The 72,089-nt window shown below is 34.6% G+C and overlaps 1 long non-coding RNA gene and 1 pseudogene across 6 annotated transcripts; one reads left to right on the forward strand and one right to left on the reverse strand.

Moving 5' to 3' along the window:
* Window positions 1-23,771: 23,771 nt before the first annotated feature.
* Window positions 23,772-27,041, reverse strand: LOC139877761 (uncharacterized). Of its 6 annotated transcripts, none has more exons than XR_011768767.1 (5): window positions 26,256-27,041; window positions 24,720-25,706; window positions 24,381-24,519; window positions 24,207-24,255; window positions 23,772-24,125 (listed from the first exon to the last, which is right to left on the reverse strand). It is a non-coding gene; the product is annotated as an uncharacterized lncRNA (long non-coding RNA). The 6 variants fall into 6 exon arrangements; XR_011768769.1 differs by lacking the exon at window positions 26,256-27,041 and having other exon boundaries at window positions 24,720-25,469; window positions 25,545-26,249; XR_011768770.1 differs by lacking the exon at window positions 26,256-27,041 and having other exon boundaries at window positions 24,720-24,819; window positions 24,931-26,249.
* Window positions 27,042-30,099: 3,058 nt separating this feature from the next.
* LOC139877783 (receptor-like protein 6) lies at window positions 30,100-32,892 on the forward strand (annotated as a pseudogene).
* The last annotated feature ends 39,197 nt before the right edge of the window (window positions 32,893-72,089 follow it).

Consider the following 72,089-nt stretch of genomic DNA (forward strand, 5'->3'; position numbering starts at 1 on the left):
GAAAAGTCTTGGATGAACCTTCTGTAGTAACCAGCTAGTCCTAAAAACTGGCGTATGTGTTTCGGAGTTTTCGGGGTTTCCCACTTTTCAACAGTTTCTATCTTTGCCGGATCCACCTTAATACCTTCTTTGTTCACTATGTGACCGAGGAATTGAACTTCTTCCAACCAAAATGCACACTTTGAAAACTTAGCGTACAATTCTTCCTTCCTCAATACTTCTAACACCTTTCTCAAATGTTCACCGTGTTCTTGGTCATTCTTTGAGTAAATAAGTATGTCATCAATGAAAACAATGACAAACTTGTCAAGGTATGGTCCACACACTCGGTTCATAAGGTCCATGAACACAGCTGGTGCATTAGTTAAACCAAACGGCATGACCATAAACTCGTAATGACCGTAACGTGTTCTGAAAGCAGTCTTTGGAATATCATCTTCTTTCACCCGCATTTGATGATACCCGGAACGTAAGTCAATCTTTGAATAAACCGACGAGCCTTGTAGTTGATCAAATAAGTCGTCGATTCTCGGTAGTGGGTAGCGTTTCTTGATGGTAAGTTTGTTCAACTCTCGGTAGTCGATACACAACCTGAATGTACCATTTTTCTTCTTGACAAACAAAACAGGAGCTCCCCACGGTGATGTGCTTGGTCGAATGAAACCACGCTCTAAAAGTTCTTGTAATTGGCTTTGCAGTTCTTTCATCTCGCTGGGTGCGAGTCTGTAAGGAGCACGAGCTATTGGTGCAGCTCCTGGTACAAGATCTATTTGAAATTCAACGGATCGATGTGGGGGTAATCCCGGTAATTCTTTCGGAAATACATCGGGAAATTCTTTTGCAATGGGAACATCATTGATGCTCTTTTCTTCAGTTTGTACTTTCTCGAAGTGTGCTAGAACAGCATAGCAACCTTTTCTTATTAGTTTTTTGTGCCTTCAAATTACTAATAAGATGTAGCTTCGTGTTGCCCTTTTCTCCGTACACCATTAAGGGTTTTCCTTTTTCTCGTATAATGCGAATTGCATTTTTGTAACAAACGATCTCTGCTTTCACTTCTTTCAACCAGTCCATACCGATTATCACATCAAAACTCCCTAACTCTACTGGTATCAAATCAATCTTAAATGTTTCGCTAACCAGTTTAATTTCTCGATTCCGACATATATTATCTGCTGAAATTAATTTACCATTTGCTAATTCGAGTAAAAATTTACTATCCAAAGGCGTCAATGGACAATTAATTTAGCACAAAAATCTCTACTCATATAGCTTCTATCCGCACCCGAATCAAATAAAACGTAATAAGATTTATTCTCAATAAGAAACGTACCCGTAACAAGCTCCGGGTCTTCCTGTGCCTCTGCCGCATTAATATTGAAAACTCTTCCGCGGCCTTGTCCATTCGTGTTCTCCTGGTTCGGGCAATTTCTAATAATTTGGCCCGGTTTTCCACATTTATAACAAACTACATTGGCATAACTTGCTCCGACACTACTTGCTCCACCATTACTCGTTCCGACACCATTTGTTCCTTTCGTTCTATTAACCCCTGGTCCGTAGACCTCACACTTCACCGCGCTATGACGATTTCTTTTACACTTGTTGCAAAATTTGGTGCAGAACCCCGAGTGATACTTTTCACACCTTTGGCATAGCTGCTTCTGATTGTTGTTGTTGTTACGGTTATTATTGTTGTTGGGATGATTGTTGTAGTTGCTGTTGTTGTTGTTGTTGTTGTTGTTGTTGTTGTTGGGCCGTTTGTTGTAGTTGCGATTGATGTTGCGATTGTTGGGATAATTGTTGCGATTATTGTTGTAATTGCTGTTGTTGTTGTATTGGTGATTCTTATCACCGTTTTCCTCCCACTTTCTTTTGACTTGCTTCACATTGGCCTCTTCACCAGTCTGTTCTTTAATTCTTTCTTCAATCTGGTTCACTAGTTTGTGAGCCATTCTACATGCATGTTGTATGGAGGCGGGCTCGTGTGAACTTATATCTTCTTGGATTCTTTCTGGTAATCCTTTCACAAACGCGTCGATCTTCTCTTCCTCATCTTCGAATGCTCCCGGACACAATAGGCACAATTCTGTGAATCGTCTTTCGTACGTGGTAATATCAAATCCTTGGGTTCGTAACCCTCTAAGTTCTGTCTTGAGCTTATTGACCTCGGTTCTGGGATGGTACTTCTCGTTCATCAAGTGCTTGAATGTTGACCACGGTAGTGCGTACGCATCGTCTTTTCCCACTTGCTCTAGATAGGTATTCCACCATGTTAACGCAGAACCTGTGAAGGTATGCGTAGCATACTTCACTTTATCCTCTTCAGTACACTTACTTATGGCAAACACCGATTTGACCTTCTCGGTCCACCGTTTCAATCCGATCGGTCCTTCGGTTCCATCAAATTCCAAAGGTTTGCAGGCAGTGAATTCTTTGTAGGTGCATCCTACACGATTTCCTGTACTGCTAGATCCAAGGTTATTGTTGGTATGTAGCGCAGCCTGCACTGCAGCTATGTTTGAAGCTAGAAAAGTACGGAATTCCTCTTCATTCATATTCACGGTGTGTCGAGTAGTCGGTGTCATTTCCTTCAAAATAGTCAAATCGTAACAAGTTAATCATACAGAATATTAAGAGTAGTTAATAGTATTTCGTAGCATAATATGAACTCATTTATAAAAGCTTTTTCTTCATATTAGCGTTTTATAAGTTTAAATTCGGGTAGTACCTACCCGTTAAGTTCATACTTAGTAGCTAATATACAATTCAACTACTACAATTCTATATGAAAAACTGATTATAATAATATTTCGCGTTCAAACTTTTACACAATATTTTACAAACTTACAATACCGCTTATTTTACATATAGCATGAAATATAGCACACAATAAATTTGATACAAGATGGTTGTGAAGATAATTCTAGCTAGTACACAAGTCGTTCAGCAAAGGCAATAAAGACACGTAATTAATACGTCCAGAAACAAGTCATGCATTCTGGTTTTACTAGGATTACTTCCCATCCTTGGTCTTGTGGAACATAATCGTTATGGCCGTTGATAAGACAGCGTGTTGTAACGTCGTCAAAGGGACGAGGGTTACGTAATGTCCAACAGTCCCGTAACAATCTAAAAACCTCATTTCTTACCCCAATTACCGACTCCGTCACTTGTGGGAATGTTTTGTTTAATAGTTGTAGCCCGATGTTCTTGTTCTCACTTTGGTGAGAAGCGAACATTACTAATCCGTAAGCATAACATGCTTCTTTATGTTGCATGTTAGCCGCTTTTTCTAAATCACGAAGTCCAATATTCGGATATATTGAGTCAAAATAATTTCTTAACCCATTGCGTAAAATAGCATTTGGGTTCCCCGCAATATATGCGTCAAAGTAAACACATCGTAACTTATGGATTTCCCAATGTGATATCCCCCATCTTTCAAACGAAAGCCTTTTATAAACCAAGGCATTCTTGGAACGTTCTTCGAATGTCTTACAAACTGATATCGCCTTAAATAGTTGTGCCGAAGAATTCTGACCGACTCTAGACAAGATTTCATCAATCATGTCTCCGGGTAGGTCTCTTAAAATATTGGGTTGTCTATCCATTTTGTGTTTTTATACTGTAAAATAGACAAGAGTTAGATTCATAAAAAAAATACTTATTAATACAAGCAATTTTTACATATATCATAAAGCATAAGCACACTATATTACATATATTACACCACACGAATACAACTATCTTATTCCGACTCGCTTGTTTCTTCTTCTTCGGTTTTGGTACGTTTTGCCAAGTTTCTAGGGATATATGATGTTCCCCTAATACGAGCCGTCGTTTTCCACATTGGTTTAGAAAAACCTGGTGGTTTAGAGGTTCCCGGGTCATTGTTACAACTTAAGGACTTCGGGGGTTGACGATACATATAAAGTTCATCGGGGTTGGAATTAGATTTCTCTATTTTTATGCCCTTTCCCTTATTATTTTCTTTCGCCTTTTTAAATTCAGTTGGGGTAATTTCTATAACATCATCGGAATTCTCGTCGGAATCCGATTCATCGGAGAATTGGTAATCCTCCCAATATTTTGCTTCCTTGGCGGAAACACCATTGACCATAATTAACCTTGGAACGTTGGTTGAGGATTTTCTTTTACTTAACCGTTTTATTATTTCCCCCACCGGTTCTATTTCTTCATCCGGTTCCGATTCTTCTTCCGGTTCCGATTCTTCTTCCGGTTCCGATTCCTCTTCGGGAACTTGTGAATCAGTCCACGAATCATTCCAATTTACATTTGACTCTTCATTATTATTATTAGGTGAGTCAATGGGACTTGTTCTAGAGGTAGACATCTATCACATAATATCAAACGCGTTAAAAGATTAATATATCACATAATATTCACATGTTAAAAATATATAGTTTCCAACAAAATTTGTTAAGCAATCATTTTTCAAGTAAACACGGTCGAAGTCCAGACTCACTAATGCATCCTAACAAACTCGATAAGACACACTAATTCAAAATTCTGGTTCTCTAAGACCAACGCTCTGATACCAACTGAAATGTCCCGTTCTTATTGATTAAAAACGTTCCATATTAATTGATTTCGTTGCGAGGTTTTGACCTCTATATGAGACGTTTTTCAAAGACTGCATTCATTTTAAAACAAACCATAACCTTTATTTCATCAATAAAGGTTTAAAAAGCTTTACGTAGATTATCAAATAATGATAATCTAAAATATCCTGTTTACACACGACCATTACATAATGATTTACAATACAAATATGTTACAATAAAATAAGTTTCTTGAATGCAGTTTTTACACAATATCATACAAGCATGGACTCCAAATCTCGTCCTTATTTAAGTATGCGACAGCGGAAGCTCTTAATAATCACCTGAGAATAAACATGCTTAAAATGTCAACAAAAATGTTGGTGAGTTATAGGTTTAACCTATATATATCAAATCATAATAATAGACCACAAGATTTCATATTTCAATACACATCCCATACATAGAGATAAAAATCATTCATATGGTGAACACCTGGTAACCGACATTAACAAGATGCATATATAAGAATATCCCCATCATTCCGGGACACCCTTCGGATATGATATAAATTTCGAAGTACTAAAGCATCTGGTACTTTGGATGGGGTTTGTTAGGCCCAATAGATCTATCTTTAGGATTCGTGTCAATTAGGGTGTCTGTTCCCTAATTCTTAGATTACCAGACTTAATAAAAAGGGGCATATTCGATTTCGATAATTCAACCATAGAATGTAGTTTCACGTACTTGTGTCTATTTTGTAAATCATTTATAAAACCTGCATGTATTCTCATCCCAAAAATATTAGATTTTAAAAGTGGGACTATAACTCACATTCACAGATTTTTACTTCGTCGGGAAGTAAGACTTGGCCACTGGTTGATTCACGAACCTATAACAATATATACATATATATCAAAATATGTTCAAAATATATTTACAACACTTTTAATATATTTTGATGTTTTAAGTTTATTAAGTCAGCTGTCCTTGTTAGTAACCTACAACTAGTTGTCCACAGTTAGATGTACAGAAATAAATCGATAAATATTATCTTGAATCAATCCACGACCCAGTGTATACGTATCTCAGTATTGATCATAACTCAAACTATATATATTTTGGAATCAACCTCAACCCTGTATAGCTAACTCCAACATTCACATATAGAGTGTCTATGGTTGTTCCGAAATATATATAGATGTGTCGACATGATAGGTCGAAACATTGTATACGTGTCTATGGTATCTCAAGATTACATAATATACAATACAAGTTGATTAAGTTATGGTTGGAATAGATTTGTTACCAATTTTCACGTAGCTAAAATGAGAAAAATTATCCAATCTTGTTTTACCCATAACTTCTTCATTTTAAATCCGTTTTGAGTGAATCAAATTGCTATGGTTTCATATTGAACTCTATTTTATGAATCTAAACAGAAAAAGTATATTTTTATAGTCCAAAAAATAAGTTACAAGTCATTTTTGTAAAGGTAGTCATTTCAGTCGAAAGAACGACGTCTAGATGACCATTTTAGAAAACATACTTCCACTTTGAGTTTAACCATAATTTTTGGATATAGTTTCATGTTCATAATAAAAATCATTTTCTCAGAATAACAACTTTTAAATCAAAGTTTATCATAGTTTTTAATTAACTAACCCAAAACAGCCCGCGGTGTTACTACGACGGCGTAAATCCAGTTTTACGGTGTTTTTCGTGTCTCCAGGTTTTAAATCATTAAGTTAGCATATCATATAGATATAGAAAATGTGTTTAGTTGATTTTAAAAGTCAAGTTAGAAGGATTAACTTTTGTTTGCGAACAAGTTTAGAATTAACTAAACTATGTTCTAGTGATTACACTTTTAAACCTTCAAATAAGATAACTTTATATGTATGAATTGAATGATGTTTTGAACATCATTACTACCTTAAGTTCCTTGGATAAACCTACTGGAAAAGAGAAAAATGGATCTAGCTTCAATGGATCCTTGGATGGCTCGAAGTTCTTGAAGCAGAATCATGACACGAAAACAAGTTCAAGTAAGATCATCACTTGAAATAAGATTGTTATAGTTATAGAAATTGAACCAAAGTTTGAATATGATTATTACCTTGTATTATAATGATAACCTACTGTAAGAAACAAAGATTTCTTGAGGTTGGATGATCACCTTACAAGATTGGAAGTGAGCTAGCAAACTTGAAAGTATTCTTGATTTTATGAAACTAGAACTTTTGGAATTTATGAAGAACACTTAGAATTTGAAGATAGAACTTGAGAGAGATCAATTAGATGAAGAAAATTGAAGAATGAAAGTGTTTGTAGGTGTTTTTGGTCGTTGGTGTATGGATTAGATATAAAGGATATGTAATTTTGTTTTCATGTAAATAAGTCATGAATGATTACTCATATTTTTGTAATTTTATGAGATATTTCATACTAGTTGCCAAATGATGGTTCCCAAATGTGTTAGGTGACTCACATGGGCTGCTAAGAGCTGATCATTAGAGTGTATATACCAATAGTACATGCATCTAAAAGCTGTGTATTGTACGAGTACGAATACGGGTGCATACGAGTAGAATTGTTGATGAAACTGAACGAGGATGTAATTGTAAGCATTTTTGTTAAGTAGAAGTATTTTCATAAGTGTCTTGAAGTCTTTAAAAAGTGTATAAATACATATTAAAACACTACATGTATATACATTTTAACTGAGTCGTTAAGTCATCGTTAGTCGTTACATGTAAGTGTTGTTTTGAAACCTTTAGGTTAACGATCTTGTTAAATGTTGTTAACCCAATGTTTATAATATCAAATGAGATTTTAAATTATTATATTATCATGATATTATCATGTATGAATATCTCTTAATATGATATATATACATTAAATGTCTTTACAACGATAATCGTTACATATATGTCTCGTTTAAAAATTATTAAGTTAGTAGTCTTGTTTTTACATATGTAGTTCATTGTTAATATACTTAATGATATGTTTACTTATCATAGTATCATGTTAACTATATATATATATATATATATATATATATATATATATATATATATATATATATATATATATATATATATATATATATATATCCATATATATGTCATCATATAGTTTTTACAAGTTTTAACGTTCGTGAATCACCGGTCAACTTGGGTGGTCAATTGTCTATATGAAACATATTTCAATTAATCAAGTCTTAACAAGTTTGATTGCTTAACATGTTGGAAACATTTAATCATGTAAATATCAATCTCAATTAATATATATAAACATGGAAAAGTTCGGGTCACTACATGAAGTTCATTGTTAATATACTTAATGATATGTTTACTTATCATAATATCATGTTAACTATATATATATATATATATATGTATATATATATATATATATATATATATATATATATATATATATATATATATATATATATATATATATATATATATATATATATATATATATATATATATATATATATATAGTTTTTACAAGTTTTACCGTTCGTGAATCACTGGTCAACTTGGGTGGTCAATTGTCTATATGAAATCTATTTCACTTAATCAAGTCTTAACAAGTTTGATTGCTTAACATGTTGGAAACACTTAATCATTTAACATCAATTTCATTTAATATAAATAAACATGGGAAAGTTCGGGTCACTACAGTGAGCCTCCCTTGTTCAAAGGTGGTTGAACGTCGTCGTTCGTTCCTTTCTTGCTTTCCGTTTCGCTACTTGGTTTCACTGTGTTGTTCGTACCTTTAGGTTGTAACGACCCGGAAATTTCCGACCAAATTTAAACTCTAATCTTTATATGTTTTCGACACGATAAGCAAAATCTGTATTGTTGAGTCTAGAAAGTTTGAAATTTATATTCGGATAATTAGTTACCCTTTTGACCATATCCGACGATTCACGAACTATTGTTTGTAACTAAATATGTATATGTATATAAATGCAAGAAGATGTAACAAATATTTAAATATAAGCATTACTTTAAGAATAATTAAAGTTATTATTGTTATTAATATTATTACTTTTATAATTATAATTATCTTTATTATTACTATTAACTTAATTAATTATTTATATTATGTAAACACATATATAATGGAGTTTCTTGTTCGTTTTCCTATATAGGCGTTTAACTAATTAACAACGGATTACGATATGATATTCGTAATTAAAACGTCGGTATTTAACAAACAATTTAAGTGGTTGCTAAGGTTATTTTATTGATTTATGTTTTGTGCTCTAATATACATCATCTATCTATTTCTACCTTTAAAACAAATAAACATCACGGGTTAATTGTTCATGTTCCATGAGCTGGAAAAGTAGACAAAATGTTAAGTTGTTTTATTTCTTTTATTATTTTCACACGTTGCATTTATATGTATGTATATATATATATCTATCAACAAAACACAAGAACACTTCATTTTTTTTTCTTCTCCTTTAGTTTTCAATAACCATCCTATTAGTAATCGTTGCATACTACTCACTTATGTTTCTGTTACTTGAGCAACCCTAAGACTACTATCACCATCTATCCTTCACCACATCGAAACCCACTTGAGTTTTCGATTGTTCAAACATACAAAACCAATCAACACCTTCAATATCTTCATCATTCGCCACCATGCTAGTTGCTACCTATTGTTTCCTGTTTATGATCGTGCACCACCAACCGCCATTAGCCATGATCATAATCACCTTCGAACCAACTCTATCTTTCTTTTCTTCCTCTTCTATTTTCTGTGTGAACCCATTAAACACCCTCACCCATCGGCTATTACAAGCCAATCAACCGGAGCCACCCACAACCCATTAAACCGTCACCCTATCACCTTATGATTCTGATTCGTTTCCTACCGTTTTCCTGGTTTCTTGATTCAACGATCACGTTGAACCACCTAACCACCCTCGTAAACACCCCAACACCACCCTATAACCGTCGCCACCCTTCTTCTCCTCACAACCATCGGTTCACCACTTCCAACCGTTGCCTTGAACTACTATTATCATCATCAAGAAATCATTTTGTTTCCTGTTACTTCGAGAAACCAAAAACCCATCAATCTCCACGACCATCTCTGCAACTATGATCCGCCACCACTTCCATCACTAACCACCATGATAACCGCCATCCTCACCCATATTGTCACCACTTTTCCTTTCACCTTTCTTCTTCGAAAGTCCTCACGAATCATCACTTTACGTTTAGTGTTACTGCTACTGTATCCTTTGATTCTATTTCAGTTTAATCCAAAACCACCGATTCATTTCTGTTACAACCGTGAGGAACATGATGATATCGAATGAAAGTGACTAGGGGGACATTGGATAATGATATTTGACAAACACAGCAATATTTAAATGATGATGATACGTTAAAGATGAGCCCACACCTCCACTAAGTCCCTTATTCCATTCTTATCTGTTTCCTTCAACCACTTTTGCTTTATATCTGTTGTTTCGTTTTTTTTTAACTGGATCGAGAACATACTATAACTGATTGGGCCGTCATCCACCTTTTATATTCTATTGGGCTGCAGTTGGGCCTATGCTGCGTTTTTGTTTTGGGCCAACGATATTGAGATAGGATTGCTATCACCCGTTTTTATAGCAGGATATATATATTTTTTTTATTCGAAGGGACTAGGGAGTGTATGGAACGATGATGATGATGCTCGTTATAATGAAAGATGATGATGATGATGATATAAGCGTGATCGTGGTTATGATAGTAACGGTTTACGAATGATAATGATAATCCGAATTTGACGATGTTATTAATATGATGATAAGAAGGGTATAATCTTTGTTACTATTTTTATCATTATAATGATATTATGTTTATGATAAAATAAAAATGAATATAATTAATGTTAAGAAATATCAAGATAAAAATGGTTAGGGTTATGATCATAGATAGAGTAATTACAACCGAGAAGATTAATTATATGCACGATTATAATTAAGATAAAATAAGGATATAGTTAAGAACATAACTAAGTCATGATTAACTAAAAGTGTTAGTATTATTATAAATATTATAAATATTATTATTATTATTATTATTATTATTATTATCATTTTCACTAAAATAATCAAAATTGTCATTATTATTAGAAAATATAATTTTTTTTTTTTTTTGAATTTATCATTATAAAGATTATCAGTTATTATTAGTATGCGATATATTAATATTTACGAACTTACTTAGGTTAAAAGTAAATATTAACTAATTATTAATAAGATAGAAAATGAAAATATAAAGTATATTACTAAAATTAATATATAAATTACTTGATTATATTATAGGTTTTAATATATATATATTTATTATAGGTTCGTGAATCCGAGGCCAACCTTATACGTGTTCAATGATGTTATATGAATTTTTACTACAAAATACATTAGGTGAGTATATAGTTCCCTTTTAACTCTAAATATTTTGGGCTGAGAATACATGCGATGTTTTTTATAAATGATTTACGTTATAGACACAAGTGATCAAAAATATAAATTCTACGTTGAGTTGTACCATGGCATATCTCTTTATACTTGGTAGCTAATATTTACGTGAGGAGCGTAAACGCGAATCCTGTTGATAGATCTATCGGGCCTGACAACCCCAACCGGGCTGGACGACCAGTTTTAAACGGTTGCACAGTACTTCGTTTCATTACTACACTTGGTACGGTGTAGGGTTTATTTAAGAATATGCTGCTGTGACTTTTAGTTAAGTATGGTTACCAAGTGCTCAACGACTTTTCTATACACGAGGAGTGTATTATGTATAAACTTAAAATCTTGTGGTCCATAGTTAATACGCTGCTAGCATCAAACCTATATATCTCACCAACTTTATGTTGACATTTTAAAGCATGTTATTCTCAGGTACGAATTAAGTCTTCCGCTGTGCATTTGCTCATGTTAAGGACATATCTTGGAGTCGATCATCGCAAAGGAACCAAATGTTGATGACTTCGTCCAAGAGGATTAGGACGGGTTGTTACATAGGTGGCGCCATTTGATCAAACCAAAATCGTTAAGTGTGATTAGATTTCGGGTTCGATTGCTTAATTTGGGAAAAAAAGCAGGTTGATTGTTTTAACTCCAATAATTGTGCAAACCCCGATTTGGAATCTGGATTCCAAGGGCGTAAAACAACCAATTGAATTAACATTATTTGATCGGAATCGAATAAGTTAATATCTTAGTGTGGATTGACTCCAATGATGATCGGAGTATCGATCAGAATTCAGTTAACGACTGGAGTAATGCTACCATAATTGATTTGGGCAGAGTAACATTAATGCATCCAGTGTTGTTCCAAATGAAGGATCACATTCGTGTATTTATAGATGTTATGGAGGGAATGATGATGTGGCACATGTCCCTTTCATGATTGTAACAAACTTTGTCAATCCCGAGGGGTGACGTGGCACCTGTCCTTTTCATGGGAATAACAGATCCTAACGAACTTCCCTAGATTTACGGGCTGACGTGGCATGCAACTTACTTTCATGCTTGTTCCGTTACCAGGTGATCGTTCCGGGATGAAGTGTCTTTCTTCGGGACGACGTACTTTCTCCGGGACGTCGTACTTGTCCCGGGAGAATATCTTCGTGTCGGGTTGGAATGCCGTGATGGTACTGATGGCAGGTTAGTTCCGGTTAACGCATCACGGTGCTCTCAGTTTGGCCGGGAAGGTTTTGCTTTCCACTTGTTCCAAGTGTTTCCTTACGGTTATAGTTATCATGACTGGCTTTATGATGCCGGTTGTGTATGACACCCGGGCTCTTAGTCCAACCATTCGTCCGGCATGGTAAAGTCGAGATGACGTTGGACGCTTGTCGGGATAGGGTGAATATTCCGGTATGTATGGTGCCGGTTAAGTTTTTTTGCAGAGATGCTTGCTTGTTCTGAGACGGAGCATTATGCGTATCATTACTCTCGATGAACAATTTTGCTGAATCTCAAATCCCATCTGAAATTGCTCATCTAAAGTAATTAAAAAGCCTTGATCTTTCTGATTCAGGATTCAGTGGTGAAGTCCCAAATGAAATCTCACATTGGAACCAACTTTCTTTCCTGGATTTGTCATTTAATTCACTAAAGCTTCAAACTCCTAGCTTGTTGAAAACTTGACTAGACTCGACACACTCCGTCTCACACAGGTGAACATCAGTTCTTTCGAACTGTACCGCGTTTTTTAGCCAATTTTTCTTCCTTGACGTTAATCAATTTCCGAGATTGTCATCCTCAAGGTGAAATTCCCAGTAGAAATACTTCACTTACCGAAGTTGAAATATCTTAGCTAAGCACTCAATCCCGACCTCAGCGGTTCCTTGTCTGATTTTCGTAATGACACCTTACTCGAGTACTTAAATCTGTTTACAACAGGTTTTAATGGGAAAATACCAGAATCCAAAAGCAACCTAAATGACTTGGTATTCTTCGTGCTTCCTAATTCCTTCTTCTTTGGGAGTGTTCCAGGTTCACTTTCTAACTTGACACAACTCGAATTCTTAGGTCTTGGAAATAACAGTTTCACAAGCATTGTTCCTTCATTGGTACGTCTATCGAAACTCAAGATAGGTTACAACGATTTCGACAAGGGACGTGACTACCATTGGATTGAAAAATTGGCAAACCTTGAAGAGCTCTATCTAGATGCCATGAACATATACCAAGAAATCCTACCCTCACTTGCAAATTTAACCAAGCTTAGTGTTGCCCAAATGGCAATAAATAATATTTTTTCCGTATCCCATCTTCATTTATGAACCTCACTCAACTAACATATGTTAGTATTTATGCTAATCAATTGCACGGAACCATTTCAAGCACATTTTCCAACTTTAAACGGCTATACCTCATTGACCTAACAAGTAACAAATTTGAAGGCACGGTGGACCTAGACACATTTGTAGGACTCAACAAACTCGCAGCTTTGTATTTAAGTGGAGTAGAAGTTGTCACTACAAAGAACTACACCGATGGCACCCTACCTCAACTGATAGAGTTCCGACTGTTATCATGTGACTTGAAGGAATTCCCTGCCTTCCTCCGATTCCAAAAGGAAATGACAAGTTTACAACTCAACAACAACAAAATTGGTGGTTACATACCTTCGTGGATATTCAGCAAAAGTTAAAAAACAATATTTTATATTAATCTTTCATCCAATAAGATGATAGGAGAGATACCATCATCAATATGTCAAGGGGAATACCTTCGATATTTGTTGGTGCATGAATCCCCAGCCGTAGACTTCTTTATCGTTATAAAACATTCAGTCATGTAATAACGTATACGTATGACTATTGATTATATTCGTGTTTGTGTGTGCTTATTTATTTTAAACAATCAATATGTTAAACTGCATACACAGTTGACCGAGTGTGTCCACACACTCGACCGACTGTGTGACTCGGTCGGCCGACTGAGTGACTCAGTCGACCGACTGTGTTTGGGTTGCAGTATATATAAGGGCTGAAACCTACTTTGATAGGTTACATTCCCTATCAACCCTAATCGACTGGTTACGGTTTCTCTCGATCCCTAACACCTTTACCACTGAAATAACACGTTAAGGAATCATTCTAATCTAGTTTTCTCTCTAGGTTTCACTCAAACGAATCTAATACGACCCATATCTTGATTTTAGTTGTGTCTAGTGATTTCCGCCTCTAGATACGATCCCAGGTGACCTAAGATCTGTCAAACAACGTCTACAAAGTGGTATCGAAGCTGGAGTCTCTGGTTTGCTTGATTAAATCACGTTTTTGGGTCAAAAGTTTAGTTTTTGGTGTTAGTTTTTGTTTTCACGATTAATCTCTATTTCTACGTTATAGTATTTGTTTTCTGTGTTAAAACGTGTTTATGGTGAGTCTATAATAGTGTTCTGCGGTTTGGTTTAGGTTATTCCATCAAAAATTGATCGAAAAATCAATTTTCACCTAGAACCCTAAAAATCGACCAGTTCCGGTCAAGAACACACTCGACCGTTTGAGTCTTGACATTTGACCGTGTGAGTACCTCGATCTACCGAGTGATCCAGTTAGTCGACCATGTGAGTTTTGAGAAAGTGTTGTGAGTTTTACTAGTCAATTGGCCGTGTGATTCTAGTCATTCGACAGTGTGAGTAAGACAATCGGCCGTGTGAGTGAGACAGTCAGCCGTGGGAGTTGTAATACCAAAGTTCAAATTAGTAACGAAGTGCTGCCCAATTTTTGTCAGACAATCTACCGTGTGACCTACACACTCGACCGTGTGACCTGGACACTCAACCATGTGTCACAGACAATCGACCGTGTGTATTAATCATCAAAAACTTAATTTACTTTTAAATTCACACTTAATTAATCATAATGTCTGACACTAATGAACAAGTGGCTAACGAATGCAGTGCTTTAGTGATTGCTCCTGGACTACAAAAGTTAATACTTTCAGAAAGCGAATCTGGAACTACTAATAAGGTTCCAAAACTTGATAATTTGAAAGACTTTTTGGACTAAAAAACCCGGTTTAGAATATATCTGAATGGTATCGACTCTAGACTATGGGAGTTTATTGAGACTAAATATGTGTGGCCAAATGGAGCAGATGGTGAACCAAAGGAAACTTCACAGTTCAATCCTGCTGAGCGTGAAGAGTATAATTTGAAATGTAGGTGTTACGCACAGCTCACACAGGCACTGTCTAAGGAAATCTTTCAGCAGTTCAAAAACAGGAACAAGACTTCGTACACTCTTTGGCTTGCTCTTCAATCAGCCACAGAGGGTACAGATACTTATCGTGCCACTAAGGGTAAAGTTTTAAAGGATGAATGGAGAGTGTTTGTGACTATTCCATCAGAGACTCTTGGACAGACTTTGGAGAGATACCGTTTACTGATTGCTGAAATGGCAGATTATGGGATAGAAGTGCCTGATGATAAGGCAGTCAGGGTTTTGAAAGATGGTCTTCCTGAAAGATGGGACCATGAAATTGAAAAAATTCAGAACAGGTACATTGCATCAGGTCATACATTAACATTGACAGCCTTTACATCTAAGTTGATGGAAAATGATATCCAAGATGAAGCAAAGAGAAAGCAACTTGGTACTGTAGCTGCTACTTCCACTATCGGGTCATCCTCTGGAGTTCATGCTCCACTACAGACAATGTACATCTCAACAAATGCTGCACAGATATCAGCACCACCGTCAACGTCTGGTTATTTTCATGCTAAAACTCAAGCTCAGAACTCTACAGTTAAAATGATTAAGTCTTCTCCGATTCAACAGACTCAAACACCAGTGTTTCAAATAGAGAATATCAAGAAGAGGTCTCTATAATCGATTCAGGAGGATATGGCACTGGCAGCAATTGTTGTCAACTCGTACAACGACATGATTAGTGGTCAGATAATTAATGGTCATCTTGAAAATGAAGATTATGACCAAATTAATGAGGATGAGATTGAGAGAATGGATATACTTTATGGTATGGGTAGTATTATGAGACGTGCTAGAAAGTATTTGAAAAGAACAGGTCGAAGAACATTGAGGTTAAACCGTAATACCAAATTTGATTTTGACATGTCCAAGGTTAGGTGCCACAACTGTGATGAACTTGGTCATTTTAAGAGGACGTGTACTAGACCACCCAAGCCTGGTTTTTATAATCCATTTCAAACCACAACCATTAAAGTGAATCCAAAGCAAGTGAGTTCAAATGTGGATAAAGATGCTACAGCTACTGGTCAATCCAAAGCATTAACTACTACTTATGCAGATGAGGTGTGTGATTGGTCTATTTTGGTAGAGACTGAGAAAGCCAATGTTGTCTTTATGGGTAAAAGTGAAGCTGAGATTGAGAAAGAAAGGATTGTGAGAAGAAATGCTGGTTGTATGGGTAAAGATAATCTTAATTGCACATGCTATGTGTGCAAATGTGACGCTAGAATGAGAAGGGCAGAAGAGGTTATGAAAATGTGCCTTAAGAAGAGAATTAAGGATTGGCTGTATGATAAGTTCCACAAAGCTAAGGACTTGTCAGATTTTGAGTTTACTACTGATTCTTCCGATGATGATGAATCCTTGGGAATGAGTTGTCATACGGGTACCTGGTTTAGAAAAGAGCTTGAGCACTTGATCAACGGTGATGTTAAAAGTACTGATGAGAAGATAGTTACGGTTAAGAGTTCGTATAGTTCTGTTAAAGTTGAGGGCAAAGGAGGTTATAATGTTGATTATTCAGATAGTACGAGCTCAGAGTCTGAGTCAGAATCAGATGCAGATTAGCAAGTTGGTAGAAATGATTACGCGTTCATGGCTAAGACTTCTAGTAATGACAAGGTATGTAATGATTTAGTTTCAATTTGTTCTAAATGCATTGACCTTGAACAAGAGATAGGTAGACTTGAATGTGTTGTTTCTAAGCTTAATGAAATCCCTGCTACTTGTGAAACCTGTCCTAAACTTAGACTTGAACTTAAGAATTTGAGTCTAAAAAATCAAACAAATAAGAAAAACTATGATGATGCTCTTTTTTATCTTAATAAGCAGAAGGAGTATGTTGACGTCATTAAGTCCTTAGAGAATCAGGTATGTCACTTAAAATCAACCATTGTGGATGATGAGAAAGTGACTAATCTGTATTTGAGCCAGATAGAAGCACTTAAGGCAGAAAAAGATTCATATAAGTTAAAGTATGAATCAGAAAAGGCTAGGATTGATAATTGGCAAAGAATGTCATACGTGACACAAAATTTTAATCATCCCAAGAAGCAAGGTTTAGGTTATGATCAGGTTACCCCACCGCTTATGAATGAGTATGTTAATAAGCCTGTTGAGAAGAGTAAGGATCAGGTTGTAGAACCGAAGTATGGTAAGTCTGATGTAACACTAGCTAAGAGTACAAGTAAGGTTGTTGACAATAAGAAGCCCTTAGAGGTTGTCTATGAGACGAAGTCCGACACTGATGTCGACACCGAAAAGGACAGCAAACCTTTTGTACTAGTGACTAAACCCATCACGATTTTAAAGAATCCTAAGAACGATAATAATAGGAGCGAGAGTCAGAAGACTCAGATAAAGAGTGTAGAAAAGCTAAAACAAGTTAGGAAGAAAACCACTCCTGTTAAATTTGTTAAGGAAAGCAGTGATATGAAATCACAGGTTGTTGATCCTAAAGCTAAACCTCCACCAAAAGGTGAGAGTTCCAATACTGGAAGTGTGTCTAAATATGTTCCACCTAGTCGTCAACAGACTGTTAAACAACAAGTCTCGTCACCCCCTACTACTAGACAACAGACTACACCACCTAGGAGACAGTTTTCACCTACTAGACGTCAATTGTTTAATGTTAATAATTTTGATAATGTTAACTGTTTCAATTGTGGGATGTTGGGACACAGGGCTGTGAATTGTAAACCCATTAGACAGTCACCACATAAGAAGATTGATCTTAGTCCTAAACGTGCTTTCAACAGAAGATCATCTTCACCTATGTTTAAATCTACTTCTGTGCAAACAAATGAAACAAAAGTTTTTCAAACAAATGACTAATACGGGAAACCATTATCGAAAACTAATGTTTGGAAACATAAATCAGAAGTTAAGGGTGTTTGAAATTCTGAAGGTCCTTCTGGATCTAAGGGACAATGGGTGGAGTTTTCAGTGGTTGGCGTTGATGGGAAACCCACTGCCATTAAGGCATGGGTGGCCCTCTCTAACTAATCTCCTTATTTTCATGTACAGCTAGTCTACAATCCACGCTGCAATACTTGGATTGTTGATAGTGGGGCGTCCAGGTACATGACAGGGAACTTGTCCTTGCTTTCAAATGTTAAAACAGTGAATGGAGGACCAGTTTCTTTTGCAGGTAGTGAAGTAGGTTTTATTACTGCACAAGGGGTGATAGCAAATGAGAATGTCAGCTTTGATAAAGTAAATTTTGTGGAGCAGATGTCGAACAATCTGCTTTCAGTTTCACAGGTTGCTGACAAAAAGTATACATTTGCTTTTGATGAAGATTTTTGTTATATTTTGAAGAAAGAGTTTGTTATTCCGGAAGACATGATTTTGATGACTGATCCAAGGTGCAAGGATCTCTATATTCTTGATATGCGTAAGGCTCATGTTAAAGCAGCAACAGGACATCAGGCTTTTGTTTCCAAGGCTACTGAACAAGAGTCTATTATTTGGCACAAGCGTATGGGTCATCTAAGTCTAAGGAAGATGAATAACCTAGTCCACAATGGACTAGTTGATGGTGTGAATGTTAAAATTTTTCATATTCCTGAGGGCTGTCTTCCGTGTAAGAAAGGAAACAGACTAAGAAGTCACATGCTACCAAGAAACATCATTCGGTCAATATTCTTTTGGAGTTGTAGCATATGGATCTCTTTGGTCCTGTTAACTGCAAAACTATCACTGGAGAGTCATATTTCTTGGAGGTTACAGATGAATATTCACGTTTCTCTTAGGTTGTGATGCTGAAGCATAAATCATATACTTTCGAGCACATTAAAGTTTTAATTCTGAAGCTCGAAAGTTTGTATAAGTTGAAAGTTAGAAAGATTCGTACTAAAAATGGTACGGAATTCAAGAATAATCAGATGCTGCTATTTTGTAATGAAAAGGGAATACAACAATAGTTCAGTCCTGCTTATACGCCACAATCAAATGGTATCGCTGAAAGGAAGAATAGGACTTTAATTGAGACCACAAGAACTATGCTAGTTGATTCGTGTTTACCAATTGTGTTCTGGGGTGAAGCCGTAAGTACAGCGTGTTATGTGATGAACAGAGTTCTAGTGGTGAAAAGACATGATAAAACATGTTATGAACTTTACACAAGAGAAAGCCTAACATTAAACATCTTGAACCTTTTGGTGCTCCTTGTACTATTCTAGTACGAGACACGGGAGGGAAATTTAATTCAAAGGTTATCTCTGGTATCTTCTTGGGCTATGGGAATCCAAATAAAAGAGTGTACAACACAGAATCTAAGTGTGTTGAAGAACGTTTCGAGGTTGATATTCAGCGTAACGCTCCTCCTCGTGTTAGTAAAGGGTTCACATGTCAGTTTGAATATGATAAATTGTTTGATTCTTTCAATCTTCCACCAGAAGTTACTGATGAAGATGTGATAACTCAGATGTTGCTTGATTCACAAAACTCTACTAAAGATGTCATTACTATTCCAACGCAGGTTCAGAATCCGGTTTCTAGCTTGCAACCAAGTCCGCAGAGTGTTCGAGGTGATAATGATTCAAATGTGGATGGGGTAGTTGATACTGACGAAGATAGTGAGTTTGAAGAAGATGAGGGAGTTAATCGGACACGGTTGACAGAGGAACATCTCAATCCTCTTTATAATCAACCACGAACTATAACAGTGCCTGAACAGCCAACTGAAGCAGGAGGTGGACTTAGATCAAATCGTGTTATCATGCCTCCAAAACGTCTAGATGATTATTTTGTAGATACAAGGGGCATCCCTCATATTAGCATTCCTCAGACTAAGACTACTGAAGCTTCTACGTCTGAAGTTCCTTCTACATGTGATGTTCCTGTGGTAAGTGAAAGTCCAACGGAAGCAGAAGATATTGAAACAAAGAGTGAAAATATGGTGACAGCTTTTTATTCCTCGTTAAATAAAATAGGGAGAGTATTTGTTCATGCTCATTCATGCTATGTGTGTCAGATTGAACCAAAAGATGCCTTTGAGGCACTAAAATATGATGAGTGGGTTAGTGCAATGCAGGAAGAGTTGTTACAATTTAAGCATTTAAAGGTTTGGAGATTAGTCAATCCACCACATGGTTGTGAACCCTATGGTCTTCGATGGGTGTTGAAGAATAAGAAAGAAGAACATGGTATTGTTATTAGAAACAAAGCTAGGTTGGTGGTAAAGGGATATCAACAAATCCCTGAGATTGACTATGATGAGGTATTTGCTCCAGTAGCAAGGCTGGAAGCAATCAGAATTTTTTTGGCTTTTGCATCCTTCATGGGTTTTAAGGTATATCAGATGGATGTGAAAAGCGCGTTTTTGTATGGAGAGATTAATGAGAAGGTTTATGTTGAACAACCTCCTGGTTTCGAAGATCCTCACTTCCCAGAAAAGGTTTATCGACTTGAAAAGGAACTTTATGGTCTTCACCAAGCTCCTAGAGCGTGGTATGGCACGTTGTCCAACTATATGCTTGAAAATGGTTTTTCGGAGAGGTGTCATTGATCACACACTTTTCATCAAGAAAAGGGGAAAACATCTTATGTTAGTGCAGGTTTATGTTGATGATATCATCTTTGGGTCAACGGATCAGGGAATGGTTGATGAGTTTGAAAAGGTCATGCAACGGAAGTTCAAAATGAGTTACATGGGACTGTGTGACTCAGTCGACCGACTATGTCTGAGTTGCAGTATATATACGGGCTGAAACCTACTTTGATAGGTTACATTCCCTATCAACCCTAATCGACTAGTTACGGTTTCTCTCGATCTCTAACACCTTTACCACCGAAATAACACGTTAAGGAATCATTCTAATCTAGTTTTCTCTCTATGTTTGACTCAAACGAATCCAATACGACTCATATCTCGGTTTTAGTTGTGTCTAGTGATTTCCGCCTCTAGATACGATCCCAAGCGACCTAAGATCCGTCAAACAACGTCTACAATATTTGGATCTGAGTTCCAACAGCTTGACTGGAACCCTTCCAACATGTTTAGGCGACTTTAGTAAGTCACTTGTGACCTTGATTCTTAATCAAAATAAGTCTCATGGCACAATCCCAGATACCTTTACCCGTGAAAGCCTCTTGAAGATTATCGATTGAGTGAGAATCGATTTATGGGTCCGTTACCGAAATCACCAGCTAATTGTACTAACTTGGAGGTTCTCAACGTTGGAGATAATTGTTTTTATGGCGTCTTCCCATTTTGGTTAGGAACTCTTACAGAACTTCAAGTGCTTATCTTAAGGTCCAACAGATTTTCTGGTTCTATTCAAGATCGATATACTTTTAGGTCGGATTTCCCCAAGTTAGGCATATTGGATCTTTCAAATAATGGCTTCAGTGGTCAACTACCACCTGACAACTACTTCAGAACTTGGAAGGCAATGAAATCTTTTAATAATGTCGGTTCGTCTAGTACTATGGGAGACACGGGTCGCACTAAATTATCTGTGAATATCACTTCTGTGACTGACACTACATTCTTTATGACAATAATAACCAAAGGTGTGAAAACAGAGTACACAAAGATTTTAAATATATTTAATGCAATTGACCTCTCTTGTAACAGTTTTGAAGGAAAGATTCCACAATCACTCACAAATCTTCGTGGCCTTGAGTCACTTAATCTTTCCAACAACCACCTCACGGGTACTATCTTACCATCATTAGGGAACTTAAAAAAGCTTGAATCATTAGATCTCTCCCATAACGAGCTTTCGGGAGAAATTCCTCGAGAACTGTTACAACTTGGCTTCCTTGCCATGTTCAACGTATCATTAAACCATCTTGAAGGGCGCATACCTACCGGAGAACAATTCAATACATTTGAGAACTATTCCTACGTCGGTAATGTTGATCTGTCTGGACATCCATTGTCCAAGGATTGTAAAGGTTCAACAACCTCAACACTACCACAAACAATCGATGAGTACGAGTCTTTCTTCCCAGATAACATAATCGATTGAGTTGTTATATTCTCAGGCTTTGTAAGTGGGTCTGTAATTGGATTTCTTTTGTGGAAATTTTTTATGCAAGGTATCACGATTGGTTTATTGATCGATTTGGGATGAGGAAAGATACATGGGTAAGGCCACTACGTAACAAGAGGAGAAACTAAGTCTGTCTATGATAAATGTATCAAAGATGAATAAAATCATTGTATGTACTTCTTTTTAATTTTCATCCTGGAATCTTGTGGTATAGTTTTACACAAGTTCAAGATGATTGATGCCCAGCCTTTTAATAATTTTTTTAAAAAGCAAGTTCAGGACGCATGCAAACATATAATATGTCGTTAGTTGAAACACAACCTTTGCTTAAAATTTCGCTTAAAATAACTACTAATCTTAATCCTGATAAATTCACATACTTATTTGTTATCAAGTTCGTGGATGATCCTCATTGTTGGCAGCTAGTCGATTGATCCATTCGCTGAGTTTATAGACAGTTTTGTTATAAGAATGTATGCAGCCTGTGGTAATATTAGCCTTGTAGGTCAAGTGTTTGATGAAATGTTTGAGACAGATATTTTTTATTGGAGTTCGTCGATTGCTGCTTATCTTACTTGGTCAGCAATCCTCAAACATTTATTCAGCATAACTTAAATAGATTATAAATTGATAATAATGTAATTTCTTGCATAGTATAACTTGACTCCCAAATATTAAAAAAAATGGATGAACAAAAAACTATTGGTTATCTTACTTTATAGGTTGACGCCCAAAAAGAAAAAATGGATGAACAAATAACTGAAGCAATAATGTGCTTATCCCCTCATTGTTTGTGTATATTAACATGATTATGAATCGTATTAATACAAATCTGTAGTGTCCGAAGATATTTTATGTAACTAAGTTGAGTGTAAAGGCCTCGTATCTGAGATGCGTTTGGGTTTGTCAACAAGTAGGTCCTGTTTTTACCACTATCAGAGCATGTTAATGTGTACTGGTTACCCGTTTGCTCCGACTGCCATAACATTAACCCGTTAGTCTCAATTCGACCTTGTAGTTTAAGTTTAGTTGACTGACCATGCAAGTCACCGGATCTGCGTTACAGCTCCACCTTGAAGTGGGTACACAACTCATGTAATGTCACCAAGTACATTGATCGTTTAAGTTGACTCGGTGCAGAAGTGAAACCAGCCCAACAATCATCCTGTTGAAATGGGTCAAGTATGTTAAACACAAAAAGTCAGCAAAAGTATATTATCTTACCCTGCAACAACAAGGATGAGTGAGATGAGCCAAAGGACCCGCTGATATGTCTTGTATTTAGGTTTGGCTCCAGCCCTAGTATAAGCAGAGGTGTATCTTTGGTTAACACATCCAAATTAAGGACGCATAAAGAACACAAACCCAAGAAGAAAACCAGCAGAGAACCCGCCAACATGAGCACCATTATCAACATATGGCAAAATATCCCACAGCTAAATTAATAACAACAAGCAGGGGGTCACTCGCGCATTGCGGCGGCCAATCCCAGTATTTATACATTGCATATTTTGAAATTACATGTTCTTTTTTATGGAGTTTGTCGTACAACGTTATATGCTCTTAGCCAGCATTATAAATTCAAATTTACAACAATACACTATGAACAATATTACTCAAAAGAAGCAGCAGTTAATGTAGGATTTTCCATGGCAGCTGCTGCTACTCTTTCATTGTCATTTAAATTGCATGTTCACTGTGCAGTGCCAAACATCATAAATACTTGAGTACTTTACTTCATCATGAGGTCTGCAAACGACTTCTTATTTTTCATGATAAAGAGAGTTGTTTGCAGCTGAAATTTATTAACAACGTTCATAATAAACACATGACTAATTAATTAATTTAAAAAAGAATTGGTAGCATAAGCTTTTACCCTGTTTCATCATCAGCAAGAGATCCAGAAGCCACTTTGATGTCTATACCTGTAATATTCAATTCCATCATCAAAGGATATAAAATTAATTAGAGAGCAACGTAATAATGACCTTGAAATCCTAAAGATCGTTCAGAAAAGTAAGCAACATTTTAGTACTGACTAAAGGCTAACCTTGAAATGTGGGAAACGAATCCTTAAGTCTAACTTTACAGTTGCCATATCGCAGTGCTGAGTTGTTGGAGTGAAAGTTATCCCAACACAAAGTAAAATATCAACAATGGAACAAACAAAGTACCTTCATCGCCGTCACCTACAAAACACTTAACCAGATAAAACAACAAAACATAAAAAATCTATAAAAAAATCTAAAAATAAAAAAATGTAAACAGAAATTCTAAACATAACAAACCAATTAACCTTAACATTATTGCCATTTTCCATAAAAGTTTCAGACATAAGGTAGTAACTATTTCAAAACAGTGTGTATTGGTTTGCAAAAGGTTATATTACCTCAGTGAGCATGCAAATTAACACAACTCAAATACAGAGTTTACGTTTAAGCCATTAGAGGTAGGAACTTCATCCTTTTATTTAGCTATAGAGGTTTGACCTGCACATAAGAAAACATTTACTTTTATAAGACTTTAGGTTTCAACATGTTTATCTACTCCAATTCTTTTTTTAAGCCAAAATATATATCAAGAATAAAAAGAGAACATACAGATGCATGGCATTATTATGCTCATGCCATACCACTCAACCTACGTACAGTTGATGGCCTTATACTCAAGCTATATCACTCACCTATATACAACAGTAAGCCTAAAGGAAAATCAACAGCGAATATGTACACGTTAACACTGTTAGATATATGTTAACCAATACCCATTCTTCGCAGGCTTGTGTCGCTGTAGTAACTCAGGTTTATAAGCCATTGATGCCACGCGATTGATAATTTCTTTACTCTTCTAACTATCCATTCAAAGCTTTTGATTTGTATCTCGTTAACTAAATCCGAAACCGACTTTCACTTACTTTGGAAATCTTTTTGATTTCGGTTATTTTGAATTAAGTAACCACATACCCATTTTACACCTTGTCAAATCTTGTGAACCTCCTTCGATCTTTGATTGTCATTGTCCTGACTAAAAACGGTAAGGATGTTATCATTTATGATAGGAACAACAACCCACCATTTATGAGTTTCTTCCCACACTTCCTTTGCCATCTTGCATTCCAGGATTGTATGAGATGTTGATACTATTGCATCATCACATATCAGACAATGTACCGAGTACTAATCTAACAAAAATGCTCAAAGATTGGGGGATGAACCTGCTATTGTTGCGGTATTCTGGCCCGAAACGATAGCATAATTGAATCCAAAATTTCAGCCATGGTTTTTCTCTTGTATATACCATCATCATCAAGCATCCATTTCCAGCTATCTCGATTCCCCTTTGAGAAAGCATTCGTGTTTATGTACTCCAAATGAATCTACGACTTCAGTTAAGCTCAGATATAATAAGAAAAATCAAAATGTTCATGGTCAAGTAGGAACATTCTAACTGTATCAATTTAAAAAGTCATTGATAAGTGTCCATATATATTCACATATTTCTTCTCAAACAGTACAAATTATTGAAAGAATGGAGATCCCTAAAATGGTAGTTCAACAAAATGGTAGTTCAACAGTAAAGCATATTATTCCTGTATAAAATAGGTTGCAAACATGCACACGGAATGATTTGATTAATGTAACCCATAAAATTAGAAGAACAGTCTCATTTATGCACATAACATTTTTTTGTTATACAAATGTACCAACAACAACTAATATTCTGAGTATCACATTTTAGGGGGGAGGCATTTCATCGAATAGCTGGTGAACAGAAACCTGAGCAAAAGAAAATCAACATATGAACCATTTTTATCTCCATTCATATCTAATAGTTACTTATATTCACATTCACAAAACAACGACATATAAATCATAAATATACTCATAATTCAATCCGAATTAAAAAAAAAAAAAACTGATGATACCTTCAAAGGCAAGAATCAACAAAAAAAGTTAATAGACGAAGAAGGCAAAAAGCGGCAGAACCCTAGAGAGATTAGTTGCATCAAGTAGCTAACCCTTTGTATATGTGTGCAACAAACAAGGTCAACAACAATGGAGCGTTTCCTCATAAAGAGTTGTTTATAAAAGCGTTGTAAATAATAGTTAACGTTTAGACATAGGTTTTTTAGGAGCATTTTACATATCGCTCCTTTCTGCTACACTCTACAGGCAACATAAAAGTTACAAATTGGCAGTTTACAACTTCATTTGTGGTTTGCACATTGTCGTAATAACTTGCAGTATCCTACCGAGCTTTTATCAATGGTCATAAAATCTTCACGAAAAACACTTTAGCTGCTCCAATGATTATGGACATTCCGATTTTACTAGACACGTTTAAAACCCATGGAAATTTGATTTTACCATTTTCGTGGCGGCTTGCATTTTATTTTTTAACCTACTTATTGGCGGGAGATCAATTTGGAAGCAATCTCACTATCTCTATCCATAGAACATTGAGAGGGATGACTTTCTCTACTCTTGGAATGTTACACTCTAGGTGGAGAAATGACTTCTCTTTATTCCAAGATATGGGAACATACATCCAATTGTGTTCGGTTGTTGTTGTTTTAATCTATCAATAAATAAGATCTTTTATTTCGGTCATTTATTTTATGATACATGGTAATGTACCATATACTAAGATTTGGATAAGATCATATCCTACGCATTATTACTCAATAATAATTCGTGGTTAATATACTCAAATTCATATGAACCAAACAATTTAAATAATACATCATGAATTATTTGACAATATATTAGAATTCAATTTAGGGGGTGTTTGGCTTAGCGTTTGAAACTAGATTTTTTGATTATTAAGTTTTACAATCGCAAATAAGCTAGTTTTGGTGTTTGGCAAGTAGATAATCAAATTTGATTAATCACGTTTTCTAAGGTTGAAAACGTGGAAATGAGAAAGTGACTAACATGTTACTGCTGGGAAAACGCAATTTCTAAGAAAATATTATTTGTTTAATTTTCCATTTATAACCCTACAACATCTAGATATACTCCGTACTTGGTTTTGAAACATTTGTTGTTGTTGAAAAAACGCTCATTGTTGTTGTTGTTGTTCTAACGTTAGTGGTGGCAAGGGTGGTTGTTGTTGTTGATTTAACCCGAACAAATTTCGAGTTACATGAGCGTATTATTGTCGACTTGGCGTGAATATTGGTTGGTTTGCGATTCCGTGTTGGTTAGCACGCCCGAACGCCAAAAGATTAGAAAAAGGAGGGGTATTGGAGAGTGGTGTTGCGGGTTCTTCATGATCTTGGTTTCGTGGAGTGATTGGTGTGTTTGGAGTGTTAGACATTTTGATAAATTTGTAAGAAGATTAGAGTGTTTATAAGATGTTTTGTAGAATATTGTGTGTATGTATTTGAGGTATTGTAGTGTTTATATAATAAAAAAAAGGTAAATTTTTTTTTTATAGCCGTTGCCTTCTTCAACGGTTGGATTGACCAACAAATCACAAAACGCCATGTGGCTTCAACACACTTTGCCTCCACCGTTGGAACTCCCCCAACGCCGCGAAAACGGCTCCCGGAAACGCCTTGTTACGGCGTTTTCCGGTCTCCAACTCAGCCGGCAACGCCATTGCCGAGGCCTGTTACGAGTGGTCTTAGTATATGGTAGTCTCCATTCACCATCAGCAGTGGCGACTTTAGGTGAAGCTAAGCGGGGTCCCGTGACACCACTAGTTTTTCGAAATTTATCATAAATTTTTTATTTTTTACGTATAGGACACCACTAAATATAATAATAGGACCCCATAAATTTTTAGAGATTATAGTTTAATAGTTTGGACTACTAAAGTGTTTGAAATTAACCCACTTATGATATAATTTTTATAGTATGAACCATTGAACGTATTAGATATAAAAATAAACAAACTTTTGTCCAACTCCAATTCTAATTCTTTTTTACTTCTTTCTACATCACATTTTTTACGGTTCTATCTTTAATCCTTCATCCTAGGGATGTCAATGGATAGGATATGGATCGGGTGAGAGCGTGAAGCCATATTCATATCCATTTAGTTTTTGTTTATCCATATCTATATCCATTTATATTTAGTTCATCAATCTATATCCATATTTAGTGGATTAAGCGGATTAATGGATATTCATTAGATATTTAAGAAATCTTACAATATTTTCAAATATATAATGAATATAAAAGTGTAATATAACATGACATAATATACAATTCTTCCACTAGAATGTGTAATGTTTGTTTAAGAATGAACAATATCTGTTAAATTTACTATCAAACATATATTATGACATATTACGTGTAATATTTATGTTGAGATATACATGTTTTATTGTGAATACTCGTGGTGAATGCATTATATGGTTGAAGCTAAGATGTATGTGTAATGGTATATATATTTGTAATAGTTATTGTATATTAGTCCCTAATCTCATCACTCATAACTACCTAACTTATTCTTTTTTAAAAAGTAAGGAGAAACTGCAATTTTAGAGCTAATGTTAATGTTATGTGATTCATATTGATAATAGGTTATAAAATTGCAATTTAAAATTGCAACTGTATAGGTCATTGGCTAAAATAATATTTTAAAATTGCTACTGTATAGGTCATTGCTACTTTAAAATTGATACTGCATGTGCCATTAATTGCTAAACAACCTTATATTTTGCGAGTATTATTCAATTTTATGTTTGTGTTTTGGGCGCGACCCGACCCGACCCGATTTGACTCGACACATTCATTATTTTGTGCAAGAAAGTTATCAAATAAATTTTTGGGACCCCATTGAGTTTTGATCCTAGAATCACCACTGACCATCAGAGTACTTACAAATTTTACCTTGGTCAGATGTTTATTTTATTATTATTATTGTTGAATGAATCCATGATAGTAAAACTATTTATATTATATTAATTACTTCATTAAGGATTTTTTGTAGTTGTTCTAATACTATACGGAGTTCTATATATTTTTTAAATATTCGTAACATTATCATAAACTTTGTAGGTTTATTGGCTATATGTTTAATTATTCTATATGTTGCTATATTGGAAATAATAGTTTATGATAGTTTTTAAATAGTTAGATATTATGTTCATATACTTTATTTATTATTTTAAAAGAATGTCCTTTTTAGTAATTTACATGTTAAATTATCAAACAATTTAATTTTGCCAAACACTCAAAAAACTAATTATTAGATTATTACGATATCAAACAGCATAATCAAATCCAAACACTATTATTTTAAATCACGTTTTGATAAATCTGATTATTTGATTATAATTATTTAAAACGCATAATCAATTCTCATAACGCAAATCCAAACACCCCCTTAATATTAAATTATGTTTCAGTCACGGTAGTACAGATTATAAACTAGTATGTATAACATGAGGGAGTGTTTTGTACGAATAAGAAATGAGAAACCAAGCTAGAAGAATTAGAAGATCAAAATCTCACCAATTCATTGTCCAATTATTAAAGATTGGGAAAAGAAACAGTTGAGCATAGTAGGCTCAGTTAGTATAAGTATTTGTTTTCCTTCCAAAGGTATGTATAGGCTCAAGATTAGACTTATTTTATGGCTATAAAATGAGCCATCCATGTTCAAACCCAATTAAATTTTTGAAAAGTTTGACTTCGACTATAATTAATGTTTTTCGTTAGCCAACCACCAAAGTCACATATGTTGTGAAATAAATGTTAAACATACCATTCACACTCCATCTATAAAGAACGTTGCATAGCTGCAGAAAGAATTTAAGTAAATAAAATTACATAATAATCTCTTCTTCATGGCTATAAACTCAATGCCAATTATGATTTCCTTTGTATACTTATTATTAGTCTTCCTGATCACACCCATTGCATTGTCATCGTTAATAAGCCATGATGAAGAGTGTTTAGCTTTGTTTCAATTCAAGCAAACCATTTTTCATCAAAATTACACTACTTATTCTTTTAATGGTGGCCTACAAAAATTAGATTCTTGGAGAAGACCCACAATTAGCAATATGTCAGATCACGGTTCTTCTGATTGTTGTTTGTGGGATGGTGTGGTGTGTAGCAGAAATGAGGGTCATGTGATCGAGCTTGACTTGAGCCAAAGCTCAATCCGTGGACCCATCAACTCTAATAGTACTCTGTTTAACCTTGTTTATCTTCAAAAGCTCAACCCATCGATGAACAATTTCGCTGAATCTCAAATCCCATCTGAAATTGCTCGTCTAAAGCAGTTAACAAGCCTTGATATTTCTGATTCGGGATTCAGTGGCGACATCCCAAATGAAATCTCACATTTGAACCAACTATCTTTTTTGGATCTGTCGTTGAATTCACTGAAACTTCAAACTCCTAGTTTGGTGCAAAACTTGACTAGACTCGACACACTCCATCTCACACACGTGAACATTAATTCTTCCTTACCGCAATTTTTGGCCAATTTTTCTTCCTTGACGTCAATCAGTTTCCGAGATTGTCAACTTCAAGGTGAATTTCCAGTAGCAATACTTCACTTGCCGAAGCTGAAATATTTTAGCTTAGCACTCAATCCCAACCTCACCGGTTCCTTGCCCGTGTTCCATAACAACACCTTACTCGAGTATCTAAATCTGTTTACAACAGGTTTTTATGGGAAAATACCAGAATCCATAAGCAACCTAAATCACTTGGTATTCTTCGTACTTGCTGATTCCTTCTTCTCTGGGAGTGTTCCAGGTTCACTCTCAAACTTGACACAAATTGAATTCTTAGGTCTTGGAAATAACAGTTTCACAGGCACAGTTCCTTCATTGGTACGTCTATCGAAACTCAAGATTTTAGAATTTCGTTACAACGAGTTCGACAAGGGTAATGACTACCATTGGATTGGAAAACTGACAAACCTTGAAGAGCTCTATCTAGATGCTATGAACATATACCAAGAAATCCTACCCTTACTTGCAAACTTAACCAAGCTTAGTGTTGCCCAAATGCCAAAAAATAATATTTTTGGCTGTATCCCATCTTCATTTATGAACCTCACCCAACTAACAGTCGTTAGTATTTATGATAATCAATTGCACGGGACCATTTCAAGTGCATTTTCCAACTTCAAAAAGCTAGAGGCTCTTGACCTAATTGGTAACAGATTTGAAGGCACGGTGGACCTAGACGCATTTGTAGGACTCAACAAACTCGAAGCTTTGTTTTTAGATAGAGTATCAGTTGTCACCACTGACAACTACACCGATGGCACGCTTCCTGAACTCAAAGAATTGCGACTGTCATCATGCGACTTGAAGAAATTCCCTGCCTTCCTTCACTTCCAAAAGAAAATGACGCTCTTAGATCTCCCCAACAACAAAATTGCGGGTCTCATACCTGGGTGGATTTTCGACAACAATCAAGAAACAATGTCTTATATTGATCTTTCAAACAATGCGTTAATAGGAGAGATACCACCATCAATATGTCAAGCAAAATCCCTTAGATATATGTATCTATGTTCTAACAGCTTGACCGGAACCCTTCCTACATGTTTAGGCAACTTCAGCAAGTCACTGGGGTATCTAGGTCTTAAAAGAAATAAGTTTCATGGCACAATTCCGAATACCTTTACCCGTGAAAGCTGCTTGAAGATTATCAATTTGAGTGAAAATCGATTTACGGGTCTGTTACCGGAATCATTAGCTAATTGTACTAAATTAGAGGTTCTAGAAGTTGGAGATAACTCTTTTGATGGTGTCTTCCCGTTTTGGTTAGGAACTCTCACAGAACTTCAAGTGCTGATCTTAAGGTCCAATAGATTTTCCGGGTCTATTCAAGATCCATCTACTTTTAGCTCAGAGTTTCCCAAGTTACGAATCTTGGACCTTTCAAATAATGACTTCAGTGGTTAACTACCTGACAACTACTTCAAAATTTGGAAGGCAATGAAATCTGTAAATATTAATGATGTCAGTTCATCTAGTATGGGAGACACACTTCTAGATGGATCAACCGTGACTGTCACTACATTCTCTATGTCAATTATAAGCAAAGGTGTTAAAACAGAGTACACAAAGATTTTAAACATATTTACAGCAATTGATCTCTCTTGTAACAGTTTTGAAGGAAAGATTCCACAATCACTCACAGATCTTCGTGGCCTTGAGTCACTTAATCTTTCCAACAACCACCTCACGGGTTTTGTCTTACCGTCATTGGGGAACCTAAAAAGGCTTGAATCTTTAGATCTCTCCCATAATGAGCTTTCGGGAGAAATTCCTCGAGAACTGTTACAACTTGGCTTCCTTGCCATGTTCAATGTGTCGTTCAACCATCTTGAAGGGCGTGTACCAACTGGAGAACAATTCAATACATTTGAGAACTATTCGTACGTCAGTAATCTTGATTTGTGTGGACAACCATTATCTAAGAATTGTCAAGGTTCAACAATATCAACACTTCCACAATCAACCAGTGAATACGAGTCTCTCTTCCTGGATGACATAATTGATTAGGTTGTCATATTCTCGGGCTTTGTAAATGGGTCGGTAATTGGACTTCTTTTGTGGAAATTTCTATATGCAATGTATAACGATTGGTTCATTGATCTCTTTGGGATGAGGAAGGACACATGGGTAAGGCCACTACGTAACAAGAGGAGAACCTAAGTGTGTATATGATAAATGTAACAAATATGAATAAAAGCATTGTATGTACTTTTTTGTAACTTTCATATTGGCATCATTTTTACACAAGTTTACAGATACATGACGCTTAACGTTTAAATGATTAAAAAAAGTTCTTAGATTGGACACCTGCAAACATATAAGACAATGATCACAATCCATCTTGATCAATTGCTTTTTTTCATCATTTCAAATGTCATCCTCAATGTTAATTCAGTCAAACTACATTGCCTGCCTAAAAGAACTACTAACCTTAAACCTGATAAATTCACATACCCATTTGTTATCAAGTCATGGATGACGCTCATTGTTGACAACAGGTTTGTTGATTCATTCTGTAACGACCCGACTTTTTCGACTTGCTTTCGTGCCTTGTATTTTTTACGAAACTGCGATTTTGTGCGTACTATGCAACTTTATACTCTGGAAACTTGATATACGTGGTTTACTTCCAATTATATGTTAAAACGTGCCTTAGAGTACGTAGGATACTTAACTTGTTCACCGGAAGCCTTTATAACCGTTAGTGTTACTTGACGTTTCGAATAAACCGCGGACTGCGCACATGTTTGACTTTTGTCGTAATCGGAATATTATGACTGCAAAATATTAATTATTATTTTATAATAATAATTACCTGGGTTTTTGGATGCTTAATTACGCGTAGGAATTTAATTAAGCTTACTAGTTAGTCTTTGTCATAACCCGACCTTAACCATAAGGACGAATACAATAACATATGATTTCATCGCGAGGTATTGACCTCTATATGCGACATTTTTCAAAAACTGCATTCGTTTTTACAATACAAACCATAGCTTTTATTACAAATACAAGGTTTAAACAACTTAATAATGATTATCGTTTAGCGATAATCTTAGACTTACAAACTTTACATGTGATAATAACAATACGACTTCCAACATATTTTACATTACAAATCCTCCGATATGCAGTTTTATTTTTGACACAAATATGCATACTCAAGATCTTGCTTAAATTCAACATGTTGCAGCGGAAGCTTTTAGTTATCACCTGAGAATAAACATGCTTAAAACGTCAACATAAAGTTGGTGAGATATAGGTTTAATGCCGGCGGCGTTATAAATATAGACCACAAGATTTCATATATAAACGTTCTAATAAAAATATTCTAAGTTGTTGAGCACTTGATAACCATACTTAACATTTAATCAACGTCGCATATTCCCTTTATTATGAAATCTTACTACACCGTACCAAGTGTAGTCACCAAAACGAAGTACTGTGCAACCGTTGAATACTGGTCGTCCAGTCCGGTTGGGGTTGTCAGGCCCGATAGATCTATCAACAGGATTCGCGTTTACAATACCTCATGTAAATAGTAGTTACCAAGTTACAGGGAAGTATGCCAGTGGTACAACTCAACGTAGAATATATATTTTTAATCACTTGTGTCCATAACGTAAATCATAAAATGCATGTATTCTCATCCCGAAATATTTAGAGTTTAAAAGTGGGACTATATACTCACTTTTGCCTTGAAGGTATTTATCACGACTTGGTCTCCGATAGATATCACGAACCTAACCATATATATAATATATCAACATATTTTCTTTTTAAGTAATCGTTATATATATATATATATACTTTTAATACTTTTAATATTTTCTTAGTCCGTAGTTAGCAGTCCGATGTTAGTGGTCCACAATTAGTTGCTCAATAAAATAAATAAAGACCCCATAGTATTCGTATTGATCAGAATTAATCTTGACCCATGGTACCATGTTGTCAAATAACGTGTTGCGTACATAAAGTACCGTGTTGTCAAATGACGTGTTGCGTACAATCATGAGGTCTTATGATTAATCTTCTCGTGTTGTTTACGGGTGGTCCTGAAATATATAAAATCAAATCATAAGTAAATATATATGAAATACCATATTAATTAGAAATATATGATTAATTTAATTTTTCTCCAAATATTTCCGTAGCTAAACTAGCTTCGCATACCCGATCTTGTTTTAGTCGTAGTTTCTTCATTACAACTCCGTTTTTGTTGGTTCAACTTGCCACTTCCTTGGATCGAGTCAAATTTTAAGAATATGAACTGAAAATACCTTAGGTTGTATTCGAAATCACAGGTTATAGGTCAAACTTTGGTGAAACTTATGAAAGTGATCATTTTCCATCATAAAAACAACATTTAATGATCATTTTTTTAAAAATACTTACACTTTGAGTTAAACCATGAAATTTTTATGTGTTAACATAATCATAAGAAATATCATTTTTCCAGAATATGAACTTCCAATTCAAAGCTTAAGATGGTTTTTAATTATCCAACCCAAAACAGCCCCCGGTTGCACTCCGACGACGTAGATTCAGTTTTTAAGGTGTTCTTTGTAAAACCAAGTTATATCTTGTTAAGTTAGCATATCATTATGATATATTACAGGTCTTGAAGTGTTTTAAAAGTCAATTTAGAAGGATCTATTTAGTTTGCGAACAAGTTTGAAATCATTCAAACTATGTTCTTGTTGTTAAAATTTTATACCACAAAATAAGATAGCTATATGAATATGAATTGAATAAGATTATGAATAAGGTTACTACCTCAAGTTACTTGGACAAAGTTACTGTAAGAGATGAGAAAAATCCTAGAATCAAAAGAGTGGTGGAGTTGGATTGAAAGGTTGGAAGTAAACTTGTTTACTTGGAAGGATTTTTGAAGTGTTCTTGAATGGATTTTCTTATGATGATTAAGGGTTGTTTTTGAAGCTAGATCTTCATGGTTATTTGCTGAGATTGTGAAGAACACTTAAGGTTCCTAAGAGTGTGTTTTTGGTTAGAGAAAATGTGTAGTAAAAATGAAAATGGAATGGAGTATAAATGGTGGTGAAAAGATGTATAAATTTGTAATATTGTGCAAAAGTCTTGTAATATGCCAAATTGATTAATCATGCATGCTAAGATCCAAAATTGGCTGACTCATGGCTGCTAATAAAGTGATTGTGATGTGTATATACCAATAGTAAATACGTATAGAAGCTGGGTATGATACGGGTACATATACCCTAGATATACGTATAAAAATCTTGAGAAAACGGAACGAGGATTCAAATATAGCTATCTTTTGTAAATATACTTATATTGTTTTATGTATATAAATCCTTTAAAAGTGATAAAATACATATCTATACGATACATGTATAAGCATTATAAGTTTTAAGTATTTAAGTCGAAGAACGTCACATATAGTTATCGTTTTGAAAACTTAAGTTAGTAGTCTCAAAATATACTTATAACTCATTGTTATTAGTACACAATGAGATGTTAAAACATTCTTAGATCATGTTAAATATATAAAAATACATATATATACACAAACATATAATTATCGTATGTTATATAGTTCGTGATATCATCGGTCAAATTGGACGGTCAAACGTTGTGTAAAACTCTTTTCAAAAACATAAGTCTCAACAATTTAGATTGCTTATCATGTTGGTAAGGTTTAATTTATGTAAATATTAATCTTATAAGTGTAAAACGATCGGAAAAATCCGGGTCGTTACAGTACCTACCCGTTAAATAAATTTCGTCCCGAAATTTTAAAGTTGTACCTATTTTACGTTCTCGGGAAACAAATGTGGGTACTTTTGTTTCATCTGATCCTCTCGTTCCCAAGTAAACTCGGGACATCTTCGAGCATTCCAACGAACCTTGACGATTGGTATGTTGCTCTGCTTGAGTTGTTTAACTTCACGGTCCATGATTTCGACTGGTTCTTCTATGAATTGTAGTTTCTCGTCGACTTGGATTTCTTCAAGAGGAATGGTGAGATCTTCCTTTGCAAGACATTTCTTGAGGTTTGAGACGTGAAATGAATTATGTACCCCGGCGAGTTGTTGTGGTAACTCGAGTCGATAAGCTACCGGTCCGATGCGTTCGATGATCTTGAACGGGCCTACATACCTTGGGTTCAGTTTACCCCTTTTTCCAAAACGTATTACACCTTTCCAAGGTGACACCTTTAGCATAACCATGTCACTGATATGAAATTCTAATGGTTTCCTTCGGACATCCGCGTAGCTCTTTTGGCGACTACGGGCTGTTTTCAATCTCTCCTTGATTTGCACTATCTTCTCAGTAGTTTCATGGATGATCTCGGGACCAGTTAATTGTCGATCCCTGATGTGCAGCGGGGTAGTATATAAAATAGTTTATATTTTACTAGGAAAAACTATTAAATACGATACAATTTTACACAAGATATTTATTTATTTATAGAATGGATATACTTAAACCTTGCTACAACACTTATAGGCAGTGTACCTAATCGTACAGTAGTGTAGTTTTTAGTAAGTCCGGTTCGTTCCACAGGGAAATCTTTAAACAAAGCTCAACGCTATATTAGTTTACTTTTATAAAAATACAAACATATATATAAGTAATATTATTATTATAAAGGGGGGTTTTTACCGTTTAATGACCGGTTTGTCGATTTTAAGACTTTAGTCGCAGTTAAAACCTAATGTAAAATATAAAATAAATACAAGACTTAAATTAAAGCGTAAAGTAAATAACGATAATGAAATTGCGAATAATAAAAATGCGATAAAATAAAATTGCGATAATTAAAAAGTACAATAATTAAAAGTGCGATAACAATAAATAAAAGTGCGATAATTAGAAGTGCAATTAAATATAAAATAAAGGAAATTAAATATGAAATAAAAGAATTATGCTTATTTAAACTTCCGTAATCATGATGTTTGACGTGTTGATTTTAGTTTTATGCCCATGGGTTAATTGTCCTTTGTCCTGGATTATTTAATATGTCCGTCTGGTTTTTGTCCATAACAGTCCATCAGTCATAAATATAAAGTGAGAGTGTCCTCATCAAATTATTCTTATACCCGAAGTTAAATATTCCAACTAATTGGGGATTCGAATTGTAACAAGGTTTTAATACTTTGTTTAATGAATACACCAGGTTATCGACTGCGTGTAAACCAAGGTTTTACTACTTTGTTAACAATTACACCAATTACCCTTGAATGTAATTTCACCCCTGTTTTAATTATTCTAGTGGCTATTAATTCATTCCCGTGTCCGGTTAAATGAACGATTATTCGTACATATAAATACCCCGCCCATCGTGTCCGATCGAGTGTATATGGTAATTTATAGGGACGCCCAATTGTAAATCTTTATATTAACATTAACAAACTTTCATTTAGTTAAACAAATATAAAGCCCATTAATAGCCCATAGTCTAATTTCCACAAGTGTCGTTCTTTTGTCCAAACCCCAATTATGGTACAAAGCCCAATTACCCAATTTTAGTAATTAGCCCAACATCATGATTACTTCGTTTTAAATAAGCATAATAATAATTTAGCTACGAGACATTAATATAAAAAGGTTGAACATAACTTACAATGATTAAAAATAGCGTAGCGTTACACGGACAGAATTTCGACTTACACCCTTACAACATTCGCTAACATACCCTTATTATTAGAATTAAAATTAAAATTAAAATTAAAATATAAATTATATATATATATATATATATCGTATATATTGAGAGAGAGAGATAGATATTAGGTATTGAAAACGGATGCCAGAAGTCGCTTTAAATAGAATGTGGCCTGGAAAAGGGGGTCATGCGACTCGCATGAGTTTCCCCTTCCAGCCATGCGAGTCGCATGGAAAGAGATTCCAGCTCATGATCTTTTGTCTGATTGCTTGCCGACATAATAAATAAATAATATAAATATATAAATAATTTTAATAATTATTTATATATTATATTATATTTATATGCATAGTTGAGTAGATAGTTTTGGTCCGTTGCGTCGGGCGTTTCTTCTAGGCTCAGGTCCCGGTTCCGGATTTTCGGACGTCTTCGCGTATTATTTTATATCGTGTACTTTGCGTCTAGTAACTTGTACTCTTGTCATTTTGAGACGTTCCTCATCAATATTTTGAACCTTTTTAATTGTATCTTGTACTTTTTAGCTCTTTGGACCTTTTTGTCTTCAATTTGTCGAATCTGCCTTTTATCTTCTCTTTTTAAAATTTAAACGAATATCGCTTGTAAATCGAACAATACCAACTAAAATCTTGTCTTTCTTGAGGAATAATGCTATGAAATATATGTTCGTTTTTAGCATTATCAAATATTCCCACACTTGAGCGTTGCTTGTCCTCAAGCAATATTGTCTTGAAATACTAGAATCACTTCTTTATTCTTCACACTTTGTACATCAGTGATTTCTATACGGCGGTATAAACAATGGTAGTAACGATATGGTTTACAGTCCCACATGACTATAAAAATTTAGATCCATTAAGGAAATTGGATCTTTATGAAAACATTTGATCTTTCGAAATCTAGTTTTTACCCTAGATAAGTTTTCCGGAATAACCCTTTACCGGTGTTTGCAAAATATTTTTGTGGGTTTGGTGGGTTTCAGATTTGAAAATTTTAGCTCAAAACTTGCGGTTTTGTGTCCCCCACTTGCTAACCTTGTATTTGGAAAGCAACACGTCCAGTTTACTTGTCCCGTATATTACCTTTCGGTAAACTACCGTCCGGTTGTAAAGGAAAGCGTTGAACAAGCAACTGTTAAGGCAATGTCCCGTGACATGCTTTTGATTATGGTCTATAACGTGTCGGACGCAATTACTATCCTTGGTAGGAGCAATAGTAAAGCTCACCCTTATAATTTGTCGGTTTGGCACAAAGTCCTGTCTTTGACCATGTTATGCAACCACCGTTCTTACGGTTGACACCCGATTTAGTTCAGGTGACCTAATGAATTCCAGGTGAATTCCTAGGATTTTACGTTCAATGGTAATGAACGCATTGAAAATAGGATTTTCAGAAAACAAATCGGTTTATAATTTTTTTTTTTGATCAAAATATTTTCTCGTTTAAGCTCGAGTTTAGATATCATCGAATTCCATGAGTTTGAATTCTCAATCTTTAAGGTCAATCTCAAGGATTGAGTAATATCAGGCTTAAAAGCTGATTTTTAATTTTTAAGGAGATTATCCTTTCTGGGGATCTGATTCATTAGTCTTATCAAACTAATTTGCACGGTGCCTCCCCATTGTACGAGATAAATCCTTCTCATGGTTAGGATAAATCTGACCACTTGGCGACCCTGTTTAATGCTGAGGTCCGTGGATTTCCTGCTGATTTTAGTGATGACTTTTCTAGATTTTTCGTCAACCTACAGCTGGTCTGGACGACAACTTCATGACCTAAATCAAGAAGCGCGTTTCTTTTTAGGAAGACTTTACTTCCTTTTAATGATGGAATTGATTCATCGTGTAGATCGATCTTTTCTTTTCTTTCATTGGGTAAAACAGTTTAGTTTAGTCCAAAGCAAAAGTATTTTCAGTTATTTGTTACAGATATATGTGACATATGTTTAAGATAACTTGGTAAATTTTCCCACACTTGGCTTTTATTTTCCTTTTTATCGTCCTCTATTCCATTTTAAATGAATTTTAACATTTTAGTTTGTTTCTCAATTTATGTCCTTTCCGAGGTAACAATAATTTCGGTGTTAAAACCTAGTTTTATCGTTCATAAATATGTATAAACATGATTTTAATTCATTTAATTGAAAATTTTGAAAAATTTTACTAGAATTGGGTAGTCAGTATATAAGACTAGGGCTGTTCTTTTTTATCAGAGAGCACTAGATTCTAATACAACTACTGCTTTACTAGTATTTTTAATGGTAACCAAGTGTATAAAGTAAAAATTTTTAAAATCCGAAAGAATTTAATCCCTTCCCACACTTAAGATCTTGCAATGCCCTCATTTGCAAGAAATTAGTAACAATTTAAATTATTGAGGGTGATTTGCGTGAAAATGATTAAATTTTTACCAAAGTTTCCAAATATATTGGCGTTTGTTTGCTGAATGATAAATGGTGCACGTCATTTGTTCATTCCGTCTTGTTGTTATTTCACATATATTTTGCATCTTGTCGTCAAAATTACTTGCTTTTGCTGAACTTAATGCCAGTCTTTGAAAACGCGTTGTTTTATCCTGTTTTGTGCATAACATAAAATACATACAATACAAATATAATCATACATGTAATTTGAAATGGAACTTTGGCATCCCACTTTCAAACTATAAGAAAAATATTAGTTCACAATAATAATAAGAATTCAAACATTACATAAACGTAATAAAAATGTTAAGTGTTTTAAAATAATAAAAATATAAATTACCAACTTATCTCTACTGATCAGGAGGTGGGTTAGGAGGATAATTAGGATAAGGATCCCAATTCATGTTCGGATCAGGGTTCCATGGCTGTTGATAGGTGAACTGGTATGCTGCGTCATAATCATATAAATCATAGGGTGGTCTCATTTCTGGCTGATGTGCGGGATAGTATGCGGGTCGGGTCGGATAATACATCTCGCCAGGCTGCAACTGGCTTATAATTTGGCGCTGATGATAATCCCATCGGCCATGCTCTCGTTGCCGGGAATGCTCGTAGTCATTCCGACGTTGCCATGCCTCGTACTGCATATGCCTATCATAGTTCGTCATGTATTCATCCTCCATACGAACGCCTAAATCAAGAGCAGTCTCCCGAACAACTCCTATAATGTTGTTTGCCTCTTCCATTTCGTCATCCGAACCTCTCTCTACCTGTCACTGAGGTCCCTCGTATCGATATACCCGACCACGTCTCATCAATAATACCCTTGCACCGTGATAAAGGTTTGAACTTATAGTTTCACCTTCGTCCTCTATTTCGTTCATTGGACCCCCTTGGTGCTTATCCACACCTAAATACTCTCCAATGAGAGTAATGAAAATACCACCACCTATAATACTCCCCGATTTTATCCCCGAAACTACATTAGCGAGATAATAACCAACACAATAGGGAATGTTAACGAAACTCCTCGGGTCTCTAATACACTTGAGGTAGAACAAATCGTTTACGGTCAATTTCTCTTTATTCTTACCCCTTTGTGTAATTGTGTTTGCTAAGAATCTATGAATCACCCGGAGTTCAGCTCTATCTATATCTAAGTATGTATGATTTCCACTGGCGTGAAATTCATTAAAGTGGGACATACGCCTCCAGACGGCGTTAATATCAAATTCCCTATCTATCCTTTCTCCTTGGGCAATCAGGTTATTACAGTCGGGGCTCAAAAGTTCAGCAGGGGTGTAAATCTGTAAGGCCCTGGCTAAATCTATCATGGACATTCTGTACATGCGTCCACCTAACAGAAATCTAATAAAGCTTCTATCATCTATCCTCCTAACATCACTGTTTAACTTAATAGTACTAAGTAATTCTATACACCATTCCCTATATATGGTTCTACGAATTGAAAATAGGCGCATCCAATCGTTAAACTGAGAATTACCATACCTTTGCACCAATAATTCCCGAATCGGTTCGGCAAGGTCAACTGTTTCCAAAGGTACCCAGTCAATTGCCCTTGGCATTTCAACAACCTTAAAGTAGAGAATGTGCATGTTCTTTTGATAATCTGGATACTCTATCCAACATCGATCAAATCTCAGATTTGGGTGTAACTGATCTTCATTAATGTCTAAGCTCAGAATCATTTGATGTGGAGCGAATTGACGAAACTGATTCATGAATAATTGATCTTGATCGTGATAAGGAATATGTTGCTCCTCATGTTCTTCTTCTTCTTGTTGCATATGTTGTTCTTGTTCATAAAACATTTCTGGTTCGGGCTCTGGTTGTCTGGACGATGATGCACCGTCCGTATCTGTATTTCTCTGCAAAACACATTAAACACAAAATTTGTGCATCCAAATATGCATTAGTGTTAGCAAAATAATAACTTGAAACAATTATGATGACATGTTCAATTCATAACACATTTTATACACATTTTCTTAACAATAACAATTCTACACTTTTACATACGAAAATGTATACAATGTTTTATCACATTTAAACTCTTAAATATGTCAACAATAATCATTATAGCAATTAAACACTTGTTACATGGCATTCATATCAAACTAGTGTTCATTTTCATATTTTTGTCAATTCTACATTTTTTCAAATAAGTACATATGAAAATTGTACATCAAGTTCATAAGCATTTATCTTAAATAACATGCCAAAATAATCACTACTAGCAATGAAACAAGTTTCAAATGGCCTTTATATCAAATTATCCAAGTTCATGAATTTTTAGACTTAAAAAGTCCACTTTAATTCTCAAAAACATGTTTAGGTTCAAAGTTTGGATCAATTAACTACCTAAACATGTTACACTACTTAATTTAGTAACAATTCATGACAAAAATCGGCCATAACCTGTTTATATCAAAAAGCCCCAAATTGCTCAAGAACACAAACCCTAGATTCTTAAAAATTTGAAGTTTTTAGCTTCAATTCATGTTAAATAGCTTCTATCTAGGATATACATGCATAATATAACAACAATTTAGCTCTAATTACACCTAAATTTAACAAAATCAAAATATAAAATTTCTAGCTCAAGAACACAAAAATTCGAATTTAAAGAGATTAGGGGTGAAATCTTTACCGTTCTCCTGAAGGGGTTGAGACTACTGAATCTAGGCATGATTGTTGTGAAGTCTTGCAAGAAATTTGGTAAAAAATGGAGGATTTTTGAGAGTATTTGGGTGCAAGTTCGTGTATATGTGTGTGTATTGTGAGAAAGAAACAGGTCGACTTGAATTTTGATCCTGGCCAGTTTTTATTAGCCATGCGAGTCGCATGGTTTCCTGCCCATCCCCATGCGAGTCGCATGGGGTTAAATTCCAGGTATTTTTTTTTTTTTTTTATTAAAACCTTAAGCTTTTAAAACATAAATTAAATAAAATTTTAAAAATTTTGTTTCTTTTTAAGACGAGGTCGTTTCGGGACGATGCCCTAGTCCGCCCCTCGACAAAATTTTAAAATTTTGTCATTTTCAAGTGATTGTTTTAAAAGCTTAGATTTTTGGATTTTTTAATTTTTTTGGCATACTTTAAATCAATAAGATTAAAAATAATGATAATAAAAGTTCTCGTCCCTCCCTCGGGTAAAGCAATTTCGGTTCAAAGACCTAGTCTTCAACTTACGACGAATTTTAAAAATCATATTCTTAACTTAATGAGATAAAGTAAATTTTTGTTTTTAAATTCACACAACTTAAATATAAAATTCAAAATTAATATTAAAAAAAATCACACCAAACTTAAAATTTGAAATGCATAAAATTAAAAATTCATATTTTTAAAAATTCACACCAGAATTAATTTAAAAATTCATATTATAAATTTACACCAAACTTATATTAATTTTTCAAATATTTACAATTTTAAATATATTGTTTTTACAAAGTTTACAATATTAATTTAAGATTTAAATATTAATTTTAAAAATATGGTAAAAATAAAATTAAAAATCTTTTTGTCTTTTTATCCCACTTTAATCAATCAAATATTATCAAAAATATGCGCCCCTCTTTTCGGTAAAGTAATTTCGGTTCCAAGACCTAATTTAAGTCATGACGAATTTTTGAAATATTTTGGGTTGATTGATTAAAGATATTTATACCTTAAGAATAAACGTTAAATTTCGCAGTGATGTAATAAATTTTTGAATGATATCAATAATTTTGGTCGCCAAACCTAATTTTATTTAATACCAATTTAATACTTTTTAGCGAACAAATTAGCGTTTATTATCAAAAGGTTAAAAATAAAAATAAAAACTAAAAACTGTACAGACATACCTGTGAAATAGATTTCTTAGTTATATGATCTATTCCATTCATAAGATAGTCGGTTTAATTGGTTTTCCATGGCTGCATAGGCGTAACCTCGAGCATTCAGTGTCTTTTCTTCTAAACATATGAACGGTCCGTCTCTGCATAAAGTAACAAATTCGGTATTTGAATAGGTTTGATTATTTGAACATTTACCTCCATGTGACCATTTTCCGCATTTGTGACATCTTTCTAGGTGTCGTGCTCTTCTTTTCGCTGCGGATTTTGATTTTCCTTTACCAAATTGTAACTTATTATCTTCGCATCTGGATTCTTTTCTAACTCCGTCCATTCTTTCTCTGATTACTGATACTAATTCGCTCGGTAGTATGTCATTATTACGTTTAGTGATCAAAGCGTGTAGCATTAGACCATGGTTTAGTTCACAGGCAGTCTTCATTTCGTAAAAACCTAAAAAAAATAAAAATTCAGAATGGGGGGAGAAGACTAGTTCTTTAGGGTCTGCTAGGGAAAGACCATTCGGGTTCCATTTTTGAGAACTACACGAAAACAGACAATCTAACTCTAACAGAAATACATATTATCCTTTAAAGACTTGATTCTCCCCACACTTAGTTAGCTGTGGTGTCGAAATTGTGATTAACTTCGTTGTCGACTTCCATCGGACCATGTATGTAATGTTTAACTCTGTGACCATTAACTTTAAATTCTATCCCATTTGAATTTATTAATTCTATCGTTCCGTATGGGAAAACTCTTTTGACTATAAATGGTCCAGACCATCTTGATTTCAATTTTCCAGGAAATAGCTTGAATCGTGAATTGAAAAGAAGAACTCTGTCTCCTTCTTTAAATTCTTTTGAACTTCTGATTCTTTTATCATGCCATTTCTTCGTTCTTTCTTTATAGATTAACGAATTTTCGTATGCTTCATGTCTTAATTCTTCTAATTCATTTAGTTGACTTAATCGTAGATGTCCGGCTTCATGTAAATCAAGATTACATGTCTTCAAAGCCCAAAATGCTTTGTGTTCAATTTCTACTGGAAGATGACATGCTTTTCCATAAACAAGTCTAAAAGGTGTGGTTCCAATTGGAGTTTTGTAGGCTGTTCTAAAAGCCCAGAGTGCATCCTCCAATTTAATGGACCATTCCTTTGGATTTGATCCTACGGTTTTCTCTAGAATACGTTTTAAAGCTCGGTTGGTATTTTTAACTTGTCCACTTGTTTGTGGATGATATGCGGTGGAGATTTTATGAGTTACTCCATATCTTTTAAGAACTTTCTCAAGTTGATTATTACAAAAATGAGTTCCCCGATCACTTATTAAAGCTTTCGGTGTTCCAAACCTTGCAAAAAGACGTTTTAAAAAGTTGACTACAACTCGTGCATCGTTAGTTGGGAGAGCTTGTGCTTCCGCCCATTTAGATACATAATCAATGGCTACGAGTATATATAGATTATTATGAGATTTTGGAAATGGACCCATAAAGTCAATACCCCAAATGTCAAATACTTCACATACTTGGATGACATTTTGTGGCATTTCATCACGTTGACTTATTTTTCCGGTCCTTTGACATGCATCACAGGATTTGCAAAGAAGGTGTGCGTCTTTGTAAATTGTAGGCCAATAGAATCCAGCTTCATAAACTTTTCTTGCTGTTAGTTGAGGCCCATAATGCCCTCCTGTTGGTCCTGTGTGACAATGGTTTAAAATTTTACTAGCTTCATCTCCAAATACACATCGGCGTATTATTCCATCGGGACAACTTTTAAACAGATGTGGATCTTCCCAGAAATAGTGTTTTATATCACTGAAGAATTTCTTTCGTCTTTGGTACGATAATCCTTTTTCAAGGAATCCACAAACTAAGTAGTTTGCATAGTCTGCAAACCATGGGATTTCTTTATAATCTATCTTCAATAGATATTCATCAGGAAAGTTGTCTTGTATGGCCGATTCATTTAGAACTTCTAATTCGGGATTTTCAAGACGAGAAAGATGATCAGCGGCGAGATTTTCTGCTCCTCTTTTATCTCGGATTTCAATATCAAACTCTTGTAAGAGTAAGATCCAACGGATTAATCTTGGTTTAGCATCTTGTTTTGAAAATAGGTATCTAAGAGCAGAATGGTCGGTATAGACCACCGTTTTTGCTAGAACGAGATATGATCGAAATTTGTCAAAAGCAAAGACAATAGCAAGGAGTTCTTTTTCAGTAGTTGTATAGTTCGTTTGTGCTCCTTGTAATGTCTTACTAGCATAATATATAGGTTGAAATCGTTTTTCAATCCTTTGTCCTAAAACGGCTCCCATTGCAAAATCACTTGCATCGCACATTAGTTCAAATGGTAGATTCCAATTTGGTGTTATCATGATCGGTGCATTAGTGAGTTTTTCTTTAAGAATATTAAAAGATTTGATACATTCATCTGAAAAGATGAATGGCGCATCCTTTTCTAGGAGTTTATTCATAGGAGTGGCAATTTTAGAAAAATCTTTTATGAAACGTCGGTAAAAACCGGCATGCCCTAGAAAACTCCTAACTCCTCTAACATTGGTGGGGTGTGGAAGTTTAGCAATTACATCTACTTTAGCTCTATCCACTTCAATTCCTTCTTTTGAAATTTTATGTCCAAGAACGATGCCTTCTTTAACCATGAAATGGCATTTCTCCCAATTAAGTACTAGATTTGATTTTTCGCATCTAATTAGCATTCGTTCCAGATTAACTAGACATGATTTAAATGTATCACCGAAGACTGAAAAGTCATCCATGAATACTTCCATGCATTCTTCTATCATGTCGTGAAAAATCGCCATCATACACCTTTGAAAGGTTGCAGGGGCGTTACAAAGTCCAAATGGCATGCGTTTGTAAGCAAAAGTACCATAAGGGCACATGAATGTGGTTTTCTCTTGATCTTCGGGTGCTATTGGAATTTGAAAATATCCGGAAAATCCATCTAGAAAACAATAGTAACTATTTCCGGCTAATCTTTCCAACATTTGATCTATGAAAGGTAAGGGAAAGTGATCTTTTCTGGTGGCGTCATTTAATTTTCTATAATCAATACATACACGCCATCCTGTTACATTCCTAGTAGGAATAAGCTCATTTTTCTCATTTGTAATGACAGTCATACCACCCTTCTTAGGCACGCATTGAACTGGGCTTACCCATGGACTATCAGAGATTGGATATATCAAACCTGCATCTAGCAGTTTAATAATCTCTTTCTTAACTACATCTTGCATATTAGGATTTAGTCTTCGTTGGCGTTGCACATACGTTTTATGACCTTCTTCCATAAGGATTTTATGTGTGCAATACGAAGGACTTATTCCTTTAATATCATGAATCTTCCATGCAATGGCTGGTTTATGAGCTTTCAACACAGAAATGAGTTGTGATTTCTCATTTTCAGTAAGAGAAGACGATATTATTACAGGTAATTCAGATTCACCATGTAAATAAGCGTATTCCAAATGGTTTGGAAGTGGCTTTAACTCTAATTTCGGAGGTTCTTCTATCGATGATTTATATCGATATCTGTCTTCTTCTTTTAGCATTTGAATTTCTTCTGTTGTTGGTTCATATCCATTAGCTATAAGTGTAGCTAACATTTCAGCTTCATCAATTGGTTCATTACCTTCTCCTAAAGAACATTCTCCTGTTCCTTGTAATTCTGGAAATTCTTCTAATAATTCTGCATGTGCATCTATAGTTTGAATATAATAACATGTATCATCTGCAGATTGTGGTTGTTGCATTGCTCTATCAACTGAAAAGGTAACACTCTCATCCTCTATACTTAGGGTCAGTTTCTTACCAAACACGTCTATCATTGCTTTAGCCGTGTTTAAGAATGGTCTTCCTAATATGAGAGGAACTTGAGAATCTTCTTCCATGTCCAGAACAACAAAATCTACTGGAAATACTAAAGTACCAACTTTAACTAGCATGTTCTCCATTATCCCTCTAGGATATTTTATTGATCTATCGGCTAGTTGTATGCTTATTCTGGTTGGTTTCAATTCTCCAAGGTCTAGTTTAGCGTATAGTGAATACGGCATTAGATTTATACTAGCACCTAAGTCTGCCAATGCTTCTATTGAACTAAGACTACCCAGAAAACATGGAATTGTGAAACTTCCTGGATCAGATAATTTTTCTGGTATCTTATTCAACAGCACTGCTGAACAATTAGCATTCATAGTAACAGCCGAGAGTTCTTCCATTTTCTTTCTATTTGAGATTAGATCTTTCAAGAATTTAGAATATCTTGGCATTCCTGAAATCACATCAATGAAAGGAAGATTTACATTTATCTGTTTAAACATATCCAAGAATTTGGATTGCTCGGCTTCAAGTTTCTCTTTCTTCATTTTACTCGGGTAAGGAAGTGGTGGTTGGTATGGTTTAACATAAGGTTTATCCTTAACTGTGTTATTTTCATTAACCTTTTCAACTACCGGTTCTTTTTCCTTATCTTGATCAGGTTGTGGTTCTTGTGGAGTAGGAATAGTTTCATCAGAAGTTACAGGTATTTCAGGTGGTTTAAGTGTTGTACCACTTCTTGTGGTAATAGCTTTAGCTGTTTCATTCCGGGGGTTAGCATTTGTATCACTAGGTAGACTTCCCGGTTTTCTTTCACCTATTAACCTTGCTAGGTTACTTACTTCTTGTTCCAGATTTTGAATAGAAGCTTGTTGATTTCTAAATGCTTGAGCATTTTGTTCATTGGTTTGTTTCTGAGATGTGAAAAACTGTGTTTGAGTTTCAACTAGCTTTGTCATCATATCTTCTAAATTCGGCTTTTTATCATCGGTTTGTTGTGGTGGTTTGTTTTGAAAATTCGGTCTTTGCTGGTTGTAAGTATTATTGGATACTTGTTGATTGCTAGGACCTTGTTGGTTGTTGTATGGAATATTTCGGTTATAATTCTGGTTTTGATTGTAAATCGGTCTTGGCGGTTGATAATTATTCTGATAATTATTTCCAGGCCTTTGGTTTATGTATGAAATATTCTCTCTTTGTTCCATTGTTAATTCAATACTGAGACAATCTTTTGTCAAATGTGGTCCTCCACACTGCTCACAACTAATTCGTATAGCATGAATATCTTTAGTCATCTTTTCCATTCGTCTCTCGAAAGCATCTATCTTTGCGGAAATGGAATCTAAGTCATGGCTAGAATCGGCTCTAGCTGCTTTAGATGATCTAATGATATCTTTTTCTTGGTGCCACTCATGTGAGTGGGAAGCAGTATTATCAATAATTTTGTAAGCATCAGTTTCGGTTTTCTTCATAATAGAACCACCAGCTGCTATATCTATATCTTTCCTTGTAGTGATGTCGCATCCTCGGTAGAATATTTGTACTATTTGACAGGTGTCTAAACCATGTTGCGGACATCCTCTTAACAACTTTCCATATCTTGTCCACGCCTCATATAGAGTTTCATTTGGTTTCTGTGTGAACGTAACAATTTCTGCTTGAAGTCTTACGGCTTTAGATGCAGGAAAGAATTGTTTAAGAAATTTGTCAATTAAAACGTCCCATGTATCGATCGCCCCTTCAGGTAACGATTCCAACCAATCTTTGGCTTCTCCCTTTAAAGTCCAGGGAAATAACATGAGATATATCTGTTCATCCTCCACTTCTCGGATTTTAAATAGTGTGCAGATCCTATTAAAGGTACGTAGATGTTCATTTGGATCTTCCTTCGGCGCACCACTAAATTGGCATTGATTAGTCACCATGTGTAGAATTTGTCCTTTGATTTCATAATCTGGCGCATTAATGTCTGGATGAGTAATTGCGTGACCTTGGCCAGTGCGTTTAGCTCTCATTCGGTCTTCCATACTTAAAGGTTCCAGATTCTCCATAATTGAATTTGTTGAATCGGTATCACTAGATGATTCTGATTTAATAGTTCGTTCCTCAACAATCTCTGTTTAAATGATTGGTGGTTCCGGAGGAAAGTTTAGTGGTTCAGGATCTACGAACCGTTCCTGAATATTCTCTGGATTCTCAATTGTGAGGTCGGGTTCAAAAAATGGATTATCGGAAATTTGAACTGAAGTACTTGGTCGACTAGATGACGATTCTAAAGAAAAATCAACGACGGTTATATTTGTTAAACGATGTCTTGATCTAGTTACAGGTGGTGAACGTCTTGCTCGGTGCATTCACTGAATATCCTATTAGTTTTTAAAAAGGAAAGAAAAATTATAATAAGTTATCCAATCAATAGACTTTTCTGATTTTGCCCACGTTTCGAATAGCCAAAAGATGCAGCAGAGGGGCAGGATTCGTTTGGTCTCAATATAATTGAGGACTGTTTGGCTCCAATAACCCGGTCCACGTACAAATCCAACTATTACTACGAACCAGAAAATTTTGATGTCTATTAATTTAACAACTTAAAATAAATTTTCGTAATTTTAAGAAATTTAGATAAGAAGTAGAAAAAATTCTAAGTCCTAAAAACTAGAATGGCGAGAAATAAGAGAGAAAAAAGAGTTCGTCGAAAAAGGTCGAAAAAGAAAAAATGGTTGAAAAATAAAAGGTGACGGAAAAATAAAAGAAACTTATCAAAACTTAAAAATACTTAACTAACCTAACCTTATTACTACAACTAACTTAAAATTATAATCGCAAATTGAAATTACTAATTGGAATGATAATTGGTACATAGTAAAAGGTGTCTAAAAATATTAAAGCTTACAGGAAAAACTAAATCCCAAATAGAAATAACTTAAAAAGAAACTAAAACTTAAAAAGGCGTCTCAAAATTCTAAAGCACCTAAATCTTAGTCTAAAGAAAAAGCACTTAAGGAATTCTACGGCAAAGCCTAAAAATCTAGGAGTAAAAATAACTATAGCAAAAACTAAGTTTAAAATTAAATATGAGCTAAAAAATACAAATATTACGCTACAACGATTAAAAAGGGACAAAATATAAAAATATACAAAAAGTTGTAAAAAGTACAATTTTTTATAAAAATATTATTTTTATATTATTTATTTTATAAAACTATTAATTTTACAATTTTAATAAAACTAATTAATACTAAATACATAAATTAAATAAAAAGTAAAAATAAAACTAAAACTAATAATAATAATAATAATAATTAGGTTAAAATAATAATAATTAATAATTACCGTAATTAATGCTCGATTAGGGCTTCCTGTGCGCGTGTCAGAGATGCTCCGCGAGTTGCGGTGATTAATGAAGAAAACCTCGCGAGTCGCGGGGTTCAGAAATTCAGTTGACAGCTTTCAATTTTTACGCGTTTTTCTTTATTTATTTATTTTTTTTTTTTTATGTTTTCTGTTTTTTTTTTAAATAAATAAAAGATTTTAAAATAAAACTTATATTTTTATAAACTAAAATAGAAATAAAGAAACTTATAAAACTTAAATATTTAACAAAATCTTAAAAATACTTATATTTTTGTTTTTCTTTTTATATTTTTCGAATATTTAAAACGTATTTTTACAAAAACGAATTTTAATAAAAGTTAACTAAAATTCTTTTTTTTTTTATATTATATTAGCGTTGCGCTTCCGGCGTTTAAGATAGATCCCCGGCAGCGGCGCCAAAAATACTTGATGTGCAGCGGGGTAGTATATAAAATAGTTTATATTTTACTAGGAAAAACTATTAAATACGATACAATTTTACACAAGATATTTATTTATTTATAGAATGGATATACTTAAACCTTGCTACAACACTTATAGGCAGTGTACCTAATCGTACAGTAGTGTAGTTTTTAGTAAGTCCGGTTCGTTCCACAGGGAAATCTTTAAACAAAGCTCAACGCTATATTAGTTTACTTTTATAAAAATACAAACATATATATAAGTAATATTATTATTATAAAGGGGGGTTTTTACCGTTTAATGACCGGTTTGTCGATTTTAAGACTTTAGTCGCAGTTAAAACCTAATGTAAAATATAAAATAAATACAAGACTTAAATTAAAGCGTAAAGTAAATAACGATAATGAAATTGCGAATAATAAAAATGCGATAAAATAAAATTGCGATAATTAAAAAGTACAATAATTAAAAGTGCGATAACAATAAATAAAAGTGCGATAATTAGAAGTGCAATTAAATATAAAATAAAGGAAATTAAATATGAAATAAAAGAATTATGCTTATTTAAACTTCCGTAATCATGATGTTTGACGTGTTGATTTTAGTTTTATGCCCATAGGTTAATTGTCCTTTGTCCTGGATTATTTAATATGTCCGTCTGGTTTTTGTCCATAACAGTCCATCAGTCATAAATATAAAGTGCGAGTGTCCTCATCAAATTATTCTTATACCCGAAGTTAAATATTCCAACTAATTGGGGATTCGAATTGTAACAAGGTTTTAATACTTTGTTTAATGAATACACCAGGTTATCGACTGCGTGTAAACCAAGGTTTTACTACTTTGTTAACAATTACACCAATTACCCTTGAATGTAATTTCACCCCTGTTTTAATTATTCTAGTGGCTATTAATTCATTCCCGTGTCCGGTTAAATGAACGATTATTCGTACATATAAATACCCCGCCCATCGTGTCCGATCGAGTGTATATGGTAATTTATAGGGACGCCCAATTGTAAATCTTTATATTAACATTAACAAACTTTCATTTAGTTAAACAAATATAAAGCCCATTAATAGCCCATAGTCTAATTTCCACAAGTGTCGTTCTTTTGTCCAAACCCCAATTATGGTACAAAGCCCAATTACCCAATTTTAGTAATTAGCCCAACATCATGATTACTTCGTTTTAAATAAGCATAATAATAATTTAGCTACGAGACATTAATATAAAAAGGTTGAACATAACTTACAATGATTAAAAATAGCGTAGCGTTACACGGACAGAATTTCGACTTACACCCTTACAACATTCGCTAACATACCCTTATTATTAGAATTAAAATTAAAATTAAAATTAAAATATAAATTATATATATATATATATATATCGTATATATTGAGAGAGAGATAGATATTAGGTATTGAAAACGGATGCCAGAAGTCGCTTTAAATAGAATGTGGCCTGGAAAAGGGGGTCATGCGACTCGCATGAGTTTCCCCTTCCAGCCATGCGAGTCGCATGGAAAGAGATTCCAGCTCATGATCTTTTGTCTGATTGCTTGCCGACATAATAAATAAATAATATAAATATATAAATAATTTTAATAATTATTTATATATTATATTATATTTATATGCATAGTTGAGTAGATAGTTTTGGTCCGTTGCGTCGGGCGTTTCTTCTAGGCTCAGGTCCCGGTTCCGGATTTTCGGACGTCTTCGCGTATTATTTTATATCGTGTACTTTGCGTCTTGTAACTTGTACTCTTGTCATTTTGAGACGTTCCTCATCAATATTTTGAACCTTTTTAATTGTATCTTGTACTTTTTAGCTCTTTGGACCTTTTTGTCTTCAATTTGTCGAATCTGCCTTTTATCTTCTCTTTTTAAAATTTAAACTAATATCGCTTGTAAATCGAACAATACCAACTAAAATCTTGTCTTTCTTGAGGAATAATGCTATGAAATATATGTTCGTTTTTAGCATTATCAATCTCCTACTTCATTCCAACAGATAGGGGATCTACACTTCCTTCCATACAGTGCTTCGAATGGTGCAGCTTTAATGCTCGCATGATAACTATTATTATACGAGAATTCTGCTAATGGTAGATATTTATCCCATCCGTTTCCAAAATCGATCACACATGCCCTGAGCATGTCTTCAAGAGTCTGAATTGTTCTTTCACTCTGCCCGTCAGTTTGCGGATGATATGCGGTGCTCATATCCAAACAGGTTCCCAGGGCCTCCTGTAGTGATTGCCAAAACTTTGATGTAAATCTACTATCACGATCAGATATAATAGAAATAGGTATTCCATGCCTTGAAACAATTTCCTTTATGTACAGTCGTAATAGTTTCTCCATTCTATCTGTTTCCTTTATAGGCAAGAAATGTGCAGATTTGGTGAGACGATCAACTATTACCCAAATGGTGTCATAACCCCATACAGTCTTAGGTAACTTTGTGATGAAATCCATGGTAATACCATCCCATTTCCATTCTGGGAATTCTGGTTGTTGAAGTAACCCTGACGGCTTCTGGTGTTCTGCTTTAACTTTAGAACAAGTTAAACATTCCCCAACATACGTTGCAACGTCTGTCTTTAAAATAGGCCACCAATAATGCGTCTTAAGATCTTGGTACATCTTTCCAACTCCAGGATGTATCGAGTATCTTGTCTTGTGCGCCTCATTCAATATCAACTTCCTTAATCCACCCAACTTCGGTACCCAAATACGGTTTGCAAAATATCGAATTCCGTCTTCTCGTATAACGAGTTGCTTCTCATACTTCTTCATTATTTCATTTCCTATGTTTTCTTTAGTAAGAGCTTCTCGTTGAGCCTCTTTGATTTGTGAGTTGAGATTCATGCGAATTTTTATGTTCATCGCTCGTACTCGAATTGGTTCCCGTTCCTTTCTGCTTAAAGCGTCGGCCACTACATTCGCTTTCCCGGGATGATAGCGAATCTCACAATCGTAGTCGTTTATCAGCTCGACCCACCTACGTTGCCTCATGTTCAGCTGTTTCTGGTCGAAAATATGTTGAAGGCTTTTATGATCAGTAAACACAGTGCATTTAACTCCATATAAATAGTGTCTCCATATCTTCAATGCAAACACTACTGCCCCCAATTCTAGATCATGCGTCGTATAATTCCGCTCGTGAATCTTCAATTGTCGGGATGCGTATGCAATAACTTTCTTTCGTTGCATAAGAACGCAACCAAAACCTTGTCGCGAAGCGTCACAATATATCTCAAAATCATCGTTCCCTTCAGGTAACGATAAAATAGGTGCCGTGGTCAACTTCTTCTTGAGTAATTGAAATGCACTCTCCTGCTCAGAGGTCCATTCGTACTTCTTCCCTTTTTGTGTTAACGCTGTCAATGGTTTAGCTATTCATGAAAAATCTTGAATAAACCTTCTATAATAACCGGCTAAACCCAAAAATTGGCGTATCTGCGTTGGTGTCTTAGGAGTCTCCCATTTTTCAATGGCCTCAATTTTAGCTGGGTCAACCTGAATTCCTTTTCTACTAACAACATGACCAAGAAATTGCACTTCTTTTAACCAAAACGCACACTTAGAAAATTTGGCGTATAATTGTTCTTTTCTTAACAATTCTAATACCAATCTTAAATGCTGCTCATGCTCTTGCTCACTCTTGGAATAGATAAGAATATCGTCAATGAAAACGATAACAAACTTATCTAAATACGAACTACAAACTCGATTCATGAGGTCCATGAATACAGCTGGCGCATTAGTCAACCCAAACGGCATGACCAAAAATTCATAATGACCGTAGCTTGTCCGAAAAGCAGTTTTCGGAATATCTTCTTCTTAGTTGATGATAGCCCGACCTTAGGTCGATTTTTGAGTAAACACATGATCCTTGCAATTGATCAAATAAGTCATCAATTCTCGGTAGTGGATACCGATTCTTGATAGTTAACTTATTTAATTCACGATAATCTATACACATTCAGAAAGATCCATCTTTCTTCTTGACGAATAAAATCGGAGCTCCCCACGGTGAAGTGCTCGGTCGAATGAAACCACGGTCCAGTAATTCTTGTAACTGGCTTTGTAACTCTTTCATCTCAGATGGTGCAAGTCTATATGGAGCACGAGCCACTGGTGCAGCTCCTGGTACTAGATCTATTTGAAATTCTACAGATCTAAATGGAGGTAATCCCGGCAACTCTTCCGGAAATACTTCAGGAAAATCTCTTGCCACAGGCACGTCGTTGATGCTCTTCACTTTTTCCTTCGTTTCGAATTTATTAACATGTGCTAGGATAGCATAGCACCCTTTCTTCAAGCACTTTTGAGCTTTCAAACAACTAATGAGTTTTAGCTTTGAGTTACCCTTCTCTCCATAAATCATTAATGGCGTTCTATCCTTACGAGGAATGCGAATTGCCTTCTTGGCGCACACAACTTCAGCTCCTATTTTGGACATCCAGTCCATGCCGACTATTACATCAAAACTTCCTAATTCTACGGGTATCAAATCAATCTTAAATGTTTCTCCGGCTAAATTTATTTTACAATCACGGCAAATTTTATCGGCTTTAATTAGTTTACCATTAGCTAACTCAATCATGTACTTAGCATCTAGAGGTAATGATGAACAATTCAATTTAGCGTGAAAGTCTCTACACACGTAACTTCTATCGGCACCAGCATCAAATATAATAGATGCGGATAAGTTATTAATGGTAAACGTACCCGTAACAAGCTCCGGGTCTTCATACGCCTCTCTAGCATTAATAACAAATGCTCTTCCACGTGCAGATCCGTTATTCTTCTCTGGATTCGGGCACTGACTCTTATAATGACCCTATTTCCCACACCCATAACAAGTAACAGTGGCCAAGGCAGTTCTATTTGCATTGGTGGCAGGAGTCTTGGTACCGTTTGTATTTGTAGCGGGAACCCTACAATCTTCAGCAAGATGACCTTTTCGATTACATTTGTTGCACACCACATTACAATAACCAGAGTGATGTTTGTGGCATCTGTTACATAAAGGATTTCGTCCTTTGTAACCTGAGTTTGAACCGCTACCCGCACCTTGCGTGGTTTCTTGTTTCTTGTTGGATTGTTGATGATTACCTTCCCACTTTCTTTTATTTCCCGATGTCTTGACATCGGTGTTCTTATCCAGAATAATCTGGTCCATCAACTCGTTTGCCATGGTGATAGCTTCATGAATAGTCTTGGGTTTAGATGCTGTAACATTTGCCTTGACCTTTTTAGGCAAACCGTCTTTGTACAGTTCAATCTTCCGTTCTTCGGTTGGTACCTATTCGGGACATAGCAAAGCTAATTCCATGAATCGCTGATTATAGTTGGTGAGTTCAGTACCAACAACTTTCAGGCTTCGTAATTCAGCTTCCAACTTCCTAACCTCGTTCCTTGGACAATATTCATTGATTAGCATTGTTTTGAATTCTTCCCAAGGAGTATCATAAGCTACATCTCCTCCTACGGCCTTCACATAGTTTTTCCACCACGTGAGTGCACTATCTTGTAGGGTGCACGATGCATACTTGGTCATGTCCTTCTCAATACAACCACTGATTTTAAACACAGACTCAATCTTTTCGATCCACCGGGTTAAACCAACCGGTCCTTCTGTTCCACTGAATGATGAGGGCTTGCAACCTTGAAAAGTTTTGTAAGTGCACCCCACACGAGGATTTGGGTTAACTGCAGCACCTCTTGCAGCCTCGACCCATAACATTCTGTCGTTCACTCACTGATTGATGAGTTCCTGGATTTCTTGTTCCGTCATTCGGTTCAATCGCGCCATAATCTTCAACAAGAATGAAAAAAAAAAATTATTCACATGGAATATTATAGATGTAGTATGTATTTACAGTACATCATAGCTTATTAATAATATGAACCAGTTATTATTATAAAAGCCTTTTCTTCTTATTAGCGTTTTATAATTATATCTAGGGTAGTACCTACCCGTTAAAGTTCATACTTAATAGCTTAGTACAAAAATCAATTACTACCACCCAAATAATACTTAACCATGGAAAATTATTGCATTTCACACTTCACCATTTTACATATGCTTATGTTACATCAACCATTAAGCAAACCACACTAGTAATATTATACAAAACATTATATGATCCCATGGTTTAAAACAACAGCGCATCATTTAACCCAAAGCGTTTGTGTTTAAAGAAATCGCTTAAAGGTTATCTTGGTTGTCTCCCTGCGTTTTGGCTGAGGAACCGAAGAACTGGATGTCGGGGTAGGACTAATAGGAATAGCGGGAATAGGTGTGGAAGTATCTGGTGGAGTTGGTGCCACAGCATCCTCTCTAGACTCGGGATTTGGATTTTCCATTTCAGTAGCCTTTCGTTTCTTTCCTCGTTCGAACTTGTCTTTCGTAATTTCCTGTATTTCTTCCTCCTCGGGATCACTTTCTGGTTCCTCTTCAATTGATTCATCCGGAACTTGTGAGTCTTCCCCAAAGGTGTCGTTTTCATCATCGGATAGTTTAATGACTGGAACACCATCTGAAGATTCTGGTTCGGAGTCGCTGAATGTGATAATAAGTTCTAAGCCAGACATCTATCACATAACAACTAGCACGTTAATACCACATAATATTTACATATTAATTTTTAACCAACAAGGATAAGCAATAGTTTTCGAAATCAAACACGGTCAAAGTCCAGACTCACTAATGCATCCTAACAAACTCGATAAGACACACTAATGCAAATTTTCTGGTTCTCTAAGACCAATGCTCTGATACCACATGTCATAACCCGACCTTAACCATAAGGACGAATACAATAACATATGATTTCATTGCGAGGTATTGACCTCTATATGCGACATTTTTCAAAAACTGCATTCGTTTTTACAATACAAACCATAGCTTTTATTACAAATACAAGGTTTAAACAACTTAATAATGATTATCGTTTAGCGATAATCTTAGACTTACAAACTTTACATGTGATAATAACAATACGACTTCCAACATATTTTACATTACAAATCCTCCGATATGCAGTTTTATTTTTGACACAAATATGTATACTCAAGATCTTGCTTAAATTCAACATGTTGCAGCGGAAGCTTTTAGTTATCACCTGAGAATAAACATGCTTAAAACGTCAACATAAAGTTGGTGAGATATAGGTTTAATGCCGGCGGCGTTATAAATATAGACCACAAGATTTCATATATAAACGTTCTAATAAAAATATTCTAAGTTGTTGAGCACTTGATAACCATACTTAACATTTAATCAACGTCGCATATTCCCTTTATTATGAAATCTTACTACACCGTACCAAGTGTAGTCACCAAAACGAAGTACTGTGCAACCGTTGAATACTGGTCGTCCAGTCCGGTTGGGGTTATCAGGCCCGATAGATCTATCAACAGGATTCGCGTTTACAATACCTCATGTAAATAGTAGTTACCAAGTTACAGGGAAGTATGCCAGTGGTACAACTCAACGTAGAATATATATTTTTAATCACTTGTGTCCATAACGTAAATCATAAAATGCATGTATTCTCATCCCGAAATATTTAGAGTTTAAAAGTGGGACTATATACTCACTTTTGCCTTGAAGGTATTTATCACGACTTGGTCTCCGATAGATATCACGAACCTAACCATATATATAATATATCAACATATTTTCTTTTTAAGTAATCGTTATATATATATATATACTTTTAATACTTTTAATATTTTCTTAGTCCGTAGTTAGCAGTCCGATGTTAGTGGTCCACAATTAGTTGCTCAATAAAATAAATAAAGACCCCATAGTATTCGTATTGATCAGAATTAATCTTGACCCATGGTACCATGTTGTCAAATGACGTGTTGCGTACATAAAGTACCGTGTTGTCAAATGACGTGTTGCGTACAATCATGAGGTCTTATGATTAATCTTCTCGTGTTGTTTACGGGTGGTCCTGAAATATATAAAATCAAATCATAAGTAAATATATATGAAATACCATATTAATTAGAAATATATGATTAATTTAATTTTTCTCCAAATATTTTCGTAGCTAAACTAGCTTCGCATACCCGATCTTGTTTTAGTCGTAGTTTCTTCATTACAACTCCGTTTTTGTTGGTTCAACTTGCCACTTCCTTGGATCGAGTCAAATTTTAAGAATATGAACTGAAAATACCTTAGGTTGTATTCGAAATCACAGGTTATAGGTCAAACTTTGGTGAAACTTATGAAAGTGATCATTTTCCATCATAAAAATAACATTTAATGATCATTTTTTTAAAAATACTTACACTTTGAGTTAAACCATGAAATTTTTATGTGTTAACATATTCATAAGAAATATCATTTTTCCAGAATATGAACTTCCAATTCAAAGCTTAAGATGGTTTTTAATTATCCAACCCAAAACAGCCCCCGGTTGCACTCCGACGACGTAGATTCAGTTTTTAAGGTGTTCTTTGTAAAACCAAGTTATATCTTGTTAAGTTAGCATATCATTATGATATATTACAGGTCTTGAAGTGTTTTAAAAGTCAAGTTATAAGGATCTATTTAGTTTGCGAACAAGTTTGAAATCATTCAAACTATGTTCTTGTTGTTAAAATTTTATACCACAAAATAAGATAGCTATATGAATATGAATTGAATAAGATTATGAATAAGGTTACTACCTCAAGTTACTTGGACAAAGTTACTGTAAGAGATGAGAAAAATCCTAGAATCAAAAGAGTGGTGGAGTTGGATTGAAAGGTTGGAAGTAAACTTGTTTACTTGGAAGGATTTTTGAAGTGTTCTTGAATGGATTTTCTTATGATGATTAAGGGTTGTTTTTAAAGCAAGATCTTCATGGTTATTTGCTGAGATTGTGAAGAACACTTAAGGTTCCTAAGAGTGTGTTTTTGATTAGAGAAAATGTGTAGCAAAAATGAAAATGGAATGGAGTATAAATGGTGGTGAAAAGATGTATAAATTTGTAATATTGTGCAAAAGTCTTGTAATATGCCAAATTGATTAATCATGCATGCTAAGATCCAAAATTGGCTGACTCATGGCTGCTAATAAAGTGATTGTGATGTGTATATACCAATAGTAAATACGTATAGAAGCTGGGTATGATACGGGTACATATACCCTAGATATACGTATAAAAATCTTGAGAAAACGGAACGAGGATTCAAATATAGCTATCTTTTGTAAATATACTTATATTGTTTTATGTATATAAATCCTTTAAAAGTGATAAAATACATATCTATACGATACATGTATAAGCATTATAAGTTTTAAGTATTTAAGTATTTAAGTCGAAGAACGTCACATATAGTTATCGTTTTGAAAAAAGTTAGTAGTCTCAAAATATACTTATAACTCATTGTTATTAGTACACAATGAGATGTTAAAACATTCTTAGATCATGTTAAATATATAAAAATACATATATATACACAAACGTATAATTATCGTATGTTATATAGTTCGTGATATCATCGGTCAAATTGGACGGTCAAACGTTGTGTAAAACTCTTTTCAAAAACATAAGTCTCAACAATTTAGATTGCTTATCATGTTGGTAAGGTTTAATTTATGTAAATATTAATCTTATAAGTGTAAAACGATCGGAAAAATCCGGGTCGTTACAGTCTTGTTGGACTTTCTACCTTGTTGGACTTAAGCCCACCCTACGCTAGCTAGTGGCCCAATTAATTAGCACACTTATTAATTACTAGTGACCCATTAATATATAATACAATTACCCATTTAATTAAAGGGAACATGCTAGCAAAAATGTCAAGTATTATCCATAATGTTAAATGGGATCCTAGCATAAGTACCTACTTTAGACAACCATTAACCAAAAAGCAACTTTTTGTCCCCCTTTCCCCCTCCCATTTCCAACGGCCATATGGCCTCACCCACACCCTCATTTGCCTATAAATACTAGCTTCATTTCATCCATTTTACACTTGCTCTCATTTGTATTTCACACACACATAATCTCCTATCTTCTCTCTAGTCTTTCTCACTCTAAAACTTGTAAGTTTTTAATTTTTTTCTTCTTCTTCTCTTATCATTTTCGTGGTCATCATCATCATTAAAGGTCTTGCTTTCTAGCTTTGATCTTGATTATATCTTGTAAGATTCAAACTGGGATTTGAATCCTTCAAGAACATGGAAGATTCAAGCTTTCTAGCTTTGAATCTTCACCTACTTTGTAGATCTAAATCTTTTTACTTTAATCTTGTTATTTTGTTGTAAAGATTCAAACTTGTGTTTGTAATCTTCTTGTATCTTAAAGATCCAAGCTTTATGCTTCAAGATCTTCAAGAACAATAAAGGTTCAAGCTTTCTAGCTTTGCAACCTTGTAACTTGTGTGAATAGGATCCAAGCTCTCTAGCTTAGGGTTCCATCACCTCATTTGACTTAGATTGTGTTCATACTTGTTTGATTGATGTAAAGTTTGTAACTTTAGTTGTAAATGTGACTTGTAATTGTGTTAAGACTAAGGATATGATGTAACCTTGGTTCATCATCCATCTAAGACTCTTGATTGAGTTGTGTCCTTACTTGGTCTTAACATATTGTGTGTTGATGGTGGAATCTTAGTCAAGGTGATGCTAACCCATCAACGAGTTGTACACTTGAAGCTACAAGCATCAAGGATGAGAACCGTGATGAGCATCAAGCATTAAGAACCCCCACCGGAGCACTTACCTACTGTTTTTCGTATCTGATCAGGCCACCTGGGCTACAGGAAAGTTGATTTTCAATTAGTTCGGTTCGAGTAGATGATTTTCCGTTTAGGCCTCATCTTAATCCGAGTTACGGTTTAGGATTTATGGCCCTCCGAGAGTCACTACACCCTATTAACGTTGTGCTGAAATTTCTGACCTACTCGCACTTAAACCGTCGCCACGGTCAAACGAACACGAGTTAGGTTCTGAAAATTGGTCAGCGGTTAGGGGACTCATATATGGAGCCATATCCACTGACTACGCGTCTTTTCGATTTACGTAGAGGTCGTAGCAGCTGACCGAAGTCAGCCTATTATTTTTTATCTCTATTCTTGTCAAACTTACTTAGCTTTTATGATGATGAACGATGATGATGATGACACTTAAACTTATTTTATGCACTATTAGAATTTATAAAGACAACCTACTGACCTAGTAACCCTTGATTTAGGTTGACGACCTTTCGGACCGACTTACTACTTGCGTACTTTCATTACCGACTTTACCGCTTTTATAACTGTGAGTTATAGCATCCCTTTTTACTTTAATTATTTTGGGACTGAGAATACATGCTCTTTTTACGTTTTACATACTAGGCACGAGTACTTAAACTTTATATGTGTGTGGGTTATACAACGGCATAAACATTCCCCTTAGCACGGTAACGTTTAGTCATTGGTTTTTGAACCGGTGAACGCGAATCTTAGATATGGATCCATAGGGTTTGACATCCCCACTCGGGCTAGTCGCGCTAGCATTTAACGGGTGTTTAATACTTCGTGAACATACGCACTCGCCTAGTGTACTTTCAGGGGGTTATAAACGTTAAGTCTAGTTACCGGGTGCCCACGGTTATACATATACTTTTCATACTATTTTGTTACACTGAAATCTCGTGGCCTACCTTATGTTACTGTTACAACTTAAACTATAGCTCACCAACATTCGTGTTGACTTTTAAGCGTGTATTTCTCAGGTGCCTAGAGGTTTCTTGCTTCCGCTGTTAGATTTGCTGTCATGCTGTTATTGAATTGCTGTTAAGGACCTGCTGTATTAGTTATCCGCTGTATTACTAGAGATGTCTCATTCATGGAACTTTTCTGTTGCATTCGTAGTTTATGTTAATTTCAAACAATGGCTTTGTAATGACCTTAGGGTCAAATACTTATGTTTATGCTCCTATTCATAGGATGCACGTTATCTTTTGTAAAACGCTATCTTTTTATGAATGCAAACTGGTTTTCAAACAGCATGTAGTATTCAACCGTGTAAAGATCCTGTTGTTGACGAATCGTACACGATGGTTTTGTACGGGGCGTCACATTTGGTATCAGTGCATTGGTTGTAGGGAATTAGGTTGTATTAGTGAGTCTAGACCGAAGCTAAGTAGGATTCACTAATAGGACTAATCTACAACTTGCTAGTTTACTTGTTTCTGCGAAACTTACTGCATGCTTTTGTCTACATTTTCAGCTGTATGATCTTACTGCATGCTATTGCTTATCTTCACTGCCATGCGAACTTGTTGTATGCTTATTTCCGCTATTGCATGATTACTATCTGCTTTCACATGTTATTTCTGTTTAGCACTGTGATGTGCGTAGAGGTGTATATGAAATAGCTTATATTTTACTAGGAAAAACTATTAAATACGATACAATTTTACACAAGATATTTATTTATTTATAGAATGGATATACCTAAACCTTGCTACAACACTTATAGGCAGTGTACCTAATCGTACAGTAGTGTAGTTTTTAGTAATTCCGGTTCGTTCCACATGGATACACTTAAACAAGCTTAACGCTATATTAGTTTTAATTTATAAAAATACAAATATATATAAGTAATATTATTATTATAAAAAGAGGGTTTTTACCGTTTAATGATCGGTTTTTCGATTTTTAAAACTTTTAGTCGCAGTTAAAACCTAATGTAAAATATTAAATAAATAAAAGACTTAATTTAAAGCGTAAATTAAAAGTACGATAAAATAAATAAAAGTGCGATAAAATAAACTTGCGATAATTAAAAAGTACGATAATTAAAAGTGCAATTAAATACAATGACAATAAATAAAAGTGCGATAATTAGAAGTGCAATTAAATATGAAAATAAAGGAATTATGCTTATTTAAACTTCCATAATCATGATGTTTGACGTGTTGATTTTAGTTTATTCCCATGGGTTAATTGTCCTTTGTCCTGGATTATTTAATATGTCCGTCTGGTTTTTGTCCATAACAGTCCATCAGTTATAAATATAAAGTGCGAGTGTCCTCGTCAAATTATCCTTATATCCGAAGTCAAATATTCCAACTAATTGGGGACTTAAACTGTAACAAGGTCTTAATACTTTGTTTAATAATTACACCAGGATATCGACTGCGTGTAACCCAAGGTTTTAATACTTTGTTATCAATTATGCCAAGTGTCCTTGTACATAATTTCACCCCTGTTTTAATAATTCCATAGACTATTAATCCATTCACGTGTCCGGTTAAATGAACGATTATTCGTACATATAAATATCCCGCCCATCGTGTCCGATTGAGTGTATATGGTTATTTATAGGGACGTCCAATTGTAAATCTTTATATTAAAATTAACAAACTATCATTTAGTTAAACAAATATAAAGCCCATTAATAGCCCATAGTCTAATTTCCACAAGTGTCGTTCTTTTGTCCAAACCCCAATTATGGTACAAAGCCCAATTACCCAATTTTAATATTTTTAGCCCAACATCATGATTACTTTGGTATTAAATAAGCATAATAATAACTTAGCTACGAGATATTAAATTAAAAAGGTTGAACATAACTTACAATGATTAAAAATAGCGTTGCGTTACACGGACAGAATTTCGACTTACACCCTTACAACATTCGCTAACATACCCTTATTATTAGAATTAAAATTAAAATTAAAATTAAAATTATAATATATATATATATATATATATATATATATTATACGTTGAGTAAGAAGAAGGAAAAAGATGTGTTTTACTTTGATCAAAACCGCGAGTTTTATAGGCATGTGGGCTGGAAAAGTCAGCCATGCTATCGCATGGAATTAACTCTTCCAGCCCATGCGATCGCATGGCCAGCTGGTGAAGTTCACATGCATTTGTTTCTTCTGCCGATGGTTTTTATTATATAATATAATATATAAATAATTATAAGAATTATTTAAATATTATATTATATTTATGTGCATAGTTGACTTGTAATTTTTAGTCCGTTGCGTCGAGCGTTGAGAGTTGACTCTGGTCCCGGTTCCGGATTTTCGAACGTCCTTGCGTACAATTTAATATCTTGTATTTTGCATTTTGCGTCTTGTACTTTTGTAATTTTGAGACGTTTCTCATCAATAATTGGAACCACTTTGATTGTATTTTGTACTTTTGAGCTTTTTGGTCTTTTGCGTCTTCAATTCGTCGAATCTGTCTTTTTTCTTCACCTTTTATTATTTAAACGAATATCACTTGTAAATAGAACAATTGCAACTAAAAGCTTGTCTTTCTTGACGGATAATGCTATGAACTATATGTTCGTTTTTAGCATTATCAAATATTTCTACACTTGAGCGTTGCTTGTCCTCAAGCAATATAGTCTTGAAATATACTAGAATCACTTCTTTATTCTTCACACTTTGTACATCAGTGATTTCTATACGGCGGTATAAACAATGGTAGTAACGATGTGGTTTACAGTCCCACATGACTATAAAAGTTTAGATCCATTAAGGAAATTGGATCTTTATGAAAACATTTGATCTTTTGAAAATTAAATTTAGCTTTTACCCTAGATAAGTTTTCCGGGATAACCCTTCACCGGTGTTTGTAAATTCTTTTTGTGGGTTTGGTGGGTTTTATATTTGAAATTTTTAGCTCAAAACTTAAGGTTTTGTGTCACCCACTTGCTAACCTTGTATTGGGAAAGCAACACGTCCAGTATACTTGCTCCGTATATTACCTTCGATAAACTACCGTCCGGTTGTAAAGGAAAGCGTTGAACAAGCAACTGTTAAGACAATGTCCCCTGACATGCGGTTAAGTTTTTGTTCTATAACGTGTCGGATGCAATTACTATCCTTGGTAGGAGCAATAGTAAAGCTCACCCTTATAATTTTTCTTCGGTCTGGCACAAGGTCCTGTCGTTGACCATGCTATGCAACCACCGTTCTTACGGTTGACACCCGATTTGGTTCAGGTGACCTAATGAATTCCAGGTGAATTCCTAGGATTTTACTTTCAATGGTAATGAACGCATTGAAAATGGGTTTTCAGAAAACAAATCGGTTTTAATTTGATCAAAATATTTTCTCGTTCAAGCTCGAGTTTAGATATCATCGAATTCCATGAGTTTGTAATTCTCAATCTTTAAGGTCAATCTCTAGGATTGAGTAATATTAGTCTTAAAAGTTGATTTTTATTCTTTAAGGAGATTATCCTTTCTAGGGATCTGATTCATTAGTCTTATCTAGCTAATTTGCACGGCGTCCTCCCCATTTTACAAGACAGATCCTCTCATGGTTAGGATAAGTCTGACCACTTACCCTGTTTGATGCTGAGGTCCGTGGATTTCCTGCTGATTTTAGAGATGAATTTTCTAGATTTTTCGTCAACCTACAGCTGGTCTGGATGACAACTTCATGACCTAAATCAAGAAGCGCGTGTCTTTTTCGGAAGACTTTACTTCCTTTTAATGATGGAATTGATTCATCGTGTAGATCCATCTTTCTTTCAAATATATTACAGTAAATCGGGTAAAACTGATTAAAATCGTCCAAAACAAAAGAATCTTCAGTTATTTGTTACAAAAATATGTGACTTATGTTTTAAGTAACTTGGTAAATTTTCCCACACTTGGCTTTTATTTTCTTTTATTTGCCTTTTTATTGTCCTCTATTCCATTTTAAATGAATTCTAACATTTTGGTTTGTTTCTCAATTTATGTCCTTTCCAAGGTAACAATAATTTCGGTGTTAACACCTAGTTTTATCGTTCATAAATATGTATAAACATGATTTTGAATTCATTTAATTGAAAATTTTGAAAAATTTTACTAGAATTGGGTAGTCAGTATATAAGGCTAGGGCTGTTCTTTATTATCAGAGAGCACTAGATTCTAATACAACTACTGTGTTACTAGTATTTTTAATGGTAACCAAGTGTATAAGTTAAAAATTTTAAAAATCCGAAAGAATTTAACCCCTTCCCACACTTAAGATCTTGCAATGCCCTCATTTGCAAGAAATCAGCAACAATTTAAATTATTGAGGGTGATTAGCGTAGAAAAATAATTAAATTTTACCAAAGTTTCCAAACATATTGGCGTTTATTTGCTGAATGATAAATGGTGCACATCATTTGTTCATTCCGTCTTGTTGTTACATCACATTTATTTTTCATCTTGTCGTCAAAATTAGTAGCTTTTGCTGAACTTAATGCCAGTCTTTGAAAATGCGTTATTTTACCATGTTTTGTACAATTGACAATATACATACAATACAAATATAAACATGCATGGTAATTTGAAAAGGGACTTTAAAATCTCACTTTCAAACTTTCAAATCCTAAATGGGAAATATTAGTACACAATATTAATAAAAATGATAAAAATTACACAAATATATCCAATAGCATAAGTTTAAACATGAATAAGTAAAAAGATAAAAACATAAAAATCATAAAAATAACCAATGGAACCAAATCAGTCTGGATAGGGGTTCCAGTTCATCTCGTCAGGTGGGTTCCATTGTTGGTTATAGGTGTTCTGATAGGCTTGGTTATAGTCATACCGGTTAAAGGGTGGTCGGATGTCGGGGTTGTGTGGCGGAAAATGAGCAGGTCGAGTAGGCACGTAATTATTTGGTACCTGATATGATAGCTGGCTCATGATTTGGTGCTGATGAACTAACCAGCTATCGTGTTGGCGTCGCCTATAATCCTCGTATACTCGCTCGGAGTTCCACTGCTCATACATACTATGTCTGGCTGCGTTCGTCATTGCTTAATCATCTATACGAACGTGGACGTCAAGAATAGCATCTCGAAAGACATCCCTAATGTCTTCCACTTCCTCCATTTCCTCATCTGAGCCTCTCTCTACCTGAGGATGATTACCTTCATAGGGAACTGCCTGGTTGCGTCTACTCTTCAATACCTTAGCACCTGTATAAACCCGCAATCCTATGGTCTCATCCTGTTCTCTACAAACCTGTAATGGACCCCCTTGGTTCCTATCAACACCTCAATACTCTTCAATGAGAGTAACAAAAATACCTCCTCCTATTATACTCCCGTCCTGCATTCCTTCTACTATTTTAGATAAATAAAAACCAACACAGTAAGGGATATTAACAAAGCTTCTCGGGTCTCGAATACACTTTAGGTAAAATAAATCATGTAAGGTCATTTTCTCCTTATTGTGACCTCTATGTGTAATCGAGTTAGCCAAAAATCTATGAATTACACGAAGCTCGGCTTTGTTAATATGTAAGTAGGAGTGTTTTCCTCCCAGTGTAAAAACATTATAGTTTGACATATGCCTCCAAACGGCGTTCGCGTCAAAATTCCTATCTACCCTTTCACCACAATAAATCAAATTCATACAATCGGGTAGTAGCAATTCACTAGGAGTGTAAATCTGTAATGCCCTGGCCATGTCCATCATGGACATTCTGTACATCCTACCGCCAAGGATAAATCTAAGAAAACTTCTATCATCTAACCTATCTACATCTACATTTAACGCTATAGTACTCATCAGCTCAACACACCATTCCTTATATACAGGTCTACGAATGGTGAAAAGACGTTCCCAATCTGTAAAAGAAGAACTGCCATACCTTTGAATCAAATGCTATCTAATACGGTCAGCTAGATGGACCGTTTCCAAAGGATTCCAATCAATTACCCTCGGCACCTCTACCTCTTTTGTTACCAATTTAAATTTATTACTTTGATATGCCGGGTAATCTCTCCATCGTCTATCGAATCTCAGATTAGGATGCAACGTGTGTTCAGGAATCGTTGGGTATTCTACAGGAGGATGCATCGGAAATACTATGAAATCATTAGGTAACTGTAGCGGGTCATAATAAGATACATGTTGATCAGGCTGTTATTGTGGCTCATGTTGTGGTACTTGTTCGGGTTCTGGCTCGTATTGCATTTCTGGTTCTGGTTCTGGTTCTGGAGTACGTCGTCTAGATGATGATGATGATGAACCTCCAGTATCGGCTTTCTGCAAAACACATTAAACACAAAATTTGTGCATCCAAATATGCATTAGTGTTAGCAAAATAACAACTTAAAACAATCACAATAACATGTTAAATCGAAATTAAACTTATACACATTTTTACAATTTTTCACAATTCTACACTTTTTCAAATAAGCACATATGGAAATGTAGACAAAGTTCATAAGCATTTAACTCAAATAACATGTCAAAATAGTCATTACTAACAATTAAACAAGTCTCAAATGGCAAATATATCAAATTAATCAAGTTCATGAATTTTAGACTTAAAAAGTCTACTTTAATCTCCAAAAATCATGTTTAGGATCAAAGTTTGGATCATTTAACTACCTAAACATGTTACACTACTTAATTTAGCAACAATTCATGACAAAAATCGGTCATAACCTGTTTATATCAAAAAGCCCCAAATTGCTCAAGAACACAAACCCTAGATTTCTAAAAATTTTGAAGTTTTTGGCTTCAAATCATATTAATTAGCATCAATCTAGGTTATACATGCATAAAATACTAACAATTTAACACTAATTACACTAGAAATTAACAAAATTGCATTAGGTAAAATATTGGTAATTATCACAAAAACTAGAAAATTTATGAGTTTATGGGTGTAATTTTTACCTTCTTTGAAAAGCTTCTGAACAATTTCATGATTAGAGCGAAAAATTTGACGAATTACGGTGAAAATTTGGTGAAATTTGGTGAGATTTTGAGAGAATTTCGTGTATGTGTGTGTGTATTGTGGAGAAAGACAGACCAGTCGACTGCTCTTGTATCAGGCCTGATTTCCAGCTTCATGCGATCGCATGAGGTTGGAGTGTAAACCCCATGCGATCGCATGGGGGTCCGGGTACAGTGAAATTTGCTCCTTTTTTTTTATAAAAACCTTATAACTTTTAAAACATAAATTAATAAAATTAAAATTTTGTTTCTTTTTAGGATGAGGGCATTTCGGATCGTTGTCCTAGTCCGTCCCTTGACAAAATTTTAAAATTTGTCAATTTTTAAGCGCGGTTTTAAAAGTAAAGATTTTTGGATTTTTTAAATATTTTTGGTATACTTTAATTCAATAAGATTAAAAATAATGATAATAAAAGTTCTCGTCCCTCCCTTGGGTAGAGCAATTTCGGTTCAACGACCTAGTCTTCAACTCACGACGAATTTTAAAAATCATATTTTTAACTTAGCGAAATAAAGTAAATTTTTGTTTTTAAATTCACACCAAACTTAAATTTAAAATGCATAAAATTAAAAATTCATATTATGAATTCACACCAAACTTAAATTATATTTTTGTTTTTATACATACAAACTTATATTAAAAATATTAATTTTCCAAATATTTACAATTTTTAAGAAGTTTACAATATTAATTTAATATTTATATATTAATTTTAAAAATAAAGTAAAAATAAAATTAAAAATCTTTTTGGTCTTTTATCCCACTTTAATCTATAAAATATTATCAAAAATATAAGTCCCTCTTTTCAGTAAAGTAATTTCGATTCAACGACCTAATTTAACTCATGACGAATTTTTGAAATATTTTGGGTTGATTGATTAAAGATATTTATACCTTAAGAATAAACGGTAAATTTCGCAGTGATGTAATAAATTTTTGTATGATATCAATAATTTCGGTTACGCATACCTAATTTTATCAAA

Source organism: Rutidosis leptorrhynchoides, chromosome 1 (genome assembly GCF_046630445.1).
Source record: "Rutidosis leptorrhynchoides isolate AG116_Rl617_1_P2 chromosome 1, CSIRO_AGI_Rlap_v1, whole genome shotgun sequence".
NCBI classification, from domain to species: Eukaryota; Viridiplantae; Streptophyta; class Magnoliopsida; order Asterales; family Asteraceae; genus Rutidosis; species Rutidosis leptorrhynchoides.